Genomic DNA, 69,390 nt, shown 5'->3' with positions numbered 1-69,390 from the left:
GAAAAGAGATTTGAAAGGGTTTTGTGGCAGCAGAAGAAAACCCAGCTTGCACATGGCCTTTCCACATGGCTACAGACATGGGTATCTTCCACAGGGTTTCCTGTTTGGTAGAGCACCTGTGGCTCTGGCACAGAAAAATATCTGGAGGCAAACATTCTGCCTTCTGCAGCACTTTTTGGAGCTATGGGCTGCAGGTGGTTTGGCGGTGCTGTGGGTGAGGCCTGTATGCTTCTCAGTAGTTTCCTCTTGCTCTCAGCTGCTGAAGCATCTCCTGGGCTGGCAGCCCCGTGTCTGTGGGATGACTCAGTGCCTGGCAGAGGCAGGGAAGGCCAGCAGCCCCCAGCCCGTGCCCGAACAGACCTGGCTTTGTGCTGCCTGGCTTAAAGGAGCTTTATTGCTCTTCTAGGCCCTGCACAGGACCTGCTTTGTGGGGTGCTGCAGGGCAGGGCCGTGCTCACATGGCTCTACTGAGCTTGTGCTGTCCTGAAGGCTGTGTCACCAGCCCCAAGCCAGCATCGTGGGTCTCATAACTGACTATGGAGTGTTTAGTAACAATCTCCTTGCCAAGGGTCTCCTAATCATGTGTAAACATATGAAATCTCAGCTCTGTGAGGCTTTTTGTTCACACTTCTGCTGCTCAGTTTCATGTTGAAACCCCCTCTGCAGCTGCAGTCTCTCAGTTGCAGGGGCAACCATATGGTTTGACTCTAAGACCAAAGTAGTGATTTTTTTATATGCTAGGATGGAACAGGTGTTTGATAAATTACCACAAACCTGTCCCAATGTGGAAGGATCCTTTTAAAGCTCCTTCTTATATTCTCAATTGCGATTAAATCTTAAAATGTTGTATTGAAATGAAAGCCAAGGTGCCAGAACTTTTTTCAAGTGAAAAGCTTTGATATCAAAAGGTTTTTATTTATTTATTTATTTTGTCAGAATGGTTCATTGGTTGTGGCATGAGTCTGCAAACACTTCTCCTTCAGCTGGAGCTGCATGTTTTGGCAACAGGAATTAGTCACCTGAATAATTGCACCAGCTCTGTTTGCTGTTCTTGCCCAGTGTATCCCACCTGTTTGAGTGTTCCCAGCGCAGTTTCTGGGGATGCTTCTCCTTCTTTCACCCACTTACTGCAGGTAATGGGCAGGCAGTGAGGGTTCTCCCACCACCTCCTCCTGCCCACTGGCATTGTGTCATGTCCTCCATGAAACCAAGTCGCATTTCTTGTAAAATCTCTGTCACTGCATGGTGCTACAGAAGCTGTAAAGGCTGGGATTTGTGCTGCTGCTTGTGTTGCACAATGTTGGCTGGCTCCTCTCCTTCCCTAAGGGCTAGACCTTGCCTCTTGCTACTGGGGTTATTGCAGTGTTCTGCTGGAAACATCTCTTCTTGCAATGTGGCTGCAGTTTATGTCTAGTTTTGCCTGAATTCCATCAAGCCCTGCAAGAACTCACACTCAGGAATGTGAAAGGATTTTAAAGAACTGTTTTGCAAACAGCTTTTAGAATCATGAAATCATTTAGTTTGGAAAAGATCTGTAAGATCATCATGTCCAACTGTCAACCTGACTTACTAAATCCTGTCAATAAACCAGGTCCTCAGTGCTGTGTCCACCCATCTCTTAAATACCTCCAGGCCTGGGAACTGCACCACTGCCCTGGGCAGCCCATTTTGAGGTCTGACCCCTATCTCCAAAAGGAACTTCTTCCTGGTGTTCAATCTGAACCTCCCTTGGCAAACTTGAGGCCATTGTATTATTGAAGTTTTAGAACTCAATTACTTTTCCAGTGTTACCCATCAGCTGCTGGGCATTTGTGCAGCAGAAAGCCTGGAATAACACAAGGTGAACCTGGCCTTTAAGTATACATAGAAACAGGTTGTGCAGTTTTTCTTATAGGTAAGCTGCCAAGCCTGAAGAGGAAACTGTCAAATGCAATACAATACAATAATCCCAATGTTGCTAGCAGGAAATTCTTAAGACGACACGCTGAGTTTTGCTACCAAACTCTGGTGGTCCATAGGCTGCATCAGTCCTGCTCTAAAGTCCCAGTGCTGCAAGCAGATCTCTTGTCCTTACCATGCCTGGGGCTGGGCACAGTGGTCCTTGCAGCGCCTTCCTGAGCCTGTGCTTTCCCCCCAAAGGTTGGGTTACCAGCCCTTTTCCCTCCAAGCCCCTGTGGAGTTGTGGAACAATCTACATTGGAAAATACTTTCAAATAATGGTGTCCTACCATCTGCTAACCTACTCTACTTCACTAAGCCATGTCCTTCAGTGCTGTGTCCACGTGTTTTTTTTTCCCCTACTGGTGCAGACCTTGCCATCACTGGAACCCTAGGATGTTGAAGGAAGGGAAGGTAAATGGTCACAAACCAACAGTGTTCTCTTGAGTGTTGTGTGGTTTTTCTGGACATGTCTGTGTGCATGAGGAAGCCATCCCAAGGAAGCAATTCTGTATATTGTGCAGGTGCAAGCTGTTAGTGAGGTAATGGAGATTCCTCCATGGGGACCTTCAGAAGCCACCTGGACATGGGCCTGGGAACCCTCGTCTGGGTATTTCTGCTGGGCAGGGCCTGCAGCAGATGGACAAGTGTAGAGGTGCCTTCCCACCTCTGCCATCTTGCTATCTGTGACCACCCAGCACGTGGGCTGTAACCTTGAGGGGAACTCCCTGGGATGTGTCTCTGTCCAGAAACCTGCACAGCTGCAGAGCGAGGAGGAACCAGAGCACCTGAAACTGCTGCAGAAGGGCATGATGCTATTTTTTTAAGTGCAACCTTCACCGCACATCACAAGCTAAGATTTAAACTGAAAGAAAAAAGGTAATGCATCTCTTTAACGTGGAAAATAGCTTGCTAGCAAATAGGGACAGTGAAGTCAGGCTGACAGGTGAATTAACACTACTACTAAGCCTCTCTTTTAGTTCTTGAAAGTAGAAGAGCATATTTTTAGCAACAGGGTTTTAAGTGTTTTAGGCCTGAAACTGCCTTGGAGGCTGAAAGTCAAGCCTGCTCTGCCAACCTGCACAGCTGCTTGAAAAAGGAAAGGACGCGTAGGGGGAGAATTCAAACCAAATCTGCTGTGAGCCCTGGCTTTCTGGTACAGATGGGGAGGTGGACCCCAGCCGTGACCAGAGAGAAGACTGTTGCTGAGACATGTTGCTGCTCCTTCAACTCCCTGCTTGGGGCTTAGGGGGATTTAGTGACAGTAAACAACCAGTTCCTGTAGCAGCAGGGGTTGCAGCCCACCATGGTCAGTACCATCTTGTTGTACCGAAGAGCTCGGGGGTCAGACAGTGCGTGGTGTCTGGATGATGAAACCTGAGCCCTTGAGAAAGGAGGGGATGTTTTAATGAGATAGCATGGCTTGCCTTTGCTAAACCATTTGGGAGAAATAGCTGATTTTTGAGTAAGAGGGAGATTTGTAAAAAGATCTGCCCTGTAGATTTCTCTTTCTGGGGCTCTTGGCTTTCTGTGCTGCCTCTGTCTGTGGCACAGATTTCAGCTGAACTAATCCTGTAAAAATGCTGCAACATCCCCTTAATTCCCTCTAAACCAGGCTTTCCTCAGGATAGCCACAGCAGAGCCCTGAATCAATGCAGGCGGTGTTTAGGCCTGGAATCTCAGCTTGGATGAGCTGAGCTGAGATGCTGGGCAGGGAGCTGGGAGGGCTGGTGGAGCTCACGCTCTCCTGCCATACTTTGATGGGGCAGTACATCTGTCTAGAGGACCTGTGGGATGGCTGAGCTTATCTTTGTATATAAAAACATGGTGGGGAGGGGTGAGGAGAGGAAGCAATCCTAAAGCTTTTTTCACTGCTCATCTTTCTATAGAAATGATAAGTAACATAAGTCCTAGTAAAGCAGTCACTTGGAGCTTAGGAAGGTGGTCCATCTAGATTTGCTGAGTCTGGAGATGAGACACAGACTACGTCCCACCAAGTCTCAGATTTCATCTTTTTCATGTCATGAAAAGCATTTCCTTCAATGGGAAATCTATGTTGTGCAATTTGCAGACCTCTTGCAAAACAAAAAAAAAAAAAAAAGAAAAGGAAAAAAGTTTCTGGAATCATGATGGAATGAAAGGTCTAAACCCAAAGATCTATTCCTGTGATTGAAACGATCAATGTCAGTGTAACTGAAAGCTAGCAAGCATGTCAAAACCTTGTTCCTGACATCCTGTGAGCAGTCACATGCATCAGCAGAGCAGGGCTATTGCCTCATGAGCAAACTTCTGTCCCTCTCCCATGTGGACCAGAGCTTTCACCCAGAGCTAGGGCCTGATGCTCACAGCTGGTTACCCTGCTCTGCTGGGAGAACGTCAGAGGATGGCTCTCAATGTCCTTCAAATGTTTTAAGGAGTTGGGCTGAGCCTCATCAGGTGTGGAAGGAGAGTTAGGGGGAAGATGGGCAGTTATGTTTCTGGTAGCCATCTCCACGGTGGTAAATCTTACAGACTTGAGTGTTAAGACTTGAGCCCCCAGCAGAAGGTGGGCTGGGAAGGGAAGGCTGTGTAGAAGAGCCCAGGAGGAACCTGGGTCTTCTGCCTGCAGGAGAGAGAGATGATAGCAGCGTTGTAGATAAATTGCTTTGTCTCTAGCTAATTGATGGTGCTGATTCCTGCTTGCTGAGCCCAGATAGGCTTTTCAGGGAAAGTCTAAACATTAACAAAACAAGTGGTGTGCACACACTGGAGCAGCTCAAACACAGCGTGGGTGGTATGCTGGAGGGCATTCACACACAGGCACAAGGGAGGGGGTCCTCCTGATTCTGGAGCTGGAGTGTTCAAGGCTGCCTTCTATCGATTCGTCAAATATTTGCTTGCGTCTGCAACCTTCTGACATTCCCATAACAGGGGTAATTTCAGCTGCAGGTGCACTAGTGGTGACTTTGAGTGACAGAAGGGGCTTGGGAGCAGCACACTGGAGATCCCCACAGGTGAAGTTCCTCTGGAAGGAAAGAACAGCAGTTCTCAGTGCTGGGCCTTGCTGAAGTTCACTGGTGCCTTGGGGCAAGGCTCTCACAAACACTCTTTTCAGAAAGGTTCTTCTGAGCAGAGATGGTGCCATGATGTTCATATGTTCCAATCTTGGCCATCCACACAGTGCTGTCCAGCGGAAATCATTGTTCCTCCAGACATTGGTGGAGAGCACCTGCAGCAGGTGCAGATCTTGCTTTCTCCATGCAAGGAGAGGGCAAGCTTCCCAGTGTGGGAACAGCATTCCTGTGTTGCTGTATGGGCAGGTGAACACATCTCCTCCCTTTGGAGATTTTGCCCTGAGGGAGGATTTGGGCTAAGCAGCTGTTCAGCTGTTATGGTAAAGGTCCTCTCAGTCACACCTAGGAAAAAGGCATCCAAAAGGCTGTCTTCTCCTTGCTAAGTTGTTTGTACCTTTAGAAACCAAGCATCAGACTTTCACATTTTGGAGATATGTCCTCAGCAGGGAGGTACAGGACAGGCTTTTCTCGGCAGCGATTTCTCTTAGGAGTTGGTTGCTTTTAGTGTGAGTGTGCCCAGTTCATTTTGTGTTTACTGGATGTGATTTGTTGTATTTATTAACCTGCAATTATTATTAATTGTGCAATATTCCTTCCTGCTCATAGATATTTCCTGTGTATGGGCAGAACCATTTTTGCACTTTTTATTTGCTATGTTGCTAATTATGAACACTTTTTCCAGGTTTCTGAGGAAGCTTCCCCTCATCCTAGACCTTTCTTCATTCTTTCTCAGGACTTCCTTCTCCTTCCTGCCTTACTTTTGCTCTTGGAGGATATCTCAGCTCTTTTGTAGGGTGTTGATATGGTGACCTACTGGCTTGCCTGAGCTTAGCCACATCTGTCTTGGACTCTCTTGTGACACAGGAAAGGAAAAGGCTCTGTACCTGATGATGATTGCCCACAGAGCCTGTAGGTGCCCCATCTTTGGAGGTGCTCCAGGCAGTTGGATGGGGCTCTGGGCAGATTGAGCTGATGGGAGGCAGCCCTGCCCATGGCAGTGGGTTGGGGCTGTGTGGGCTTTAAGATCCCTCCCAACCCATGATATTCTATGATTCCATGGCTGCAGATAACATGAGTGATGTAGTTCTTGTTTTGGGTGCTGTTTCCTCTTTCCAGAAAGGCAAGTTGCTGTTGCTGGGCTGTCAGTGAGCATGGGCAGAGGCAAATAGTTGAAAGCAGGTCCCTGGATAGTGCAAGCATCTTACAAAAAATTTTATGAAAGCATTTTTGATTCAATTATATCACACCTTTCAGGAGTTGCACGGTGGGTGCCTTCTCCAGATGGCTGAATCCCTCTGGACAACATCTTCCATGCCGTACTTTGCTTTTGTCTCTAGAAAAGATGAAACATGACCATAAAGTCATTTGCAGGAGTTCAGTCAGGGAGGTGAAGTTTCTCTGTGAAGAACTGAGATATGCAAGCATCAAAACATGCATCCTGTAGGTCACTTTTGTGGTATGTTTTGAAACTATCTACTTTGGCGCTTCAGCTAAAGTGGATTTTGAGATTATTCTTTTCCCATTAAGAAACACCAAAAACACTGCAAAGTGACAGTTTTCATAAAAGCATATAAAAAGTGTAAATTTGGTATAAAATTCACTTTTTCTAGTCTTCATAGCAGATTTGAACAGTTCCAGTGGGTTACAGACTGTGCCCTGTTAGAAGTCACTCATGAGAGGCTTTACCTGATAAAAGGCAATGTGAACTTCACACTCTTCAGACCACACTGAGCTAAGGGACCAGCTGATCTCTAGCTGTACCTCCGTGTCCCCAGCATTTTACAGAAAAGTCTGTGGAAGAAATGAGCAGGAAGACTGGCAGAGAAACAGCTCCTTGCAGAGTGGCTCCAGGAATCTCTGGCTTTGCTCCTGGCCCCTCTGAAAGACCAGGCATTTGTTAGATCCCTGCCCATCCATCCAGTGTGTGGTTGTTGTGGGGAGGCCAGGTGGCATCAGCATCTGAAGACACAGCAAGCCCTTGCTTTCTGCTGGCAGTCACCAGAACATTTCTTGCACCTGGGCCTTGAGGAGCAGCAAGGCCATGTACCATCTTGTGATCTGCTGCCAGTACCTGTATCACTTTCCTGTTCTCCATCAAGTAGGTTGTAGCTTGCTATCTTGTGCCTCTCAAGCCATGAGGAAGTGCTGTTGGCACAATAGATTAGCAGTGAGATGGAATTAGACTCTCTCTACATCAAGTCCTGCCTGAAGTCTTGCACCATTATGTCTATGTTGCCCTTTCTGCAGACCTCCTGGCCAGTGTTTTGTGGACAGGAGCAAGGACCTGTTCTCCTGTGTGTTGGATCTGCTCTGAGCCTTGTGCAGCTGTGTCCTGCCACACCTGCAGGTCAGGGTGGTTCTCGCTCAGCTCTCTGGCTGTTCTCACCCAGAACATATTGTAGAGGGCTCCACTTTCAGGACTGATGCTGCAGTTTCAGTTTCAGTGTCGGCTTGTGAAGTGAAATCCAAGGTAAAAAAATGAACTTGGTAGTGTTCAGGGAGATACAAAAGAATGGAGTCTGGAAAAAGCCTGTGAGAAACAGGGTGTTGGTGCACCTGTCTTGCACACAACTCTGGCACTATGTTGTCTGGCAAACCCTCTCTGCTTTTTGTTTGCTTTCCAAATGCCTTCTATTACTATGCTTTTCTGGGGTTGAGGCTCTGCATGTTTCACCCTGAACACAGCATTGTTCTCCGCAGAGAGTCATCATCCAGAAGCAGGATGGAGATATCCGCTGCCTCATGGTGCTGGGTTCACTCTGAGTTTTCCCTCTGTCCTGTTGCTGAATTTTTGACACAACAGGGGAGGCGGATAGGCTCATGTCTGCTCCTATAACCTGTAGAGATAAAGGGCTGAGTTATTTTCAGTAGAATCTATTCTTGGGCTGAACGCCCATTACTTCTGTTTTTTGCTTCTGTGGCCCCTGACACCATGACATTGCTTCATATTTAGCTCTGTGTTACATGAATCAACTGCACAGAATAGAACAGAGATGGTACTAACTGGAAGTTGCTTGACTACTGGGTCCATCACCTGGAGGAATAGGAGGCTCAAAGGGTCCCTTGCTCTTCTCCTGGTTGAAATGTGTTGGAAAAACAAATAAAACACCATGGAGCAGGCAGAATCAGTGTTTTACTGCCAGCTCTTCTTGGCTAGTCGGGAGTTTCCCAAGACCTACTTTACACTGCTATCATTTTTTTTGTTCAGTGGGAAATTCATGAGGCAAGCGGAGACCTGTGGAATGGGAATCTCTGGAGTCATCCCATCCACTGTCCATCACAGCAGCAGGAGCTGATCTGAGCTGTTCATGCTGGAAGGAGGTGGTGTCTTTCTCAACTGGAATAAGTCCTAAAATATCTTGGGAAAATCTGAGTGCGACAGAGCACTCATGTTGCCTGATGCTCCTCAAGTGGCAGAAGTTCTTGGGGCTGGTCCATTTTCTGTCTTGTATCTAAAAGATAGGCACTTGCCAAATGTGGATTTGCCTGGCATCCCTCTGTCTTTGTTTTAAATTATACTGAGTGAGATTTGCTGAGTTTTGCCTTGCAAGAATAATTAGCCGTGTGATGTTAGGCTTGGTGTGTTTTCTTGGTTCCTGCCAAAGACCTGCAAAAACAGAGGCTCTTAATGCCTGGGCTCTTGGCAAAACCCCCAGGCAGTGGTGTGGGCAGGGAAGGTGACTTGTTGTTGCTGTTTTGAAGTCTGTCCTTCATGTCCTGTGTGTCTGACAGGGACGTAGTGAACCTTCCTCACCAGATGCCTTTTCCTATTATATAGATTTTCCTTCTGATCTTCCTCTCAGTGTAAATGGACGCTCCTAGGTTTTGAGCTGCCCAATAATGGGGAAAAAGTATTTGAATATAGGGAAAGCTACTTGATGCTTCCAAGTGCTATGTTGAAGAGTAAGAAAATAAGGGAACCAGGTCTTCCTCTGGTATGAGGTGACCTGGTTGACGAGCAGAAGCACATCAGCTTTCAGAGAGACAGAGGTATATCTGCAGGTGATCTGGTTTAAGAACTTCCAACAGCAGCTGGTGTGGTTTTCCAAAACAAAACAACTTTGTTTTTAAGCACAAATATGCTCAAAAAGCAAGCCTTAGAAAGTGGGCAGTGTCGTTCCTTACCTCTCCTGGTAGACCAGACATCCAGGAAGGATGGCAAAGGAGGCAAAGAAAATATCATGCTCACCTCTCATTCCAAGTAGTTGCAGTAACCTCCTTCAGGGGGAAAGGGATAGAGCCTCCGGCTTTTGATTTCCAGAGAAAGGAAGTTTTAGCAGGCACTTGATCTGAGACACTGTAGAGATGTGAGATTCAAAGAGCCTTGCACTTGCCCACCTGGATTGATACAGAGTTGTCTCTGGCTGGGTAATAGTGAGCTGAACTGAGTGTGGGAGACAGCTGGCCTGACAAAGTGATCATCTGTCTTCTAATTTCTGATGTCTGTTTCTTCTGGGCCATCCCCAGTGGTTGTGCCAGCCTCATGCCTGGTGCATGGATCTGTGCCTGGCAATGGCTTCTTTCATATCTGATGATGGCTGAGCTTATCTCCAGCCTTGTTTTGTGGGAGCTCTTCTCCGCCTCTCTCCTGTCCTCAGAAAACTTGTGGGCACTTGTTATTTTCAGGAGCTCGCACTCTCTGCAACACTTGTTAGAAGTGCCTCGGTGGAGGCGAGTGCTGAGCAGATGCAACTCTTGCTTAAATTTTGGGACCTTAGGAAACTATGCTTAAACCACATTAAAGAAACAGAGTTGTTTCCAGGAAAAGTTTTCCAAAGTCTCCATGCCAGCCGTGTCCTGGTACTGAGTGGTCCCACCTGGGAGCCAGCTCAGTGCAGCTGCTGGATTGAAGCACATTTCTTTCCTAGATGTCATTCTGGGCTTTGCCCCAACTCCTCTGGATTTCCAGGGTGCTTGGACTCATTGCTGACTGTGGTATTGCTGATGTGGATGGGCTGGGCTGCATATTTGGGATCTGATTCAAAGCCCACTGAAGGCACCAGCAATTTGCTGCTGATGTCAGTGGTCTCTCTGGAGCAGACACTGCGCCACTGGTATTTTTTATATAGACAATCACCTCTAAGGGAAGTGAAGGGAAAAAGCACACGTTTCATTTAGAAAGTGAATAAATGAGGTGTGATTCTTCTGAATTCTCCCTAGCACACGAGAATCTGGGATCCCTCCCAAACCACGCTCTTATTTCTGGGGCCTTTAGCAACTGGCTTGCAGCATGCAGATGTCCCCTTTCTTTAAGCCTTTTCTGCCTGCTGTCTGAAGGCGGTCAGCATAGGTCAGATCTGCAGAACTTTACAAAGGACATTTCTCCTGCCACACCCAAACTCTTGCTTTGCAACCCCGTGCTGAACCTCATGGCCATGTGGATGGGAAACTGGAGCAACCTGATCCTGGTGGGATGCGACCAGCCCAAGGCAGGGGTGTTGGATCATCATCTTTGAGGTCCTTTCCTACCCCAGCCATTCTGTGATCCTGTGATTCTGACCAGAGAAGCTGTGGATGTCCCGCCCTTGGAGGTGTTTGAGGCCAGCTTGGATGGGAAGCTGGACAACCTGATCTGGTGCCTGGTTTAGTTGTTGACAAACTTGTCTGCAGCAGAGGTTGAAAGTAAGTGATCTTTGAGGTCCCTTCCAACCTAAGCCATGATTCTATGATTCATTGCAAACCTGATGGCAAGGTTCCCCCCAGAATCTGCGCAGCCATTCCTTGGGGAAGCTGATGACTGCCTGTCTGGTTGTGTTTGGTACCTTTCAAAATCTTCAGCTGTCCCCAAGGACAAGTCAAGAAGGAATGCTAAAGTCAAGAAGGAATGCTAAAGAGCCTTGTGATAAAGGCACTGACACCAGAGAGCTGCCAGGAGAGCAAGACACAGGAGCAGTTTACAAAGGAAAAAATGGGTGCACGTGTAACCCTCAGTGCAAATGGCCAGTGTGGGGTGAAGTTATGGGTCAGGAGCTGCCAGGGAAGGTGTGGGGGATCTGGGTGGGTATTTAACTGGGCAGAGTTAGTGAGTCATCGAGACTGCATCGCTTATTTGACTTTCCTTGGGCTTTATCCAAAGCCTGCTAAAGCTAATGTGATTTTTTCCGCTGACTTCCATGGGCTTTGGAATGGGATCTTTGTGCCTACAGGGTTATCTCTGTTTTCTGGAACCCATTCACTGTTTGAATTTGCTAAGTATATTTACTGCCAGACTCCTTTTTTCTTTCACTCCTGATGTCGGATTGCAAAAAGTTCCCAGCAGTGGCCAGTTGTGGGGGCTGTGCTGCTGTCGTGCAATAGGCTGTGGGTGTCCTCTTCCCTGTCTAGCTTTGTGCACCTCTTACAAAGTCACACCTGTGATGAGTGTGCCACTTGCAGGGGTCCGAAGCATTTGGAGTAGCTAAACAGAACTCAAGAGTATTAGAAATAATTATTGTTGTTTTTCTTTTGACCCTCTTTCCCCATGATGAGGCTGTGCTTGTTCTGAGCTCATCCCCCGTGCCATCATTCATCCATCCAACCTTCGTCATACCATTGCCTGCCTGCTGTGCCCATGTGAGCCTGCACCCTCTTATGGGCCCTGCTGGAGACAGGTTCCTTACAGGCCCTCCTTGAGCTTGTGAAGGACTGTAGAAGGACAAACAAGGAGCCACGGGGTTGTGGAGCAGAGGCTGTGACTGAACCTCTCAGCTGGGAGATGCTGATGGTTGAGCACAGCTTTGAGAACCATACCTGAATCACTACCAACACACATTTAATCCAGGCAGTGTCCCAAAACCTTTGGTCTGTTCTTTGGAACAAAGCGCCCTCAGTAACAGCTATGGGCTCACAGACAGTGTGTAACTTGTTTTCCCACTTGGATTAGGGCAGGTCCGCAGATGTTTATTATCCATTTTTTAGGTGCTGATGAAAATCTGACTCTTTCAGGAAAATATGTTTGTTTTTCATCCATGGGTCAAGGTAGTCCTTCCATTTTGGAAACTGGAAGAAAAAAAAAAAGAGCTGCTTTTAAACCAGCCCTCCCACCCCATGCTCATGAGACATAAGCATCTATGAGCCCTCTGGGTAGACCTGGACTCCTAGGCAGTGACAGCTCTTGTGTGTATGACATCTATTTCTTGGAGAAGGCTTGAACGCCTGACTGTCTGGCCCTGGACTACCATTTTTGCTGGGCTTGGAGTCTAATTTGAGCTTCATTCATTTATTTTTAACTTGTGATTTGCATTTCAAAGGTTGATGAGTTAGTCTACAATAAGGAGCAGAGGTAGATTTGCAGACAACCTTTACATTGTCGCTCTTAAGGTAAATATTTCCCTTGAGCACACAGAGTCAAAGTACAGCTTGCACGTATATAAAACCAGGGACAAACTACAGTGCGTGTGCTCTGTTCTGGGTCAGTGCTACCCCGTCCTCTGCTGACAGGGTGTCGGGACCTCCCTTAGCCCTCTGCTCAAAGCTGCTCCCTCAGCATCATGTGGGTGTGAGACTGCAGCCACAATCAGAACCAGGAGTGTGCCTATCCCTCACCTGGGTGGCTGGGAAAAAGCCTGGGAACTGTGACCCCTTTCCCTGTGCTAAGATTTAAACCTGTAGTGCTGAGTCAATAGGATCCAAAATGTATTGTTTGAAGGGATTCAGCGTTGCCTTTTTTTTTTTTTTTTTTTGACTACGTTGGCATGTATGCTGCATTGTGATGCTTGAGATTTACAACACGTTCTTTACAAGCGACTTCCACAGCTCAATTATGTCGTGTGAAGAGATTAATTAACTTTACGAGAGTCACAGCCTCTGGCAGTGGAAACAGGAACCGCTTCTGCTGGCTGGGCTGGATCCACGCTGATCCTGCACAAAGCCTTTGGCCGAGCAAATCCCTCCTCCCTGGCAGCACACGAGCCTGGGGCGTGGGGCTGCAGCAGGCAGGCGCCCAGACTGTGCTGCTCAGTGTGCCCAGCTCCAGCGGGCAGGGCAGTGCTTTAGACAGGGGTTTTCCCACTGCTGAGCCCCCTGTGGTGCCTCAGGGTGCTGCTGCTGGGTGCTGGGGGGAGTGCAGGTGGATTGGTGCTGTGTCAGAGCTCTTCAAACTGACTAATGTCGTGATGACCTTACTCCCCGGCTTCCCCACGTCCAGCATTCGTGTGGCCTGCTTTTATTTCTAGGACTCTGGACAAAGACCGAACGCTGCTTCCCTTCGTCCAAGGCAATTGCTGGCCAAAAGCCCACAGTGTTGCCTCTCTACTCACTGCTCACCCGTAGCTGGCCCAAGCCCTGCAGTCTGGGTGCGTACTCAGAGAGCTCTGGTTTGTTTGCTGCTGTAAAGCCCCTGAGCACAAGGTGTTGTTTTAAGGCTGAATGGTGAGTACAGTGTGTTCTCGGACGGCAGCATGCAGGTACGCGCTGCTGCCCTAAGAGGAGCAATTCAGGGCTGGGATTTACCTTGGCATTACTCGGTGCCACCTCGCACACAGGTCTAACTTCTCCCAAGGCCTGAGGTTCCCTACTGTATATTTTGGAAGGAAAACTGCTTAACATTCATTTCTTTCTCTTTTTTTTTTTCCTTCTCTTTTCTCTCTCTTTTTCTTCTTCTACTTCTTTGTCTGGTACTTGGAACAGCCTGCCCAGGGAGGTGGTGGAGTCACCATCCTTAGAGGTGTTCAAGGAACGTGGAGATGTGTCACTGAGGGACATTGTTAGTGGGCATGATGGGGATGGGTTGATGGTTGGACATGGTGATCTTAGTGGTCTCTCCAACCTTAATGATTCTATGATACTGTGCAGGATTTGGTTCAGGGGTGTTGTTATGAAGGCAGCGTACTCAGAGCATTCCTCTGATGGCTGCTCTGCTTCTCTGGATAAAGAACTACTCTGAGGTGTGCCCATTTCAGGGAGGTTTGGATGCATTTCTGTGCTGATGTGGCAGATTCCAGGACCTCTCCAGAAAGTTTTTCCTGCACACATTGCAACTCTTATCTGCACACATCGCAATAGTGGGCATGTTATATGCCTTAACTGTCCAACGACTGTGTGTGTGGAGAGGAGAGCTCCATATTCAAAGCAGGAATTTTCCTTCTCCAGAAAAAATATGCCCCTTATGGGGTGTATTTGTTTTATATGAGTGACGAACGTGGTTTTCTAAAAGGAAGCATTCTGCATCAACAGCTACAAATGGAGGGATGACCTCGTGCTCAGAGGGGAGCCAGCACATTTTAGGACATGGGAGATGTTTCCACCATGCAGTAGAGACCCAGGAGAGGCTGTCCTCTTCCTGCCTGAACTTCCCTGAAAGGTGGGGTTGATGCTGCTGCCCTTCTCTCCCAAGTACTTTACAGTCACTTGGAGTGACATACTGGAAATAGTGCATACAGCATGCATGTGGATGTAGCATCGAGGGACGTGGTTTAGTGGGCACAGTGGTGATGGGCTGACAGTTGGACATGGTGATTCCAACTTTTTCCAACTTAAAGATCCTATGATTCTTTGATTCTATAATCACCTCTGCCGAGTGCCTATGCCCACAGTTTCTTGGTGTCACCACCCAGACAGCCGTTCTCTATATATTGGGCCATGCAATGGGAGTTCTCATAGCTGGGAGCTGTGTTGCGGGCTTGTTTAGATCCTTGCTGGGTTCTTTTCAGCTGGTTACAATTTCCAGATGTTGAGTCAATCAATTGACACAACTTCTTATAAGATGGGAAGTGAGGAAAAACTCTGGTTTCCCCATTACAACCTGGTGGCAGTGGAAGAAGAGAAGTTTGTGTGGCTCTGTACCATCTCACCAGATTTTGTATGTCCTGAAGCATTTGGTGCTTCTTATTAAGGACTGTCTCTTAAAGTCACATGGACTTCTGTCCAGACAGACTTTCAAGAGGGCCATACAGTTACCTGGACCAAAAGCAGTCTGAGGATAGGGAGAGGGAGCGCTCTCTCACACTGAATGTCCCATCCTGAGGATGCAGAGGGCACCTTTTCCTTGCCTGGATGTGAATGCCCTTCCTTCCAAGCTGTGCAAAGCCCTAACCATGCCGCCTGGTAAAGCATTAGGTAATTTCCTTCCCTCCTCCTCTGGAAGGTGTTTTGATTAGCGTAACCATTGTGTTCCCAAATTAGCTTGTGTTCCTGGCTTTGCCTTTTGGCTGGATTTTCCTGTCACAAGTGTACTCTGGCACAGTGACACAGCTTTCTACATGCCAGCGTGTTGCCTATGTCCCAGCCACCCAGGTGGCACCAGAGATGCACCAGGGCAAGGCAAGGTCCTAACCTTGATAAATCCGAGTGCTGAAGATGATTGACATGGAGATATGATCAGCTTGGTGCTTATCATAGGACCACAGGATGGCCAGAGTGGGAAGGAACCTCTGAGTTTGCCTGGTCCAGCCTCTGCTTAGGCAGGGCTTGTGCCTCTATTGCCTTGATTATTCACTGAGACCTCATGTGAGCCTGGTGGAAATGCGGCGAGTCAGCCCCACTGCATGGAAGTTGGACAAGATGACCTTTATACGTCCCTCCCAACTCAAATGATTCTATGATCTGCGGGACTATGTCTGCTCACGTGGCTGACATGCCACTGGTGCTGGAGGTGGGAGAACACTTGCTCACCATGGGATGTTGCAGTTGTACACCTTTCCCTCTGCTAAGCCTTCAAGTAAATTCTGTGTCAGAACAAGCTTAAGAATGATCTGCTTAAAACATCTCCAAAGAGGAAGGAGGAACTGATGAACCACACGGATATTTGACCTTGCTCCCTGCTAAAGCATGTGCTGTCATGCCTTTGGATGGCCTGAAGCAATCTGACGCCAGATTTCAGCTGGACTCAGCGGGAGCCCCAGTATGGCCATGGGGAGAAGAAAGGATGCCACAGGGATGTGATGTTTTTGATGAGGTCAGTGGGCAAAGTGAGAAGTAGCTGGGGAGGAAAGAAAGAGATTATCTTCTCAAAAACTTTGTCAGCTAATTTAACTCCCAGATCCTCATCAGCGCTATCTGCTTCTGTGTTAACTGTCACTCATTCCAAGCATAAAGTCACTGAGCTTTTGGCTTCTGGTTGCCATTTCTGCATGCTGGTGTGCTTGGAAAGGTGATGGAAAGAAAAGCTAAAGTACAGATGTGCTCCTTGTGATTGGGTGTAGGTGCCCATACAGATGTGCTACAGATGAGCAGGAGCTGGCCAAGAGCTGAGGAGTCACCTCAGCAGGGACAGCTGCACTGGGATATCCTTGTCATAAAGCCCCTTGCTCCATCAGAGCTGTGTTTTGGGACTGTGTGCTCGTGCTCCCTGTGAGCAAGCCCTGCCAGGAGCCTTTTCTTATAGGCTGAAAAGCTGTAGTGTGGTACATGCTTGTTTCTTTGCAAGCATGGCCTCTTAACTCCTGACTTAACACTTTGCTCTTCCTAGCATGTTTCCCATCCTGCTCCCTCTCAGCCTGCATTGCGCTTGTCTGAAGATCTCAGCTCTTGGTTCCTTCAGGACCTGGGGAGCCCCATGCAGAGTCCCCTCACCTGCCGTAGGGCTTGTTTGAGGAGCTAAATATATCCCAGCCACAGCTATGAATTTAGGATAACTAATACATCTAACGCAAAGATTTGGAGCTGTTCCAGGGCCAAACAACATTTTCTTCCCCAACAGCCAAAGACTTGTGGATGCTAAAATAACTAGGGACTAAAACTTGAGTTGGAGCAGGGGATTTTCAGACTGAACCCAAGAAAAACTTTCTAGCAGTGAGGATGACCGTGGATGATTGCCAGCATTTTGGTTGTTTTAACACCAGGGTACAGAGCGCTGTGGAGGGGTTGGGCTGGGGTTGGATGCTGCCTTGGGATGAGTTCAGCCCCCCAGCCCCATTCCTGGGCTGTGATGCCTTAAAAAGGGGAGGATAGACAAACCATAGGCACTGGGATGAGGTTTGAACCACCTAGGTGTTGGTGAGCAGAGGATGAGCGAGGGCTTCAGGCAGCTGAGGAATTAACACACGAGGAGCCTGAGGGCATGTCTGTGCCAGTGTGGTCTACATGCCTGATCTGTCTGTTTCAGGTCCCTGTGCAGAAGCCATGTTGTCATAATTAGCTGAAATGTTTCTTCGCTAGCATTTCTTTTCCCTCTCATTTCGTCACATTTGTCTGCATGAAACAGTCACTTATTGTCCTGCCACTGTGTTGAGATGTACCAGGCTGTGGACGGGACCTGCTGCTGATCTCAGTTGGCCTCAATAGCACAGCTTGTTCTGTGCTATTGATGGTGATGGTGCAGCAGCAACTGGTGTGAGTCCTAGTGACACGGCTAAGAGCAGCCCCCGTGGCCACTCCATGAGAGGCTCTGGCCACTGAAATGTGCTAATGTGTTTTTAACCCCTTTTCTCTTCAATCACATGAAGTATCATTCTGCTCAAATACTTGATGTTCCCTGGGACCCAGCTCTATGCCCCTATGAAAGGTCAGATTATCCCTCCTTCCCAGCTACTTCTGTAACAAACGCATTTCTATCTATGATCAATGCCTAATGAGCTCAGAAGCTACTGAGTGCTTCATAACAGAGCCAAAGTGGAGCAGAAAAGGGAGAGAGATGGCTTTGGGCTTGGCTGAAGGTGTGGAGACACAGGAGTTGTACCCACCAGAGCCCAGACTTTGGATGCAGCTTTGGATGAAAAGGATAGCTCATGCAATCTTGGGTTACACAGTAGGCAGCAAACCTCTATTCTTGCCCTTTTGCTGCTCTTTGGCTGATGGTTCCTGCTTGGTTGGTTGGATTGTTGGCTTTTTTTTTTTTTTAGGCAGCTGGTTGGGTTATTTGTTGGTTCATTTGTTGTTTGGGTTTTTTTGGATGGATGGTTGGTTGGGTGGTTTGCCGGGTGGTTGTTTGAGCAGGTGGTTGATTTGTTGGGTGATTTTGGAGATACAGCCTCATGGAGTTTGGCCTTTGGTCATGCTCAAGATGGGTCTCTTATGGTACAGATTGCCAGGTGACAGCATCTCCCAAAGGGCGTCCTGGCTCCTCTCCATCACTTCAGCCATGGTTGCTCCGTTCCATTGTGAATGGAGTCCCTTCAAGTCCTTTCTAAGATATTGAAGCATTTACTTAATTTCCAGCTAGCTAACCCTCTCTGGTGCAAATAGACACTTGAGTAGTACACCCCGTTTCCTTTTTGTCCCACACAGGACCTCAGTCAGGCCAGGAGGCATACATACCCCTGTGCCCACTACGCAGGGTGTCACTGCACGCCGAGATCGGCTCTGGGCAAGGTTCTGCCTCAGCTCCGGAACCCACGGCTTATCAGGCTCCGCTCTAATAGCACGGAGCGCATCGTGCTGATCCCAGCAGCTTCCCGGGCAATCAAACCCTCTTTCTTCCCCGCAAACAGCACTCGGCCAAAGGTCTGCAGAGCTGCACACCACGGGCCGACCTGCTCAGGACCGGCTCGCAAGCCTTTACGTCTGAGTCGGAGCCAGCCAGCCCCTCGGAAGCTCCTTTCCACCTCGCTAACACCGCCAGCTCCGAGCCCGGCTTTCCCCGGACCGGGGCCTACAGCCCCCAGGAGGCGGCGCGCCCGGCCCGCCCCCCGCTCTGAGTGGCCCCGCGGTGCGGAGCGGGGCGGGCCCGGCGCGCCCGGCGAGCGAGCGGCAGAAAGTGCCACGACTCCAGACGGGCGCGCGGCGAGCGGGGAGCGACCCGGACGGGTAGGCGGCGGCGGGGCCGGGTCGGGCGGGGGGCGCCGCTTCGCTCGGAGCCGCGGGGGCTCTGCCGGGGACCCCCTCACTGCACGCACCCCCGGCTGCCGGCGGGGTCCCCGGGGCGCGGCGAGAGGAATTCCCGCACTCCCCCGCGGCGCTGCCGGGGGACCCCGCTCCGGGCTCGGCAGCCCCCGGCCGGCTGTCAGCGCTCCGAGGGGCCCTCTCCACGCCTCCACGTGCTGGGGGGTCCCGCTGCGAGGGGTCCCGGTCCGTGCCTCTCCGTCCCCCCGGGGGGGTGTCCGGCCGGGATGAATGGCCCGCGGCGTGCAGGGCGGTGCGGAATGGCGACGTGTGCAGGCGGCCGGGGAGGGGCCCGCACCGCCGGATGATGGACGCGGCTACGCCGCCTCTTCCTCCCCCGACCGACCCCTCCTGCGCTCCCCGGACACCCCCGGGGCTCCCTGCCGCGGCCCCGGCTGTCCCGGCCGCATTCCTGTACCCGCAGCTCGATGGGATCCCGTAAGCTGATTACCCGCGGTTACGGAAGGTCACGGCTATGAGACGATCGTGCTTTTTCCGTTCATCGCGCTAGAAAAAAAGACCTCGGGATGTCCTCCTCCTGTTGCAGCGGGGTGCGGGGAGAAACTTCAGGAGCTGCTGGCGGTTTCGTGCTTGGGAAGAAGCTGAAATCTCAGCTCGGAGTCTCGTGTGCTGGGCCGGGCAGCTGCTGGGGGAAGGCAGAGGGAGAGGACCGCTCTGCGGGCTGCACGGAGCCCGGCTCGCTGCCCTGCGGCCCCACGCACCTCTGCACCTCCTGACTCCAGCGGGAGGTGCTGCTGCGGTGCTACAGCCAAGCACAGCCCTTGGGTGGCAGCGCGGGAGCTGCAGGGAGCATCTTTCCCTGTCTGCTGCGCTCTGCCAGGGCAGGGCAGCCAACGCGTTCTCCTTTGACTGCGTGGGGAAATGAGATCTCTGTGGCTCCTGTGTGACCTGCTGAGCTCCGTGTGTGTGATGATGGGGCTGTGCACTGCTCTGTGCTTACATCTAGCAGGGCCAAGTGTTCCCAGCTCTGCTTCCATGGACTAATGCTCGGGATAAACAGGAGTGGCTGTGTGAGGAGGGTTTCCTGGGCTGTTATCTGAGATTTGGGGAAGTTTGGTTAGCGAGCAAAAGGCACGCTGAAGAGTTAAAATGTGGATTCATGTGGGTTTTTGGAATGTGAGCTCTGTTTTTTGAATGTGGAAGGCTGGTCGTGTCTGTGCACCGCACTGTGGGCAGTGGGCTGTAAAAGGCCCTTGCAGGAGAAAACAGTGTGCCCCTCTCCTCTGCTCTGTGTGTAAGGACAGGTATAGGGGACTGCTGTGGGCACAGCCGGTGGGACGACCCAAGTGCAGACTGTGGCTGCCAGGACCTGCGTCATCTTGGGTGTGAGGTTTTGGCCAGGCTCTGGAAAGGTGTTCTGGTGCCAGACTGGGGTTTGCACTGTTTCTTCTTTTTCCCTCCTTGGCTCCACGCAGCTGCTTTTGGATGTGGTGACAGCAGCTGGTGGGGTTGGGTGGTGGTTGCCAGGAGTTGGCAGTAAGCCTTCCCTAAGCTGGAGCACCAAATTTGCTCTAAACGTGTATATGTGATAGTATGGGCTTGAGGAGGGTTTATTCTTACCAACATAGGTCACTTTGTTCCGTCTTCTGACAGCTGATGGATGCTTTGGTGTAACTCTAAAACCAGCATTAGATCATGGATATGTGTTCTTCAGCCTTACTTTCTATTTACTGTGGGGAAGTCCTCCCTTTTCCCCAGTGTATTGGAACACGTTGCCCAGAGAAGCTGTGGTATCCCGTCCCTGGTGACACTCAAAGCCAGGTTGGATGGGACCCTGGGCAACCTGAGCTGGTGGGAAACAGTCTTTCCTGTGGAACTGGATGATCTTCAAGGTCCCCTCCTACCTGTGCCATTCTATGAGGCTGCCCATCCTGGTGGAGAAGATCCCAAAGCACTCTCCCTGCAGCAAAGACACCTAGCACACTGGGGCAGGGTCTGTGTTATCCTCTGGGAGCTCGGGCAGTGCCTGTTCAGTGCAGGGTGGCTGGGTCCAGCTGGCACAGAGCCTCCTGTTCACTTCAGACAGGGCTGTGAGTTCCCTGCTCCAGCTGTTGGAAAGGAAGAGCCTCCCAGGTCTCTGCCTTCAGGCACTGAGGTTTTGCAAAGATGCTGATCTCCTTAGCTTTATTCTTCTTTTTGCCTCCTCCCCCCCCCCAGCACCTCCTTCCCTCCCTCCTCCTCAACCCACAACCCATTATACAGAGGAAATTTGATAATGTTTACAGTTAAGTGTGGGGTTGGGAACTCCTGATAACTGGGGGCGTTCTGCATTTTTCTGATTATACTTTGAGACAGGATGGTCAGAAACCACATTTTGGCATGTCCTGGAAAGCACTCCTTTGCAGATGAATGGCCCAATTCAGTATCCCATTCGGGGTTAATGAGCCAGCTTAGGGCCACGTGGAGGTTGTGCCCTGATAGGAAGAACCTGAATGGGACGGTGGGGAAATGATGGTCTTAGGAGTTTGGGACAAGGTTTGATTAGGAATTCAGCAGAGTGGAGATGGCAGCACCTTGCAGTAGCTGCTCTCTGCCTGTCCAGTCTCAGCATCCAATGCTGATCGTGGTGTTTGAGTGGACAAACTGAGCCCCTCTTGCCTGCCAGCTGATAGCAGAGGTGGAAGGAGAAGTGCCACATCCAGAGCTCCCTCCACTCACAAGTCTCACTCACTTCTTCCTGCTGGCGTCTGTTGGGGAGATGAGATAATTTATGACTGTGACTCTTTTTTTTTTTTTTTTAATTTTTTTTTTTTTTTTAGCATGAGCTTCTGACTTTTATTGCTATTTGCATTTCAAGGAAATGGTTGGAACTTGGTTCTCTACATGGCGTACGTGCGCACAGCCTCGGTGCTGGGTTTTCTCCCCAAGAGCAGCGATCTGGCAGAGTGTGATCACGGCACGTCCATGCTGCAGGAGCTGTTGCAGGATGGCTGTTTCTGCATTTGGAAGCAAATAAGGAAAGCTGCCCTGTACATGCTTTCATCCTGTTTGTTAGAAGTGCCACAGGTATCGCCCTACAGTCATGCTAAAGCCATCTCAGATGGCATGCAACAGGTGGTTGCTAGTGCCTGTGATTGCATCCCTCTTCTTCTCTTTCCAACTTTTTTGTTCTTCTGGAGATTGCTACCAGTGAAATTAGTTGCAGCAGTATAACTGGATCACTGTGAATAGACAACGTAGTGGAGGAGCACAAGCATAATGATCTGCAGCTTGGTAGCCCTCCCCAGATGTGTGTGAATCATGAGCATGATTCTTCATGAGTCTTCAGTGCACGGTGGTATTTGGAAACACAAATAATTCTTTTAATTCCCTTGCAGAAGTGATTGCGTTTTTTTGGTTTTCCCCTCACTGTTGCTCTGATGTCTTGCAGGCACAGAAGAATAAGGCAGGATGGATGTGTACGATCCTCAGACGTTGGGTGTTGTGGTCTTTGGAGGCTTTATGGTGATATCAGCCATTGGGATCTTCCTGGTGTCCACCTTCTCAATGAAGGAGACTTCTTATGAAGAAGCCTTGGCAAAGCAACGTAAGGAGCTTGAGAAGACCAACCAGCACAAAACAGAGAAAAAGAAGAAGGAAAAACCTGTTGAGAAAAAAGGAAAAGCAAAGAAAAAGGAAGAAAAACCTAATGGAAAGATACCGGAGCAGCAAGTTACTGAGGAAGTGACTGACTCTTCCAAGGATGTGGTTCTTCAGCCTGCTGTGGTGCCAAAGCCTGTAACAGTTGAATCTCCAATCCCAGCGGTGTCAGTGCCCCCCCAGGAAAAGGAGAAACCTGCTCCATCTCCTAAGGAAAAGAGGAAGAAAGAGAAGAAGGTGGCAAAGGTAGAACCTGCTCCTAGCCCAGCACTAGCGTCTCCTCCTGCCAGTGTTCCCAAAAGCTCTCCTGTCTTGGAGGTGACCCCTAAGGAGGTACCTGTTGTGGCTGTGCCACCAGTTGGCACGCAGCAAAGTGCTCCGGTTGTCAGCTCCATCCCCATCAAAAAACCTGAGGCTCTTCCAACCCATGAGGAGCAGAAGCATGATGGGCCAGTCAAGAAGAAGGCTGCATCCAAGAAGAAGGCTGAACCAGGTAGGGCCAAATTCCTCTGCATGTATTCCCACTGGGTAAGCAAACACAGCATCTTAGTACTGCTAAAACAGAGCTGTCCTGTTCTGAGACTTTTAATTTCTTTTTCTTCCCAGTTGGTAACAGGGTAACTGTAAAATGGCTGCATCTGGTGAGATGGATGGTGTGTGTTGAGGTTGGTTGGGAGGAACTTGTTCTGGACTGCCATTCTCTCTAGGAGAAGGAGAATTGAAGTTAACAACTTACTGATTTATTTTCAGTCTGTAATGTGTTGCCTCCTGCTTTTGGGTGTCCTGCGTGGTGCTTATCTCCTTAGCTCAGCACACAGGCATTAACAAGCTATAGGTTCCTCTAGGATTCATAGGATTCATTGTTGTATTGGGGATCTCTTAGCAGTTTTGTATACCAGGAATGAATGGGAGCTCCAGGTACTTCTGGGATAGGAGCGGCAGCCAGGGTGCTGGTCAGCAGGGTGGAAAACAAGGATAAGGAGCTCCCGTATTCACTGGGGTGTAAATAGGTGTAGGCACAGTTCTGTAGCTGGATTCCTGCTAATCTTTGCACCAATTTGAAAGGTTTGCTTTTTTTTTTTTTTTTTTTTTTTTTGATGTTGCTATTTGGGTAAATGATTCTTATAGGCTGAGGCAACGCTGATTGGAGATGAGCTCTTATCACTTATTCACTTAGATAGTTTTTGGGTTGCTCTGATCATCTGTGCCTTTGAGTGTGAAGTACAGATCCTGCATGTCTTAAAAGCCAGGACTGATGTCTTAGGTGCTTCCAAAGGAGAGCTTTTGTCAGTGTTTGTGCCACGACATTGTCTGTAGCTGGACCAAAGCATTATTGACAGCCTTTTGGTACCTGCTGTGGTCTCTCACTTTATTGGAGGCAGAAGTAATAAATTATCCTGTTGCAGATAAAAACTGAGATGTTCAAAGACATGTCCTTGGCACTGAAACAAATGCCAAACCTGACAGAAGGGGATTGAGGTATTTTTCTCTTGTGTGGCTTTTTTTTCAGCCTCCTGCATTGCAGGAAAGCTTGTTTACAAGTGGTTGATATGTACGTGGATCCCAGGTAATGAGCTTTGGTAGTAGGAGCTGCTCCCCTTGACACACGTGAGGGTACCTGATGTGGTAGTGCTGAGTGAGCTCTGTTCCTGGGGCTCCAGGCAAGGAATGATCTGTGTCTGCAGTGCCACATGTTTCCTTGGGTTTGAGAAGCGGCTCAAACCTCGCTGTGCTTCCCCTTAGCAGCTCTGCCAGGGCAATGCTGTGTGAGGGCGTGAGGCATGAGGTGGAGGCATTTCCACCTCAAAATCAATTGGTGAATCGTCTCGGCATGGTGTAGGCTTCCCTTTGCAGAGCAGAGCTGGGCTGAAGCAGGCTGCTGTGCTATGCTGTGGTTTGGCAGGTTGGCCCAGGCCCATTTGCCAGCTGTGAGGTGGTGTTTGTGTCATGCCCTCCTTGTGCAAAGATTGCTTGCGCAATGCTGGCCGGAGATGGGTGACATTTTGCTGATGCTCCACCCAACAGGACCAGGTTGAGGGAGATGATGTGCTGTCCTGCATCCGTATGAGTGAAATGTGAGCCTGGCTCCTGAGCAGTGCAGTGTTTTACCCCTTCTTAAATGTGTTTTCTATGAGGTGCTGCCACCATTGTGGCTGCTGGGCCCAGTTGGGCCCTGTAGTGGAACCGGCCCCGGACAGCCTGGCAGAGGCCCTTGTGTCCCCAGCAGGGGTTCTGCTGGAGTGGGTGACCTTGATGCCCACTCCTTGCCCAGCTCCAGGGACTCCAAGCCCTTCATGTTAGCAGAGCAGTAGGGAATCCTAGAATCTCAAAGTGGTTGAGGTCAGGAGATACTTCTGGACTGCACACATTGGGCTGGTTGCTAATTTTAAACATCAGTTTTGGGGTTGAAACTTGCTGACGGATTTGGATGCTCTGCCATCATCCTAAAGTGGACTCAGTTCCCCCTTTTTTCTCCCTAGCACCTGCTGACTCAGATGGGCCCCTCTACCTGCCCTACAAGACACTGGTGTCCACCATCAGCAGCATGGCATTCAGTGAGGGGGAGGCTCAGCAGCTCATTGAGATCCTGACAGAGAGAGCGGGCATCGTGCAGGACACCTGGCACACGGTAGGGCTGTGGGCACCCTCATGGCCACCCACTGCTGCTGCTTCTGCCTCTGTCAAGCCGCTGCAGGGAAAGCTCCAAGTCTTTGGGTGGGCTCGGGGTCCTATTGACCCCACGATTCAGTTCTGGAGGCTGAAGCTTCAATGGAAGTCCTGTCAAAGCACTTTGGATGGCTTCTGCCTGTGGAGCAAGAGAGTGGGTTTGGAGATGGTGGTCCCCACTCATGTGCCACCTCACTTTGCAGGCCACGCAGAAGGGTGACCCAGTCGCTGTCCTGAAGCGCCAGCTGGAAGAGAAGGAGAAGCAGCTCAGTGCTGAACAGGAGGATGCAGCTGCTGCCAGAAACAAGCTGCGGGAGTTGAACAAGGTCAGCACTGTGCAGCCTGCCCAGCATCACGACTTTGACAAAGCATCCAGGCTGTGAGCCTCTTAGTCCCCACATCTCATCCCTTTGAGATGGCCACAGTCTTTGTCCATTTGCCTCTGCCTTGCTACCGGCAGGACTATGCGGCAGGGAGAGGAAACGGCAAAGCCATCCAGCACAGTTGTGTCACTGTCCCACACAGCCCATACAACATAGCCCAGCCACCCAGCAGTAGTCATAGAATCACAGAATGGCTTGGGTTGGAGGGGACCTTAAAGATCGTCTAGTTGCACCCAGGGTCTCCAACTGCTGGATTGAGCACTAATTCTGCTTCTGCAAGGGGTGGTGGGTGCTCTTATTTTTTTTTTTTCCTGCTTTGTGCCCAAATTTTGTCTGACGAGCAGGAGAAAAAATCCATGGTTTTACTACTTTCTCACAGCTGGCCCACTGTGGAACAACAGTGGCATCCAGTGGCCACAGAGCCCAAAAGAAGATGCGGGTAGAAATGTAAGTGCTGAATGACTTAGCTGGGCTGTGCTGCCTTGGTGTAGGGGTGCCCGGGTAGCTGGTAGCCCTGAAATGGCTGAACTTCTGAATTAGGCAGCCAAGTGTTGTGCTCCCTTGTAAGGAGGAAACGGGAGCCTCAAGTACTAAGCAGGCGGCTTCTCTCCATGCAGGAACTGGCAGCTGAGAGGGCCAAGGCAGCAGCCAGTGAGAACAAGCTGAAGGAACAGCTGGTCACCCGCGAGCGGGAGATCACTGCTGTCCAGGCACGGATGCAGGCGAGCTACCAGGACCATGTTAATGAAACGCAGCAGCTCCAGGGAAAGGTAGGCTACTGGATGTCCTCTTCTTGCTGCCTAATGATTTTTCTGGGGTTCATGGAGATGCAGAGTGGTGCAAGGAGAGATCTGACGCTTGAGGAGGTGGGAGTGACTCTGATGTTCAGTTCTTCAATGTGGGCTTTAATGAACCGTGTTGCTCAAGGGGGAGTGAGTGTATGGGAGCATCTTAATGAGACCTCGTGTTCTGGGGGCTGTTGGTGTCTGTAGACTGATGAAGGGGCAAAGCTCTGTGGCACATCCTTCGTGTGTATGTCCCAGGCTGAACCGGGATATTGCATGCACTCCATAAAGCAGTATAACCTCTGTTGGGCTGCTCTAGATTCGGGCCCTGCAGGAACAGCTGGAGAATGGCCCCAACACACAGCTCGCTCGCCTGCAGCAGGAGAACTCCATCCTGAGGGATGCGCTCAACCAGGCCACCAGCCAGACGGAGAGCAAGTAAGCCTGTGGCTGGGGTGGGGGCAGAGGCTAAGACTGCCTTTGGGCAGCAGGGATTAGCTCTCCTTTGGGCTTGGCCTTTCTCACTTAGTGAAGGGACCTCTCCCTGCAAAGCCTATTGCTGGCTAGAGGTAGGAGTGGGAGTGAGGAAGTGTTTGCAAATGGCTTTTGGGGTCAGGCAGGAAATGAAGATGTCTTTCCCATGCTGTGGCTTGTGATACTGTGGGAGGACAGGGGAAACCCCCTCTGCTGTGAGCCCAGGGCTACCTGTGCTGCTGCTTCAGCCAGCAGGCAGCAGGAGGGAGGAGGGAGCAGGAGGCGCTGGAGCCCTTCCCTGCTTAGGTGAGCTCATACATCCTGACCCAAGAAGAAATTCAGCTGGCTCTTTGAAACGGGTGACGGTTTTAGGGAGCTGAGACGTGCCTGATGCCTGTAGAACAAATATGAGCTAGATAGAAGAATTTCACACTCCTTTTTATAGAAAATGTGAAATAGCTGGTGATTAACAGCAGTAAAATAATTACAGACTCGACTCCAGATGCTTAGAGAACTTCCTCTTGTGTCTGGGAATACAGATCCTCATGTCTTCTACTTCATAAGAAAGGAATGTCTCCTGTGATTGAAATACGGCTTTTAAAAAGTGATTTGTCAACTTTCCACCCCCTCCCTGAAGAACCAGGCGGGCCCTAGAAATAGGAAAATGCAACCACTAAAATGCTTCGAGTCCTATATCAGGCCCACAAGCGGTTGTATTCCTCTGTAAGTAACACCAAGGATACTTGACTGTCCTGCAGGCTAAGAGAACCCTGCTTTTTCCAGGCAAAATGCTGAGCTGGCCAAGTTACGGCAAGAATGCAACAAGCTGATGAAAGAGCTGTCTGAAAAATCAGAGGTGCTACAGCAAGAGGAGCAGCAGAAAAAGAGCTGGGAGATCAAAGCAGCAGCGTCAGAGAAGCAGATCGAGCAGCTACAGGTCAGGCAGGCGCTGCCAGCCTGCTCCACCAGCTTGGGCTTGGTGCCCTGCAGGAGGGTCTGTGCTAGCTGCAGCTCCAGCCTGGGCTGGGGGACAGCTGGCTTGGGCTAACCAGGAGTGTGGGGCTTTGCCAAATGTTTTCCCTCTGATCTTGTCTGAGTTGCTTAATCTCCATGTGTTTCTGGTCATTCTCTCTGCAAACTGTAGAGGGTTGGACAGAGAGAGAGGATTTGCTGCGAGAGCCAAGTCCTGCAGTGTTCTGGGTTTGTGACCTTAGGTCTTTTTTCTTTTTTTTTTTTTTCCAGTGGAAATGGGCAGCTGCTTAGAGCAAAGTGTCATATACATACAGACAGCTCTTTCCCTGTGCCAGCCTTCAAAAGGGAAAGTGCTCATGTCAGACATTGACTTCTCACCCCCCTTTCTGCAGGGAGGGTGATTGTGAGGGACACTGGCTATAAGAAACTGAAGTTAGCTGTTGGGAGACAAGGCTATGTGCATGCTGCTGGGGGTGTGCAGACATGCTCTTCGCCCACATGCATGCACATACCTTACCCTACTCAGTAACATTGTCTCTCTCCGGGTTGGTTAGGGGCTAAGTGGCTCAGATATCATTAAGAGTAACTGAATTTCATGGGATGTGGGGACATCAAAGGAGCTTGTGGAGAGATGACTATCCACAGCTGGAAAGCAAACTGCTTTGCAGATCTCTTCATAGTCTCCCCTGTGTTAGTTTGTCACATGCATTGTGGCTTTCTTGTAGCATCACCAGCAAAGCCCAGGCAGCATGAGACTTAGTTAAAACCATTCTTGTCACACATCTGTGGGGCTGGTGTGAAGGTGTTGGGGAAACCCAGACTATATGTGCTGCTGGGTGTACTTGGTGCTGAATGGGCAGGGAGCATCTGGCCTTGCCTCCTGGTCCTGCGGAACCAGACATGGGCAGGCACCACCTCCTGGTGGTGGTTCGAGCTCTGGTGGCAGGAGGGAGAGGAGCACCTGGGAGAAGGAGGGCTTTTTCTGCAGCAGTGTTCCTTTCTGTTCTGTAGAAACCCCCCGAGATGTGATGGGAAACCCGCTGGCCTGCCCCAGCTTGTGTCTGTGCTTGTGCAGATGAGAGAGCGAGAGAGTGAACCCGCAGCTCTGTTTTCAGGCCTGTTAATGCTAGCACAGGAGATAGAACTGTGGCTTTTTTGTTGTCACCAGGGTGTGGCTGGGTTGTTTGTTTCTTTGGGTGCTCAAAGGCCACCTCCCAAGTACAGACTCGGGGCAGGCTGTGGTAGCAGTGTGTTGCCAGCGAGCAGGGGGAAGCATCTTCTGGTAGGACAGTGCTTGTGCTGGGGCTTGGCTAAGCCAGGATCTGGGAGCAGTGTAGGCACTCAGTGTTCTACCTCTTCATTTTCTGCATGCCTGAGGGTGCAGTCCTCCTTTCAATGGACCATTTTTGAGCCCCTATTGCTTTTGCAGTCAAGCAACAGAGACAGCAGGGAGCCTGGTTGGTGATGAAAGCACAGTACTAGTGTGAGGGCAGAAGCTGCCTTAAAGCACCAACTTCTAGGCACACTTTTAGGAGAACTTCTCAAAGGCTGTCAGCTTGTTGCATGCCTTTATACTGGTCGCATAAGCCATCATACTAACTGCAGGGCCTCAAAGCTCAGAGCAGTTCTGGAAGCATCATGCACACAAGCTCTGGGCTGCTGGTTGCCTTTTCCTGTCCTTTCCACACAAAGCATTGCAGTGGTGTGATGTGTGGAGCTGCTGATTTTTAGCACGTGCCTCATACTCCTTGCTCCTCTTTCTGCCTTCCCCCTCTAAGCACACATCTTGGCCTCTCCTCTGCTGCTTTCTAAGATGGAAAAAAAAGTCTTCTCTGGCCCAAACCACATGAAAAATTCCACTGCTTGTGGAAACACGTGGCTGGGCGTCTGAGTCTCTCTGATGGCAGTGTCAGACCTCTACATGCTGGGCTGAGGCATCAGCTGCCTGCATGGCATCTGCTTTCTGGGAGCTAAAAATGTTGAGGATGACCTCCTTGGTGTAAGGAGCTCCTGTGATATCCTGTGTGCTGTTGGCAGGGCATTCTCCTCATCTCCCCCCCCACCGCACGGCGGCAGCTGTGAGTGTGGTCAGTAAATAGAGCTGTGCAGTGCCTGCCAGAGTAAACCTGCAGCAGAGAAGTTCAGAGACATCAGTGTGTGCTGCTGAGCGTGGGGTGTTTGGGCTCTGAGCATCGACTGGGGCTGTGCAAAGGGGAGGCTTCCTGCAGTGCACTGTGTAACAATGCTTTTGGGTTAGGTATTAGGAAACATTGCTTCTCAGAAGAGTGGCGAGGCAGTGGCACAGGCTGCCCAGGGAGGTGGTGGAGTCAGTGTCCCCGAGGGGGGCTCAAGAACCATGGAGATGTGGCACTGAGTGATGTGGATAGTGGTGGGGATGGGTTGATGGTTGGACATGATGATCTTATCTTAGTGGTCTTTTTCAATCTTAATGACTCTATGCTTCTATGACAGAATGGCCAGGATTGGAAGAGACCTCGAGGATCATGAATCTCCAACCCCCCTGCCACATGCAGGGCCATGACTGGGGCTTTCAGAGGGTTTTCAGCACTTAGCTCCCTTGCAGACTGGGGGGGATGTTAGCATGATGGCCAAGGTGCCTGGTATGCTCTTTAAAGCCTTCTTTTTCTGCCACGCAGGCTACACACAGAGAAGTGGAGGTGACACTCCAGAAGAGATTGGATGAAGTAAGCGACGAGCTTCGCAAAACCCAGAGCAGCTACAGGAGCCTGGTAGCAGATGCAGAAAAGGCCAAAGGGCAGCAGCAAAGCATTGCTGGTGAGGATGATGAAGCACAGGGATAGCTGTGGGGCAGCTGGAAAGCAGCAGATTTTGAGCTTTTGAGGCTGAGTGTTGGATGGGGCTGTTGAGGGCAGGATGGGTAGACCTGGGGATGAGTTTGGCTTTCTAGCATCAATACAAGCAAGACAAGGGGCTGGTACATGGCTGGTGCTGCAGGAAGAGGCTGTGATCCTCTCCTGGGTTGCCACTGCAGTGCCTCTGTCCTGTGTCAGCTTGTGCTGTCTCACATCCCTTCCTGCCTATTCTGTGCCCTTGGAAGGCATCCATGGCCAAGACTTCTTTGGCCAAGGGTTGTGCTAGGGCAGGGCAGGATGGGGAGTCTCTAAGTCTGTTGCACTACCTTAGTGTATTTCTCTCCCCTTCCTCTGGCAGAACTGCAGACCAAGCTGCTGAGCTCTGAAACAGAGGTCAAAAGCAAATTGCTGGAGCTGGACAGCTTGAAGGGGAAACTGCAGGATGCCAGCTCAGAGAACACGAGGCTTCTGGAGAGAATCAAATCCATCGAAGCTCTGCTGGAAGCAGGCCAGATGAGGGAGGCAGAAAAAGACAGAGACCTGCAGGTCCTGTGCATTTTTAATTTGGGTGAGAGGAGGAAAGGGGGTTGCATTGCTTTGTGACAGATGTGGAAGGGATCTGACTGTGCCCAGCTGGAAGTGGGTGGTTCAGCTCTTAGCACCAGGCCCAACCAGGTGTTTTTGCACTGTGATATTAGTATCTGTGTTATCTGCTAGCAGATCTTCCCTGGGGTACCACTGAAATGGCTGATCTGCATCACTTGTGTAGGAAGATAATGAAAGTGATTTCTCTGTTTCTAGGCAGCCAATGAAGCAGAAATGAAGCAGCTGCAGCTAAGGTATGTCTGGGTGCTTTCTAGCATATACAAACTGCTGCTTCTTCCAACTTGCTGTCAGTGCATCCCAGACTTTGCCCAGTGCTGAGCTGTGTGGATCAGTACTTCCTGCTCTCCCTGTTAGACAGCCTAGGGGGACTGTGAAGCCAGGAAGATGAGGTGAATCCTGGTCAGTGCAGCTGTTTAAGGTATTAATTGGTTCCAGTGCTGGCCTGCTGGCCCCAAATAACAGCCAATCCATTCTGAAGTGACAGTTTAATTGCTGCCTGGCACGTGAAGGCTAACTGTTCATGTACAACTGGCTGGGGAAGTTGTTGGGGCTGAAAGTGGATGAGGACCTGCAATGTTTCTAATTAAAGCCTGTGCTCAAAGCTGGGTTATCCAGATCAAGGATTTGGGGACTATTTCAGGTGAGTTTGGGGTGTCTTGAGGGATGGAGATTCACCACCTCTCTGGGTCCCTGTTCTTCTGTTTGACATCTACTTGCATCAGAGAAAAAAGATTTCATGGCATCTGATTGGAGTTTCCCACACCACAAGTTGTGGCTGCTGTCTCTCACCCATGTGCTGGGCACCTCCGAGAAGGGTCAGGCTCTGTGGCAGAAGGAATTCTGAGGTGCCCTTGCTGAGAGCAAGCACCCAGAGTTCCCCTAAAGGAGGGCACCTGATCAATCTGAGGTCCTGGGACCCCAAGATATTTGAGTGATTTGTGTCAGGGACTTAAATCTCCCTTGTTCTGCTCAAGATGAGAATTCTTTTGGGGCAGATGATGGGCCTGAGGCTGTGGAGGGAAGCTACGGGCTGTGAGATGTTTAGTTGGTGGTGCTGATGTGTGGTTACTGGAGATAGTAGGATGATGCCTTCAAAATGTGGAGCTGTGGGCTGTCTCAGCCTAATGAGCCCTGAATGAAAGCGTGCTGGGTGTGGTTCCAGTTGTATGATCCAGAGCTTGTGGCCTTTGGCTCAAGTTGTTGACTTGTTCTAGATGTGCAGCCAGACAACTACTTGCTTATTATTGCTGTTAAGAAAACTGGATCCCACTCCAGCATTGCCATGGTCTTTCATTTCCTGGTTTTAATCCCAGCGAGTGCAGTCTGCTCCCTTTATCTCTCCATCCAAGTTCAGCTTCCCACTGCTTGTGAATCCAAGAGCAGATCCCAAATAGGGCTGTGGTCCCATACTCAGAGCTCACTGCCTGGGATGGAAGGTGGAGATGGAATTTCACTCCTGCATCATGCAATTCATCGTACCATTCCAGGCTCCAGGAGAAAACAGACCAGCTCTCGTCCTTGGAAAGGGAAGCAGCAGAGCTGCGAGAGGCGATGGAGCAACAGAAGATAAAAAACAACGTATGTGGAATGAACTGGGCTCAACTATTGCTGCTCAGATTCTTTTTCCTCTAAAACCCAAATCTTTGGGGTCAGAATGTTAACAGTTGCTCTCTGGGCACCATGGGCTCTTTCAGCCCCATGGAGCAGTGGGGTATCACTTTGTCTGCCAGAGATTGGGAGAGCCCTGGCAGGGTGCATGACTTGAGTGCTTCAGCTGATGGGCTCCATGGTTGGAGGTGTCCCTCCTCTGTCCTCCTGGGCTCAGAACCTATAAAGCAGAGAAATGCTGTCCAGCAGGGTCAGGGCAGTTCCTCATTGCCTACCTGCTCCTTTTCCCTCTACTGCAAGGCTGCATGAGTTATTTGGAGGCAACACTGCAGCCTTCCGCTAGGCTTGTGTCCTCTTCAGGCAGCTCCGACGGCTGCTTTTGGAGTTGGTCTCCATCCTGCTCTGTTTTGTTCCTGCAGGAGGATTTGAGCCTGGTGCTTTGGGCAGCTGCAGGGACGGAGGAGAAGGGAGTGCATGTGGGTGGTGGGATGGGGGATCCTCGGCAAAAGTGGCGGGCTGCCCGTTTTCCTGAACGGAGGCTTTGAAATCCTCCGCAGTGCCAACAAGCAGCTTGGCGGCCTTCAGCGTGGTGTGTGGCAATAAGCCTTGTGTGTGTGGTCTCGGCAGGACCTTCGTGAGAAGAACTGGAAAGCAGTGGAAGCATTGACCGCGCTGGAGAAGGCATGCGAGGAAAAGCTACTTGCTGCTACAAAAGCAAAGGTGAGCCCGGTATTTCTCTTCAGTAATGGTGCCAGTGTTGTAGGGGAAGCGTTCAGCCTCCCCAGAGCCACCAGTTGTTTGCTCTGGGCTGCCTGCCTTGTCTTAGGAGCAGTGCTGGTTTAACTTTCTCGCCAGCTTCCTCAGGTCTTGTCCTGAGGCCTGTGCATCCACTACAGATTGCCACTGGGTAACCAGGACTGTGGATGGAGGGGGAGGGATGTATTAGTGATTCTCTGAGGCCGTGTTCTCTGCTTGCTGGTTTTCCCATGCCAGCTTACCTGTGTAGGCACAGAAAAGCAAGGCTGGTGCTGCCAGCCTGGCCCACAAGCACCCGAGTCCTCCACCCCATGCCTCTGTGTTCCTCCTGCAGGAGGAGTTGGCCCACCAGCTTGATGTGCTCCAGACACGAACCAAAGAGACTCTGCTCTCTGCGCTCCCAGAAGTCACTGTGTCACAACAGGTGGGTTCCTATCATTCCAGCCCCCTTACAGAGTCTCTGCCATGTAGGAATGACAGGCATCTAAACGTTTTTTTTTCTTTTCCCCTCCTCGTCCTGTTTTTCAAACTCAGGATTATGAGGCATGGCTACAAGAGTTTAAGGAGAAGGCTGTGGACGTGCTAAAGCAACACACAATTACAACAGAGCCTGTGGTAAGTGAGGGGGCTGGGAAGTAGAGGGGCAAGTGAGTGCTTAAGTCGCTTTTTTCTTTTTCTCATTTCTCTTTCTCCACCTCCCTTTTCAGGATTCAGCACTTAAACTGAAAGAGGCAGAGGAAGCGCAGAGCACTTTACAAGCAGAATGTGAGCAGTACAGAGCTATCCTTGCAGAGACAGTAAGTTACAGCTCCTTGTAATATGTTGGTCTTCTGCTAGAAATACAGCTCAGTTTCCCAGCAGATCATGGGCTGCTGGTGGGCTTTGCACAGTATGCTGGCGCTGCCATGGAGATGATTATTCCCCAGTGAGACAGGGGAAGTGGACAGGCCTGAATTGTATCCATTCTAATCAAGTTGGAAGCCTTTCTGGATGTTGCTTGAGACACAGTGGCACGTGCAAGGGCGCTGTTAAGCAAAGGGGTTAAGGCAGCTTGGGAATTGGGTGTCCCCAGCCCCACCTGGGGCACCTGGTTTTGTTGCCGATGCATTGCCCCAAATTGCAGCGGCTCAAATCTTTTGAGAAGAGATGGATGTTCCATGGCACCCAGCCCTGGTGGCTGCCATGGTGCTCCATTTGGGAGGGCTGCAGGAGGCTTGGGCTCAGCTGTGGCTTTTCCAATAGGAAGGAATGCTGCGAAACCTGCAGAAGAGTGTGGAGGAGGAAGAGCAGGTGTGGAAAGCAAAGCTCACTGTCTCTGGAGAGGAACTCCAAAAGGTGCGTGCTTTGGGACATCCGAGTGTGTTGCTTGTGGAGCAGAGAGGCTGTTAGCTGCAGACTGGATGGTGACCCTATCTGTTCCTGCCAGCTTTGGTCTCTGAGGCATGAGACCTTTCTCTTCTACCTCTTGTCACAAAATTAACAGACACGAAGCTCACTTAAACCCTTCTTACTCCCGCCTTCCTGCCCACTGTATACTGGAGGAATGGGTTGCAGCTCTCTGGTACAGGCATGATCATTGGGAAACTACGTTACTGCTTCAGTAATTTCAGCTCTGGAGCTTGGAAGTCAGACTCAGCCCTCCTGGTGGGTGCTGGCTTGGCTGAGTCAGGGCACGTGCCGTGCTCTTGGACTCCTATTTTCAGGGACTTGGCTTGCTCTTGGTATCTAGGTTGAGTTTGGCTTTGGTTGAAGTTTCAGAAAGGAGCTGAGGTCCAAGCCACGTACTGTGAATAGTTTCTGGTCCAGCTGTCTGTCTAGCTTTGGGTACCTCTCTCACTGGCTACAAAGCCAGCTGGCTGCTGCTGAAGAGCCAGTGCTCTCCAACTGTCTGGGGGAAAGCATGTGTCCTGAACTCCTGTGACTTAGCTGGGGTCTGGGAGGGCTTAGCTGGTCACACCTCTTCTGACTTCAGTTATCTCTGACTTCACTATCCTCTTGAATGCAGAACTGAAATAAAGCTATTTCCCATGGTCTGGTTGCTCCCCATCCTGTAGGTTCTTAAGGGGCTGCAGAGAGGTGGGAGAGCTCTTGTACAGGAGATCTCTAATTCCACTGCTGGATGTCTGGCACTGAGGGCGGCAGCTGTGCTGCATGGGGATGACGTGGCTGCTGGTGTGTGTGTGTTGGGATGGACGTGGCAGCTGGGGCAGGCTCTGAGCAGCTCTGCCTCTCTGTGGAGAACAGGGGAATTCTTCTGTTCAAATAATTCAGCAACCGTGATGTCCTTCTCTCAAAAATAAATCTGGGAATGCCTTCTACTGATGATTTTTTCTTTCTCTTGGCTTAGTCACAACTCCAGTTGAAATCCCTTGAAGACATGATAGAGAAGTTGAAAACAGAGCTGCAGAGCACTGACCAGGTAAGGTTTTTGGCTTTCTGTGTTCCTGGCACAGGCACTGGGCAGACGGCTGCTGTGCTTGCGCTGAATGGGAGCCCATCTCCTGATCTACCCTGGGGAAGGTGGGCTGCAGCATGGGATGGGTCCAGGGTGTTTGGCACCTCAACCCCCTCTGCATTCTTCCCTTTTAATCCAGCTAAAGGAATACATCTCTCTCCTGGAAGCGCAACTGGAAAATCACTTGCAGACAGCCAGCTCTGAACGCCAAAACTACACAAAAGAAGTTGAAGGCGTAAGTGTGGCAGATGTTACTTTAAATATTGCTTCTTCTAAGTTGGACTCACCACCCTTCCACTTTTTTGGGGGGGATTTGAGGAGTGCCCCGGGGAATTTGCAGGTTTGCAAATGAGGAGAACGTAGCTGGAGATGTTTGCTCCAGTCTGGGTTGTGGGCATCTGGTGTTGGGATAAGTTGGCAGGCGGATGGAGATCTATATGGAGATGCCCACTGCATCTCAGTACCCCATGGGATTTCTGTGGCTCAGGTCAGGTGGAGCTGTCCCACAGTTGCCTCTTTGAGCAGCCATTAGCAAGTGATGCTATCACTGCTTCTCTGAGATGGTGTTGAATTGTAACAATGCCTCCCTGGGCTGCAGAGCTCCAACATGAAGTACATATGCATGTTTGCCTTTTTACCTCTCTGAGGGCACCAGTAGAAGGGCTGACAATGGGGCTGGGAGATCAGAGGGCAGCAAAACGGGATGGGGAGTGGCCAGAACAGGACTTCTGTATTGTGAGGTAGGCCACAGCCTCTCAGAGATGTGGCTGGAGATAAAAGCCCAAACTCTAATGCTCTTCCTCACCTCTGCTTCCTGTTTCTTTTCACCAGCTGAGACAGCTCTTATCAGAGTCCCAAGAGCAGCTGGAGGCAGCAAAGACAGAAACGCAGAAGCAGAGCAAGGAGCTGGCCCTGGTAAGGGGGTGATGCACCGCTGGGACTCATCTGCCTGCATGCAGGACTGCTGCCTGGCCTCAGGGCAGCTCACAAACCACAACCCAGGGTTCATCTGCTTGCTGGTGCCCTGTTCCTCTCTGCAGGTTTAGAGGCAGGAGGAAGGCACAGTCATCACATGGGCACACATAGTGCTCCCAGCCTTCCCCACACTGGAGACTGATTACTCCTCACAGACACTTGGAGTAGGGTTTTAGGTGCTGCCCTGGGACCCTAGATGGGATGAATTAGCTTGTGTATGCCATGTGCATAGAGGTTGCTTAGAGGACTAAAAGATGGGGCTGAGTTTCTGCAGGTAAGTGGGAGAGAGGCTTGGGATAAAGGGCCAGGAGAGCCAGCAGACCTGCCAAAACCATGAGGGCTTTTGTTTTTTAAATCATTACTATGGTTGTGAGACAGCACTTGTTGCCTTGCATTTTAATATTGGAAGTGCTTCATTGTTTGGAGCTCACCATCATCTGACTCACTGAACAAACTGGTGCAGCCTTTGCTTTTTGGGGAGCTTGGTGCTGGATGGTCACTGGCTTTAATCTCATTAGCTGGGCAGGCGGCTGTAAGCACTGAACTTGCTTGTGTTCATTCAGAAGCCTTTCCTTTCTTCTGGACAGGGTTTGTTTGTTAATCCAAACATTCATCTTTCAAACTGCCCGTGTTAGATGCAGAACCTGAGATGGTTTTCCCAACATTTCAGCTTGTGTGCAAGTAGAAGGGCTGACAAAACTGGTCTGCAGGTCCATATGGATCTTGTCACAGGACAGTGCAACTGAGGCAAGCTTGCTGGTCCTTCCTCCAGGTCAGGCAGCAGCTGAGTGAGATGAAGAGCCACGTGCAGGATGGAGAAGTAGCGGGGTCACAAGCTGACCTGGGTGATCCCACACCCTTTGAGGTTAGGGTGGTGAGACTGCTGCCTGCAGGGTCACTGACCCTTAACTGTGTCCCTTGTCCTGTCCCCCTGTCTCTAACTGCATGGAAAACTGCACGTGGCTTTGCTGTTGTCTCCTGTCCTGTGTGTATGGGGTCTGACAATGGAGGCTGTGGGAAGCTGGGCCTCGCTCCCTTCAGCCACATGTTGAAGGTCTTCTCTGAAGCAGGACAGGCTGCAGAAGAGGACATCCTGACACGGCTGCATGGGAACCCTTTCCAGCAGGAGGCTGAGGAGTAGGATTATAGACCCTATGTAGGAACAGAGGCTCTGCAAATCTTGCTGGAGCCGGGCTGAAGGCATTATCCACAGCTGTTCCTTTGCAGGCTAACACCTCTTGCTGGCAGCGACGCTGAGCTCTGTCTCTCTCCTTTAATCCTGTTAACTGTGGAACCTTCTCTCGGGCACTGCTTTGGCACACATGAGGATCTGCCACATACGTCATCCCTTGTTGTGCTGCTCAAGAAGCAAGCAAACTTTGGCAGTGCCCAGGCTCCCCATGGCCATCCTCCCAGCTTCTTCACCCATTGCCCTTTTGTGCCCTGGGGAAAGCTCTGGGCTTTATTTCTTTGGTACGGCCCAGCTCCCCACCGGCTCGTCATCCTCATGAGCTCTCCCTTTGTTTGTTTTCTGCGCGTTTCTCCCCTCTCCTATGCAGTTGAAAATGCAGCTGGAACAGAATGAGGCACTGATGGAGAAGGAACAAGAGCTGAGGCAAAAGCTGGTGCGGGAGCTGGAGGAGGTGGGTGCTGGGCCAGGAGTGCTGATGGCCGGGCTCTTCGTGCTCCTGGCCAAGAAGCGCTGCCCTCCCGGTGGATGCAGTGCACCCAGCCGTCTGCTGGCGGCTCCATAGCCCAACTCTACAGCAGGGCCAGGACGTGCTGGCTGCCAGGGCAGGAGGTGCCCGCGGCTGTGCGCTGGTGTTTAATGAGTGTGTCCCCCTTCCAGGCACAAAGCTCAGCGTGCAGCTTGCAAGCAGAGCTGGAGAAGTTGAGACTGGCTGAAAACGCAGCAACTTCAGACACGGAGGAGGCCCAGCATCTCAAGGTGATGCAGCTGACCTGGTCCCTTGCTTGGTGCTGAGCCAGGACGGCCAAAGCTATATCCAGGCAGTACTTGGGGCGTGATTCATCCCCAATGGGGGTGGTGGAGCAAGGTAGATAGTTCCCAAAGGAAGATTCTCCTTGCCCCTGTGCAATCAGAAAGCTTTGATAGGGCTGAAGAACAGCAGGCTATGAGTCACAGCCCCTCACTGACCAAGGTAGGGTGATGCTCTGAGCTGACTGCCTGAGCTCGTATACAGGCTGGGATTCCCGTAGAGTGGGAGGTCACAGAACCATAGGATATCCCGAGTTGGAAGGGACCTGTAAGGATCACTGAGTGCAACTCCTGGCTCTGTACAGCACTACCCAAATTTCAGACCCTGTATCTGAAAGCAGTGTCCATGTGCTCCTTGAACTCTGGCGAGCATGTTACCACAACCAGTTTTGTGGTCACTGTGCTCTGTTGAAGTTTGCAGCCCATGCTGTCCCCTGGGGTTGCTGGGTCCCCTGCGAGCAGGGAGGCTGAGGCATATGGGTTCTTTTCACTCCCATCTAGGAAAGACTTGAAAAAGAAAAAAAGCTAACAAGGGACTTGGGCCAGGCGGCAACCAAACTACAGGAGCTACTGAAGGTTACCCAGGACCAACTGGCCAAAGAGAGAGAAACGGTGAAGAAGTTGAAAGAACAACTTCATGAAAAGGTACTTGTTCCCAGGACTGGGACAGACACCCCAGCTGTGGCAGTTGGCCATCCCCTCTGCCACTGGTGGAGGTTGCAGGAGTGTGTCCTGTGGTGGTTTAAAATGGGATGCAGTGGGGATCCTACTGCCAGAAACCATCTGGCCTGGCCGGCTTTGGGCAATGCCTGAGGCTGTGGTGGGTGGTGGTCAACGTTCTCCCTGCCCACAAGGGGAGATCTGGCCCATCTGGGAAATGCTTTGCTGCTTATCCTACAGTGAGAATAAAGTTGGGACCCGGTTGAGTAACTCACCTCTGTTCTCCTTCTCCAGGGGGAAGAGGACAGTTCGAAGGAAGGGACTTCAGTTTGATGAGTCTGTGACCTAGAACGTACCGTTCGACTTACCAAATGCCTTACACATTCCTAAAACAAAAATATATGCTGAATTTATTGTAGATAAGATACAATACAAGCCATTAGTGACCCACAACCTAGTTTTGAAACTTAAGAAAAAAAAAAAAAAAAACAGAAAAAAAAGCAACAGTGCAGGCGTACATTTGTAAGAAAATCTTCATACTGTTTTGTACAACCATTCATTCCCCTGGGTGCTGCTCTGGCCGGGCTGGGGCCAGGACATGACCCTCCTCGAACCCACGAATGTGTGAAAAGGGAAGGCTGTGTTTGTACATCAACTGGTGCAATTATTATTATATATATAAATATATATATATATATTATTTTTTTTTTGAGTGAAAGAAGTGTGAAAGTAAGACCCATGATGGAAGGAAGCCACTTGTTGATGGGTGGCTCAGGGCACGTATCCTTCTGTGTATTTTCTGGGTGTCGATGCAATTAAAATGACGTAGTGGGGAGAGCTGCTTCCTGCTTTATTTCTCTGGTTATTTTTCATGTTGGCAGGCTGCTGGGCCTTGGGCGTGACTGAAGGATGACCCTGCTGTGGCCAGAAGTGGATCCTCTGCTCCTTGCTGTGCTGTAGCAGCTCTCCCCACTGTATTTTCTCCAGTATGTGTGAAGGAGGTGCAGAGGCTGAGGCCACAGGGGGATGCAATGGGATGGCTGCTCCTAGGGACAGGTATGGAGGCTCTCCCTGCTGCTGGTGGGAGCAACAGAGACTTCACACAGCTGAGGCTGGTGGGCATCCCCAGCACAGCCTCGTGATCGACACCTCAAGGCTGCAGTCAGTGGCTCATCAGTGGAGGCTGATGGTGTCTCCTGCCCTTTGTAACCCACCAGAACAGCAACCAGAGTGGGGCTGAGTGCCTCCCACCCCAGTGCCACAGGGTTTTTGAGGTGGAGACTGTGGACTTTTGATGTGGGATGGAGCTTATGCTCCTGGCTGGAGAGGAGCTGGTGGCTGCAGGCTGGTGGCCTTGGGCCCTGTGCCCTCTGCTTCCCTTGCTTCCAGCCCTCTGAGCACAGGAGGCTGAGTGCCTGGCTTCTGCCTGGCTATACTAGGCTGCTGGAAGGATGTGCTCATTGACCCAACCCTCACCCTGCAGCCATCATTAGCCATCAGCTTCCTCTTCTGGCTTTGGGAGGCTCTACTGACCCAGGCAGTAACAAAAAAGCAAAACCAGGAGAAACCAACCATAGGTTGGAATGAGCTGTTGAGTGTAAGGGGGTGGGCATCATCCAAACAGCAATCGGTGGTGAGGGCCCCAAAACAGCCAGCACAGCAAAGTGATGAAACTCTTTGGTTTTTGGGTTTTGCTTTCGCAACAACCCGTTCCTTCACTCTGCTTGCTTGTGCAAAGCAGCACACGCTTAATGAGTGTGCACACAGGAGCAGTGAGGAAGCTCTTCAAGTACACAGCCAAAGCAAGGAGTGTGGACAACAGCATGCATGCTCAATGGGCTCCAGAAGCCAGAGGAGTGCAGATTTGGTGTCCTTGGCATGAGGGATGTACGTGTACTTTGGGACATCACCCAGCTTCTGTGTATGGAAGGGAGAGAGGAGCTGGAGTTGTTAAGTAAGGCTGATGATGGAAACAGGTTGCTGGGGTCTGGTGGTTAAGCTTGAATTCAGGTGCCTGGTGTGGTGCTGCTGGGATTTATGCTGTTCCATGGAGCCATGAGAAGGGGAAAGCCAACAACCTCCTGAGAGGCCAGGGTCGCCTCTCAAGAGGGCCAAGCCCTCACCTCAGAGCAGTGGGATTTCACACTGCACCCACCCCTGGAGCAGCATTGCTCTTTCAGGCAAGCTGTAGTGCTGGCTCATTACCCGGTCAGCAGGTTGTGATGCAGGGCAGGTGTGAACAGCAGCCTGGGTGCTGCAGCCAGGTGGGTCCTCAGTCAAAGCTCAATGGCTCTGCTTGTGTTGTCTTTTCAAGAAGGTCTGGGTGATTTGGGAAAAGCCACGAATGAAAGGATTGGAAAATCGTAAAAGGAAACATCTTTGCAAGTTTTACAATAGCTACAATTGTAGAAGGGCAAGATGAAGTTTGGCTTGCTAAGTAACTCCATGCTGTGATCAACAAAGCTGAAGGCAAAGTAACAGCCAGCACAAGAGCACAGTAGCAGAGATCAGGCTTGTGCCTCAGGGTTTGCACCAAGGGCCCTAAAAACTGACCAAGTGAAGCTGGGACCCACCCAACCACAACCAAAAACACCTCTTGCCTCAGTCCCCGACTGAAGCACTCTGCACCCAAGTTCCTGGCTTGAATGCTTTCACGTGGTGAGAAGCACCCTCCTGCCTCTGCATCTGACTTCCTTCCCCCTTTGTTGAGGCTCTTCTCTAACCAAAAAAGGAAATCCCAGGGAGAAGTCCACCAGCTTCACCAGGCCTGAATTGCTCTTCGATGTTAGCTGCAGTCTGGAGGTGTTAGTTATCAGTTGACTCCTGAATGGGAGTTCCCCTTATTTGTCAGGCAGCACCACTCCCACTGTGTCACTGGTTTTCTTATCTCAGCCTGAACTTTGGACAGACACCAAGGTACAGAAGAGCTGTTTTTATGGAGATGGTTACTCCCTTGTGCCAGGTTGAAAGTTGAGGAGGGAACAGGCCGGGAGCACCCACTGATGCCAGTTTAGTTTCCTCTTCTGATAGGATCTCGCTGTAGTGGATCATATCAGAAACCCTTTGCTCCACACGGGTACCACATTAGAGCACGTGGTCAATGCTTGCCTTTGATTAAATCTTCAAATACACAGCACAGCCAAAAAGCACAGACACTGCATTAAGCCAGGGAGCAGCACTTCCCTGGTAGCGCTCTGCTGAAAAGCAGCAGACCAAGCAGCTGTCCCTACGTACCTGGCAGAAGGGGCAGCCTTTAACTTCCTGGGACAGGCCAGAGGAAGCTCTCCGTTCTGACAGGAGAAGCAGCACCAAGTAACTGACACAGGCCTCCACGGTGAGATGCTTCCCATGAAGCTCCCCCCCTGTGGCCATCTGGGACCGGAGCCCAGAAGGAAGGGAGCAGACACCATGGTGGATCCTGTGACTGCCACAGGCTGCTATGCACTCAGCTGCTGAGGTGTGCGAGGCCAAGGAAGACATCAACAGGCTGCAGAGACATGGACATGCTTTCTCCCCCACTTCTCCTTCCAGCCTCTTTTCCCCCGCTGCAAACTGGAGAGGAATCAGTCACTGACCGAGGGGAAAGAAACCCCATTTATTTAAGCTATTCAAGTTTGGCACACACAGAACATACCACAGTAACGCACTGGAGGCTAAGGGTTTTTTTTTCTTTTTTTTTTTTTTCTCTACAGACATACAGGAAAACTCTATGCAACTTCCATGTACACATTACACAAAGGAAACAGCTTTAATTAACCACTGGTGAAACATGGAAGCTTTTAAGATCTCTGTAGCTGGCACAGGAATGTTCTCTACCCCCCCATACAAAAGGCATTTCAGGTCAGACTTTCTAGTAGGTGATATTTCCATGCATTTCTACAGAATTAAAGAAGCTAACAGACAAAAAGCCCAGATCAAGCCGTATTAGTCAGGCTGATTGGTTCTACCAAGTTAAATCAATAATAATTATGGACAAATGGACCAAGTGACCAAGACTAGGGCTGAGAACACCACTTGTAATCTTTTGCTGTTTTCCAAGTGGTTCTTTCTCATTGTACTGCCCGTAACTGGAGAGCTCCAATGGAAGAATCTGCACTTGTCAAAGCCTCAGAAGCATCTGATCCGCTAGGAAGCGTTAATGGAAAAAAGGTAGTTCTAAATTAACCTATGCCAAAGGAAAAGCAATTTTAATAGGATCATTCAGTTCAGCCTTGGAGGAGATCTCAAGACACTTCATAACCAATGTTAACCTGTAGGAACAAGCAAACCTTCAAAGATTACTGCACTGCGAGTTTACAAGAACGATTAGGACTTTCTCCAGGAAAGCGTGCCTACTTCAATCTCTATTTTATCCTCCTAATTAACCTTTATTAGTAATGCTGTGCAACTGCAAGCACTAAGAATTTAGCTCTGTTTAGGTGCCTAGCTTTAACTACAGGTTTGAAGTCTTGCATTAAATGATTCAAGGGGAAAGTTTTTGGTTTGGCAGTTTGGCCAGTAGCCTCAGAAAGACTGATGATTTTGCTCATTTTAATTTAGAAAAGAACAGGAACCAGATTGTTCTCATCATCCTCCCCCCTTCATCCCATGATACACTGCTGAATCAGAATTTTTGGAGACCTTTAGTGTTAATTCACTGGGGATAAGTATTGGGATAGACAACCAATGCAAATATTAATACACCAAGATAAATCCTTAATTTGATTTATTTAAGGTCATTTGTACATACGAGCTACATCTCCAAAATCTACTTTATTCTACAAGACAGCTTCCCTACAGTTAGTGAAACCCTTGCCTAGAATGGTTGCTTTACATAACTGATATATTAAAACATGGAATGCTTGTAGAGTTGTGGCACTGTATGACATCTACACGGGACTTCCTTCAAAAGCTACGACTAGGGAGCCTCCTAGCTTCTCAGCAATACAAGCTCGATTGAGGTCCTCTGGCCCATTTGCTTGGCATTCATGCTTTATGCCTAAAAAAAAGATGCAGAACACTCAATAATGCAGTATTTCAATATGCTAGTAATCAACCAGAGAAGCACAGTTAGTAGTAATATTAGAAGAGGCAGTCTGGTCACTCAAGCTGCAAAGTCCCACCTTCACTAAGGAAAACTAAGGAATTTGGGTTTATTCCCCCTTGATATATCACAGGAGACATCTGGCTACACATCACAAATCAATACATGTATCAGGGAGAAGCTTTTCACTACTATCAGTGCTTAGACTGTCAGCTGCCCATGGCAAATCAGCCTGTGAGTGAAACAGTCTCATTTCTACTGTTACCCTGAATATGTCAACTGAGGGAGCTGCTGCAACGCAAGCACTGAACAGCTGACAATCAAAGCGGGATGCGCTGTGCAGACTTGCTGGTACATGGAATTAAGAGTGGTTTCTGTTCCAGAGATAAGGGAGCCAGACCCAACTCTGCCTTATGTTGAGAAAAGTAGAGAAATCAGTGTTTCTTTTTCAGCCCTCACCAGCTTCAATTCATTGGTGAGCTGTACTGTGAAGAACAGCACTGCTGTGCACCGCTCAGTACTACACAGTGCAGCACTCTGACCAGCACGGCGCTAAGAGCTGAAGGGGGCACTGCTACCGGGCTGGGAGGCATCACAGTCATTTATTCAGAATGAGATTTCAGAATGCTGCAGCAAGGGTTACTCTTTGGTCATTGGTGCCTGACAGGATGAACATCACTTTGTTTCTCCTCTCAGAGACGCAATGCCTTTGAAATGAGTAATCACAACTGCATCTCTAAATCAAGCCAATCATTGCTTCCTAGTACAGCACAGTTACAGTTACTTGATTCTGCAGTTCAATAGATACAGGGCTGAAAGTCCTCTGCCACAGAGACAGCGTGACACAAAATACAGGTCACTGTTAACAAGAATGTGATGTTTATAGGCTGCATGGCGTAAACACATTACTCTGTATGGCAGTTACTCTTGTACGCTGCCAAGCCTGCTCCAGTTCTGAGCACAGTTCTAGTGCCTCTAAGGCTTAGAGTCAGACATTTTAAGTTTGGCTTCAGCCAGAGCTTCTTTTAGCTCTGTCACAAGGCACTTCACCTGGTGAAATTCTCATCTCACTAGCATCTCAAAAGAAAAAAAAAAAGCCAATTAGCGAATGGTTAAGCCTTGCTGTGTAAGTGTTTCAGATGGCACCTAGGAGCGTTAGCTGCACTACATACCTTGGAACTTCTTTTTGATTGCATCCTTGGAGCTTGCATAGATCATCTTACTTTTGAGAGGTGCTTGTTCTGGTGCCCTAGTGGAATACAAGAAGATAGTGCAATTAGCAGCATTTATTATCCAGCAATAAGACAAACACCATCCCACTGATTATAAACAAAGGAAACTCTAATGGCTCATAATACAAGTACCGTGCTGTCCAGCACATTTTAATCCTTCCATAGACAAAACAAATGCTCGTAGACCTCAGCACAGCTCGGGCCTCATGCTAGGAACAGGCGAGTTGTGAAGAGTGCTTACCACAAGAAGAACATCAGCTCTTCTTTTTTGGATTCCTTGGTCTCGAAACTTGCATCATACAAGGCGTAACGGCAATCCTTCTCGGGAAGCATCTGCACAAAGTGCTTGAAAGGGTCAGTAACCGTCACACCAACATCTCCCACTAGAATCTCTTTGCCTTCTTCCACAATAATGCACTTTTTGTCTGGACTGAGGCAGAAGATGACAGCCTTCTTCCTCTTCTTCACTTCCTCAGGCGTAGAGCATTTCCGCACTTTCATGTCATAGAAGATACGGCAAACCTCATCGGCAACTTGCACTCCAGATGCCTGCAAAGATGAGAACAAAGGCCTTTAGGGTTACCACTGAGTATTTGCACAACTACATTCTGTGCTGCCTCCAAACTGAGGCTAGAAGACGAGCGATACTCGCAACACTCACTGACAGCCCCAGAGTCTAGACAGGAGAGCTGCAGGCCCTTCTCAAATAAAGAATCTGGAGCCTCAATGCCGCCTACAGTAAGTTGCCAAACCAAAAGTACTCTGAACAAGGCACAATCCTTCTTAGATTAGAACAGTGTTGGTAGGGTAGTTTCACATTTATGTCCACCGCTTGTCCTCTGAGATTTCAGCTGTGGCAAATCCTTTGACGTTGCAGCAGCTTGGCTTCATTGGCCATCTCGGGACAGGCAGACAACTAAATTAACAAGGGTCACTTCTACTCAGTCTCCTGGCCATTTCCAGCCTGCCTGCCATCAGCTTTAGGAATAGAGGTACAACAGTGTCAAACTCACACTTATCAACTGGGTTTGGCTTAGAAGTCAGGAGAGATACAGTGGGGCACTGGAACACAATTCTCAGCCACGAACAAACCAACCTTCTGAAGGTGTTCTCAATTCAGTGTTTTAAAGGCAGAGCTTGCAAGTCCAACTGTAAAAATTCTCAGCTTCCCAGCAGTTCCTCTTCCAGTTTTTAAAACAAGCTGCCTTTAAAAGGATTTCTTCACCCCTATCCCATCTTTTTTTTTTTTTTTTCCCCACTCCTGGAAGCTTGGTGAGAAATTGTGGTTACTCAGTGGTAACTGACAGTATTCATATCTGAGTTTTACACTCAGAACAAAATGAAGTTTGAGAGGTTAAAGACAGCCCTAGAATAGAGAACGCTGCAAATCCAGGGAGTCACACTGCTGGAAAAACATCACGGTCAGAGCAGTAAACTGTAAATCAAAGCCTGTCCAACACTCATTGTGCTCAAACCGCAACGTGCCATGTAAACACTGAGATTCCTTCCTAATATTGCCTCTCCCCCTGCTGCTTTTGGGGCTTCCAAAAGTGACCTTATCCTCAGATACAGTAAGTCACACACTGGAAGGAAAGTCACCCTCCTCCGTGTAACTGCCACATGTCATCATCTTCAGCACGGTCAGCACTACTATGCAGGCAGGTACAGCATCACGTGAGAGGTACCACCTGAAAAACACTGAAGGTTGTTCCTTGTTTTGGTTTCTCTTCAGCTCAGCCCACAAAAGTGTGCCCAATGGAATCATTTTGGGGGGGGGGGGGAGGGGGGGGGGAAGGGGGAGGAGGACACCAAATCACAGCACTCTCTCAAGGTATAAGCAAGCAGCAGAGTTCAGCTGGAATGCCAGGGAAATCAGTGAAGGTCAACTGCACAGTGCTAACTTTCCTGTCCTTAAGAGTCATTATGGATTGGACAGCTACTACTTCTAACATACATATATATTCTTTTCAAAGCCCTGACCACTGCATGTCTTTTTTCCTCTTCTGGATGCCAATGCTATACAGCCATCAATCTGACATGGAAGCTTTCCTCCATGAAACAGAGCTCTTTAGGAGCTTACTCAAACACAAAGGGACCCTCAGAATTTACAATGCACGGATTGTCTGTTTGGGGTAATCTACCTCAAATCCCTTACATTTGCTCTGGGAGAGGAGCAGGCCCACAGAACAGGAGGAAGTTGCTGTGCCTCAGCTGCCTGGCAGGCAGCCACCCTTTTGCATGTCTCCAGCAGCATAAGGAAAGCAAGCAGAGAAAGCTTATTCCAGGATAACTACAAGCAGAAGTGCAAACATCAATGCAAAGTGACGCATTCCTACATCACCTCCTTCATACTATGGACTGCACCTCTGTGAGAGCGTGGCTGGGAACTAACGAGAAATGAATGTATTTCTTCCTGCCTCTGCATCACTGTGCATGGTGTGGGCAAGAGCTCTCTGGGAGGACTGGAAATAAGGCAGGGTTGCCCTAATAATGCAAACAGCACAGCAACTGGAACTACCACATCATTCACTACGGCTAATGCACTGCCAACTCCAGACAGACATTTTTTCCCCTCCTTTCTATGAGATTTGTCTTCCAGGCTAATGGTACCTCAGCAGCTGACAGGAGATTTAAGTCTCAGCTTTTAAACCTGCAAAAAGCTTAGGAGTTTACACAGAAGATGCACAAAGTCTGACCCAGCACAGCCTAGTAATGCCATAAAAGGAACTGGTGTCAACCATCTCCACCTTTATCAACTGTTGATCTTTGCTCCAAGATCACTAGTCCCTCCTTATCGACTCCTGTTACCAAGAAGTTAACTCTGAAAGAAGGCATTACTACTCAGCAGAGAGCCCCAAGAAAGCATGAGCAATGGAGCTGCAAGTAGATGCAAACCGTGCAGCCAGGAGCAGATGCACAGCCAAAAACATTTCTCCAAGCTGGGAGACAAGTTATTTCCTTATAAAGGAATTGAACACGGCTGGCAAGTTGCTTCAGATTCCAAAAATGTTGAGAGTACTCCTTCTGGAAAGTCAAATTCACTCTTACTCTGCAGCTGACCACTGGGACTGACCAGAGGCTGAAGGGGTAACAGTAAGAACTGGATTTTTTCTTAACTTTCCAAAGTAAAGTGTTATTAGCTGGTGCAACTCTTCATAACTATTATACAACCTCTGAATCCATTCAGGTGTTGATACCAGCAGATGTTGATCTGCTAGGGACAGCATAGATTCCTTCATCCTGAGAAAACACTACAGCTGTGTCACAGCGTGGGGTTGAAATGAACCCATAAAATCCCAGCACAAGTGCTTCCAAGAAGGCAGCATACTCCTGCACCAAAAGGACTCCCTCTCCAGCTCCAGGCTTGTACCAGTTATGATTCTCTAAACATACCTAAAAAGGAAAAACCTCAACATTAGGTAGCTTTTGCTGTAACTTGGCCACGGCCATTCAGGGTAGGGCAGTAACAGGATGACTGTGAAAGCCACTGGAACACAGAGAAATGCCACATGCCTAAGTACATGTTCTCAAGTGGTAATTTAACCATGTCTCTGCTGACTTGTCCTGAAAAACAGCTGCTGAGGAGCCTCCACCTGCCAGTAATGACAGGATAAGCATTTATTTGTTTGTCTGGATTCTCTCTGGCCCAGTATTACACTGCTCAGAGGATTCAATACAGCACACTCATTATTTTTTCAGGCATGGTGGCCAGAATGCTGCATAGCTGAGGACAGATAGCTTGCTTCTGTTCCTTTTTCAATAGGGAAGCAATTATCCAACTCAGGACAGCACACATGGGTGGCTGAGCAGTGTGCATGGCAGGTACTGGTGGGACACAAGGCCATCAGCTGGCTGCATTTTGTAGCATTGGACAGAGCAACCCCTGAATATATGCAACAATAATTAAAACCATTCTCAGGACACAAGAGGCAGGCAAATAGCCAGGCTGTTCCCATGGGTGTCAGGGCCAGCTAACCTCATCAAGGCAGCAACAAGGAGGCAAGCTGCCTTGTTATCAGGTGGAAAAAATGATGACAGGGCTGCATATTCTTGCCTGCACGTCTCCCTAACTGTGCAAATTTCCCCCCACAGGGATTTAGCACAAAATGAGTTCTCCCCCCGTACTTCCACGCAACTATGGCCAAAGCAGCATGCCTTGTGGGCTGCACCTCCGCCTACGTTATTCCACAGCCCTCACACCAGTACCCCATTGTATTTTCATATAGATTGCTGTAGGCACATGAGGTAATGGTTGCATTAAATGCCTTGTCAGCATGCACTGCAGTAACACAGCAGCTCTTATTCCCTTCACAAAGCCACCGTTCCTGCCTCAAGTGCAAAGCACTGCAGAAGCCCTGTGAGAGCAGAATGCTGTCCCCAAATAGCACGGCTGAAGAGAGAGCCTTCTGTCTCACAGGCCTCGGACTGCAAGGCCTGGCTCCAGCTGGCTCTGCTAACAGCTTCCAACACTTTGCCTTCATCACAAAGTACTCTGCAGCTGGAATTTCATCTGAATAGGGTGATAAAATGGAGGGGTAAGGCTGAAGAATAACCCGAAATTTTCCTCCAAGAAATCCCTGTGTACAGAAAGAGATTTCAAATAAGGAACTTATCAGATCCTCAATAGATTGATTTGCAGCAAGCCTGCATAGAAATAGATCTCCAATGCAATTTGCATTGGATTTTATTAGGGATCGTTGTGAACACCAGCATCTTTTCTGAATATTTAAAATACTTCACTTAGAAGGTTTTGCTCCTACATCAGCAGTAAGACAGACAGCTTTAATGACTTAGTTTGTCTCACAAGGAGCTTGACAGATTAAACCCGTTTTTAAGTGCAGGCCAATTTTATGCTGCAGACTTCCTTTGTAATGTTTCTGTAGATAACAGCTCAGGCATTTCAAGAACCAGTTCTTGCCTCGTTTTGTTTGGGAACCACGTGCACACACATTGTATGCATCAGCACGGACAATCCGCAGCTACTCAAGTGGAAAGTTCTCCCTCTTGGAAAAGCACCATCAATTTTTCCAGAATTGACACCAAGAACATACTGAAGCACGCCTGGTTTAATTGCAAAGGCAGAGATCTGAGAGCACTATACGTCCATGTTTACCAGTCACACCACTGCCACATATTTGGTTCTGGGTTTCTTGAGCAAGCATCTTGTTTCCCCCAGCCCTGGCATACCATCCCTCTCAGCCACCTTCCAAATCCCCTTCCACTGCCAGAACTGTTTGTGTGACTGTGTGGCACTTTCCTCTGACTCACCAATGTGTCACAGCACAAGTTTTCAGTTAGAACCATTATCACCTGACTGTTCCAGGACAGGAGACTGTAAAGCCGTTCCTTACACTGCCACGCAGCACCCTGAGATGTTGCCAGGGCTGAGACCTGAAGGGACAACTAAGCTCAGCTAGCACTGGGCACCCAGCAGGCAGAGAGGCCTGCTGGAAGAACGTCAATTCCACAGCAGGCTTGAAAAGGTGTCAGCTAAAGCTGCCAGCTGCGGTCAGCAAGATGCCTGAAAACTTGGGTGTTACAGACGTATGGGTCTCAAATGCTGCCTTGCTTCTCATCTATTAGCAGAACACTCAAGAAAGCCCATTCGATACTAGCACTTCTGCTTTCCAGAGCAAGGAAGGAGGCAACATGCGGAGCAGCTGCTGCGACTTCACCCTGCAGACCAGGCCAGCACAACCATAGCAGTGCCCTCCTAAGTCCAAAGTTGGCCCACTTCCCCCACTAGCAGCAGCCAGACAGACACCCACACCTACACAAGGCAGTCTACACATCTGAAAAAGTCCAAAGCTTTGGTTCAGATCTGAAGCGTGATAGGAAACATAACTGCCTTTTTTATTTTTACTGCTGTTGTGTAAGAGGCCATTATTTACACACCATAAACCAGCAAGAAGAACAGTGCTATTTGCATGCCACTTGTAGGCAGATCTTGCCAGGCTGATTTAAGCTTTTTATTTTATTTTGCATTACGTGATGTATCTTTTGAGGGGAGGGAAGGGAAACAAAATTCTGTTCAGCTTTTTTCCTGACAGTAAGAAAAATTCCAACTAGACAAGGAAAGAAGAAGAGAGCTGTCACAGAAAGACAAGAAAAAGCATCTTCTGCATTCCTTGAGGTTATTTCCTCACCTTTCAGCCAGAAGAAATCATCACCTGCTCCCAGCCACCATGAAATTTGCCCGTGGTAATTACCCAGGCAGGCAGAACAGGCAATCCCTACTGAGAAAAGCAACCCCAGCCATGCTATTGAAAGAACAGGAAGCGTGGCAGCCACTAGGGGGGCAGAAATTTTGAGAAGTGCCCATTCCTGTGTTGAAACACATGTTTCTAAGGTAATGCGGGTCTAAGCTGGAAGGCAACAAGACTCCTGCAGGAAAGCAAAGCTTCTTAAGAACACATTCAGCACAAAAAAATCAGATCTTACGAGCCATATGTCTGCAGGAATGTTCGTGCAGCCCTCCACAACCCCATGGCTACGTAACATTCATCCTTAAAAACAGCTTTTGAAGGCCTTCCCTGGGCAACTCAGACATTTGCTAACAAGTTACCTGTCCTGGAGATGGCTGTGTTGTGCAAGCATGAAACCCCCAAGCACCTCTCAATAAAGACTCTGCCTGCCCATAGCTCTCCTGTATGAGATACCTGGGTCAGCCCTTGTTCCCTCCAGGGACCAGTAATACCCCAGCAGCATGAGTAGAAACATGCCAGGCATGCACCCAACCAAGCGTAGGGAGGCTGTCTTCTTGTCCACGAGGCACACAGACCTCTTAGTTACACAGATTTGGGAATACTATTGACTAACAAGCAAGGAAAATAATTTGCATGGTCCTCCGAGGACTGTGGAACCATTTAATCCAGTACCAAAGAAATTAAGCCTTACAGCAAGGCTTGTAAAAGCGGGAATTCCAATGCTCTTTTGATACCAAGTGATGCCCTCCTGCTGGCTTCGCTGTACTCTGTCAAAAGGACTACGCTGCCTAAAAGCAAGTTCATTAGCTGCAACAAGCAAGCATCTAAAAGCAAATAAAAGGAACAAAAAACCTAAAGCTTTTTCCAAAAAGGAGATAGCTATGAGAAATACGTGTCTCGGCCAACTTGGGAACTGCCTACTTCAGAAGCAAGAGGAAGCCTGGCACACGGAGCAAGTCATTTTAAACAAGGTTTGTGTACTGCAGAAGTAGCAGCTGGCTTGTTGAGACAAGCCTACTTTAAAACAGGAGCTGCAGGTCTCGTCAGACCTTCGGCAGCTCCCTCCGCACTTCCCCTGGCTGTGCCTCCTGCCGAGGGTTGGCCGCAGCGCTCCAGCTGCTTCATGGGAAGAGAGATGAGCAGCACCTCCCGCGTGCAAGGCCTGTGCTGAACGGGAGCTCATTTACTGGACATTCCCTGCGTTCAAGAAGGCAACGATAAGCATCGGGCGAGCTGCCGTCAGGCAAAGCGCACGAAATGAGGTGCGTAGAAACACTTGTTTGTTGACAGAGAAGCGTTTGTGCGCGACGTAAGCAAAACCAGGACGAAAGTGCGATGATTCAAGGGAATTTGTCAGCCGGTGCTGCAGAACGCGGCCCGCCCCGCGCAGCGCAGAGCCGGCGCGAGGCGCCCGTTCCGCCCCGCGCCGCCGGCCGAAAGAGCCCTCGGGCACCGCGCTCCCGCACGCGTCTCCTCGGCTCGGGCGATGGAACCGCCCCCACCTCTCCTCCTTTTGTTCCCCGCCGGGCCCGTGCTGAACGGAGCCACCGCCCTCCCTCCCGCCGCCGCTCTCTAGGCCAGGCCCGATCCCCCGCGCCACGGAAAGATGGCTCCCACCCCGCGGCCGGATGCGGCCCCGCGCTTCCTGCCGCCCGCCCGCCCGCCCCGCCGAGGCCGTGAGGGGGCGCCGCCTCCCCTCCCCCCTCGCAGCCCCTCCCCCACATGGCCGCGCCCTGCGGCACGGGGAAGGAGCGCGCATCGCTCCCCCCCCCCCCCCCCCCGCCCCCCCGCGCCCCCCTCCCCATGCCCCCCCTCCCCCCATCCCCCCAATGGCCGTGCTGCCCCTCGCGCCCGCGTGCGGCGCGGAGCGCGCCACCGCTCTGCGGGGGGAGCTGGCGGGGCGCGCGAGGAGGAGAGGGCGGGCCCATCTCCTCAAAAAGAGGGGGGGCCGCGCCCCACCGCCTCGCGGCGGGGTGGGGGGGAAAGGAAAGGGACGAAACGCAGCGCGGCCGCCTTGAGCCCAGAGGCCCGCCGGCCGCGGGAAGGGCTGCGCGACGGCATCGCGGCGGCGCTGGATGCCAAGGCTCCATCTGCCCCTGGCCGCCGAGCCCCCCCCCCCCCCACGGCTCCCCCCGCGGATGAGGGCGGTGGGGGAGCAGCGTCCCCGCTTGTAGCGCCCGGCTCCCTACCATGGTGTCGGCGGAGCGGCGGTTGCTTCCCTCGGGTGTTGGGCGCGGCGCGGGCTCCGGCAGCAGGAAGGGAAGCGGCGAGGGCGCGAGCCGAGCGGAAACGCTGCCGACGTCACGGCCGCCGTGCCCGGCGGAGGAAGCGGTTGTTATGGTAGGACCCTGCGTGGCAACGCCCCGGCCCGCTCCCCTATCCAGCCTCGCGCATGCGTGCGGCCGCAAACACCACCCACACACCGCCCGGACCGGGGGGAGCGCTCCCTTCGCTCGCCTGCCCGAGGGGGGGGGCTGGGCTGTCCAATCGGAAGGCGAACCGCAGAGTGATTGATGGTCGCCGCGTGCCGGCCGGCCAATGGCGGCGGGCGGTGTGTGAGGGGGGCGGGATTACCTGCCCCAAGGTGTGTGCGGGGGGGGCTGAGGGGAGCTGTAACAGGGGGCGGCGGGGATAAAAGTGCTGGGGGTGGTCGTGAGGGAAGTGGTGGTAGAAAGCCCAGGCAGAACGGATGGGGAAGCTCTGCGGGGAAGGCGGCGTGAACGAGGCCGAGGGGAGGGGACAGGCAGCGCAGCCCAGGAGGAGGAAGTATGGTGTTTTTTTTTTTTTTTTTTGAGCGTTTTTTAATACCTACTTTGGTGCGATCTCAGTCGGCCACTGGTGATTGGCTGCCGTTGTCGTTCTCGCGGAGGGCTGGGGAAATCCCGCGAGAGGAGCGGCGCGCCGGGTCGGGGGTGCGGGCGCTGTGTGTCCGTCTCGCAGACAAAGCGGCGCTGCAGACGTGGGGCCGCGCTGTGCTCTAGGGCTGCTAGGCGATACGCTGCGGAGATGCCATTTCTGTCATGATTCTGGGCAGTCGGGGTTCTTGTGATCAGGCTGAGCTGCTTACAGGAGCGCCTTCTATGTTAGAAAATAGTGGAGACGAGCGTGTTTCGTTGCAGGATGCTGACTGCAGTGCTCCCAGCTAGTATGGCTGTGCGCTGATAGGCAGAGCCCAGTACCACGCCGATCTGTTGTGTTTCCGTGCCAGCAGAAAACAAAGCGAGGCTTGATGGTGTGTTTTCAGGGCTGAGTGACAAGGCAGCACGATTTTTCAAGGTTACAGCTATTTTTCTGATGTTACAGCTAGCATAAAGCACCAGTAATAAAGATAGACGGTATCCCTTGCTGCTTTCGTCCATATTGCTGTTCTACTATAGTGTGACATCCTGTTTTTTCTCCCTTACCAGCTTCCCTTTTTAGATGCTGTCAGACCTGTTCACATGGGTGGTCGCATACTGAAGATGGGTGTGTTGAAAAAGCAGTCCTGTTCCAGTGGGCTCTGCCAGGGGTGCCTTTGGCCCACAACATTTGCACCTGATGGGCTGAAATGAAGCGGCACTGGTGAACAGTTTGCTAGGAGTGGGTGGGTTGTTCCTCTTGGTGCTTTTTTTTTTTTTTTAATGTGTTTCATCAAAGAATGGGAGGGAAAATGATAGAATTACAGAATCACTACAGTTGGAAAAGATCTTCTATATCACCAAGTCCAACCATCAAACCATCACCACTGTGCCTACTAACTCATCTCCCTATGTGCCACATCTACACCTTTCTTGAAGACCTCTATGCTGCTGGAGCCTCTGCATGGGACTGTAACACATAACCTGGGCAGCTGTGCTTTTAGCTTTTAATTGCTGTGGGTAATTTGTCTGTCATTGTTCTGAGCTTGTTCTTAATGACTTGGTTTCACTAGAAGAGAGAAGGGTGCAGAAATAAGGCATCCGGGGGAGAAGGGGAGGGGATGATGTAAGACCATGAGAACAGGGCTGAGGCTGTTTCACCTTGTATACTTACAAGGGAAAATGAATTGAAATTGAGCTGTTGGCTCAGCCTGTTTCAATAGGACTCATGTTTCTGGGCACGTTGCTATGAGTCAAGAAGGTATCTTAACAAGTGAGAAGAAGCTCAACAAGGAGGAGTTTGAGCAAGGACTTTCACTTGTTTCAGTCTAATGTGAAAGATGTGCTTGCTCTGGGAAGGACACATTACTGAGAACCCTGATGGCTTTCTGAAAGACTTTACCAAAGACTCTTTACCAAGAGACAGGCCAGCACAGCCTGGTGAGGCACAGCACCTGTGGCTGAAGAAGCCAAGGGGCACTGGCAGCTGCCTGGCTTGTGGTGGATCCTGAGCACTGTGGGCTCTATGTGCGGTGCCAACACAGGCACAGAGAGTTCTGGCTCTGCACTGGGAGCTGTGTGCCATTGGCTGTTGATGAGTAGCAATACTGTTTGAGTTTGTTATGGTTTGGGAACCCCTGCTCCATGGAAATCCTGTGCTGCTTTTCCTGTAGGTGACAGGGAGTCTGTTTTTCCAGTCCTGAGCAGCCTGTTCCTCACAGGCTTTGAACTAAAGCTGTCTTCTGGCTGCCTGAGCCAAGGAGGAGCTCCCTGTTTTGGAGTGGGTGACAGGGAATTTTGGTGCTTCTTTTTTTACTTCCTCTTATCATCAGTCCTGCCTTCTGATGGAACAGGACCTGGGACAACGATGAGGAAGTTGTGCCCTGTGGTGGCTTATTGCCACACCAACACCAACCCCTGTGGCTTGCTGCTCTGCTAATGCCTCTTACAGCCAGCTGCTGTGATGGCATACGAGTGAGCAGAGCTTCTGTTTTCTGAGACTTTCTCCTTTGGCCCCAGGATGTAAGTGCAATGTGAAGTTATTAAGAAGAAAGAAATGAACACTGCTGACTGCTACGACTGTACTGTGGAAATGTAGGTTTTCATAAAAAAAAAATAATTCGTCTTTCAGGTACTTAATAAGCTTTGTCCTTTTCTTTCCCTGGTGTTAGTGCTATGAATAAGCCAGGCTGAAAGCTGAAGCGGGATATTCAGATAAACCACCTCAAAAGGTGAATACCCTCTGAATTCCCCTCTTTCTCTTATGGCAAACTGCGTTTGCAGTTTACCTGAAACCTCCTTCCAAAAAATCCATCCCTCTCCCCATGAGCAAGTCTGAGAAGTTTCAGCAATGCTATTGCTGCTGGTGACTGCCTTCTTTGGCTCCCATCTAAAATACCTGCATGAGCTGCAGCCATCCACTTTCTGTTCAGTGAAGGACTGCTTCCAACCCTGCCATGATCAATGTAAATGGTCACCAGTGCACCTACAGGAGTCTAACGTGATCAATACTATCTCCACCTCACTGTCTTGCTAGCATCTGAGATGGTGACTACTTGCTTACTTTGTGTGCCTCAGCTATGTGTACTCCCCCTCCTGTCTCCAAGCTACTGACTCATTTCCTCCTCTGAAACCTTCCTTTTTTAGCCTTTCACTCTCAAGTATTTGGTGGCTGTTTCGAGCTGCCTGTTCCATGCCTTACTTAGGCAAACCTCTACATGGCAGCCCTGCAAGCCTTTCTTTTTGTAACGCAGAAATCAGTTTTTTTTTTCCCACAATACTCTCAGTTCAGTGAGGCAGTTTGAGCTACTCTTAGCCAGTTTGCTCCTTTGCTGTTGGAAATCAGGGAGGCAAAGCATCAATTGGCAAAGCAGCTGGTGAGCTGAGGCTGCTGCTGCTTATGCTAATTACTATTGTCTCGTTCTTAGCCCCCTGCTTCCCCATCTGTCTGTCCCCACCTGCTGCCTTTTCATACCTTTTGGCCCTGCTCCCCCAGTTCACCACTCTTCCAGTGGCTATCGTGGAGACTCCTCTTGGTTTGGACAGCCCTCCTGGTGGCCAGGGTCAGGCCCTGCCTTTATGTGCTCTCAGGAAGCAAAGAAACAGGGTGGTCTTGTTTGAGGTGGGGGCTGTGAGTTCTGCTCATGCCTGATGGATGCTGCTGTAACCAAATTCTCTCTGTCTGTCTGAAATTCGGTAGTCCATTTTTTTCATAGGGTTTATGGAATATTGGCTCTGTGCTCTTTTGGCGTCTCAAGGCTCAGCAAAGATAATTTTAGACAGGAACAGAAAGTCTCTGTAAACCTTACAGTCATAGCTTTTCGCTGGCAGAAACAAAGCAGGGAGAAACCCACTGCAGTGCATTGCTGAAACACTGAGCTTAGTAGATGCACTGGAATCAAAATGTATGGGGAAATTTCAGGGGAGGAGGTGCTCCTAAAGGTGTTTCCCAAAAGTGCTGCTATGCTGTGGTCCCTTTCTGAGGAGGTGATGATGTACAGCCAGCAGTATGCAGGAGCTTGGAGTCCAGCCCAAGCCCCTGCCCTGGCCTCTGGGGTGAGGCTAGCAAGCTGTCTTACCTCTTAGTTTCCCATCTATGAAGTGCTGGTGTTCCTCTAAGTTGATGTGAGATACAGTGGAAATCAGAGCTGCATGTTGATTATTTTTACAGTAATTAAAAGGCTGTCACGAGTTACTACAGATAAATGCCAGAACTTGTATTAATTTTTAATTTGCTCTCAAGTTCTGCAATTGCTGCAGGTTGCAGTCCTTTTAATTTCCATAGAGTACAAAATGCAGGCTATGAACGATTGGAGCAGAATCTGACCCTGCTTACTGCTGTGAATCCTGGCCAGTTTTATCAACCTCAGCAGAACCACTCTGGATCGAGTGTGATGGGGAAGGTGTTCAGCTCCTTCATTACCACTCTGTGGCATTCTCACCACCAGAAGGACAAAGGAGGGAATAAAATGAGAAGGCAGCTTGGGAATAGAACAGCCCTGTGTTAATTTAAAAATGCAAGAATGTCACCAAGCTACTCTCCCACCTGATTTATTTCTTTTTTTCTGTTGCTGCCTACAGAGTACCTGTGTATGATGAGAATGAAACAAATCCTGCCCCCAAATCACTTTAAAGACTAACTGCTGCTCCAGTCTCATTTAAATAATCAAAATGGGCAACAAGCAAAACTTAAAACGATGCATTGGCTTCCTGCACAGGCATGAACTGCATGTTAAATTCCCCTCTGTCTGAGACGTGGAGTGCATGTTAAGTACACCGAGGCCTTGAGCTGTTCTTAGCCAGTGGGTAAAGGTCTAAGCAAAATCTCTGGCTGTACTATCTGAATGATTTGCTGTGCTGAGTGTGGTTATGCTCCTGAGCTTCTGCTGTGACACAGGGCTGTGTTTGTCACCGATTTTATAGAGGGGCAGGGCTCCCAGCCTCAGGCAGGAAATCCGTGGTGAGGCTGATGCAGCCTTCGTTGCCATTTATGGGGTAACACCCTAACCTTTAGGCCATTTCTTCTCTGAACATGTAAGGTGGTAATATTGTAGAAAGCATCATGGCTGCAAGAGTTTCTTAGAGAATAAGCACTTGTGGCTTATGTGGGCTTTGTTCCAGCGTGGAGGTGGTTGCCGCTGACATCTTTCAGCAGTGTCATTAATACATATATTTTTTTCGTGACTTAATTAACTCCCACTACTCTCACACTGCAACCCAGGAAGGAAGTTGTTGCAGTAGGTTGTCTTTGATAGCTTCGCAATTGGCTGCATCAGAATAATGACAAAACCTCTTGGCAGTGTGTTTCTTCTGCAGAACAGCTGTTTCTTCTGACTGGGAACTTCATCTTGTTAGTGTTCCTTGGAGCTGAGGCTGCTTGTTGAACCTGTCTGGGAATGGGGAGAGCTTGGGGGTGGTTAAAAATCATGAGTTCATTATCAGAAGGGTTTCTGAGCCTAAGATGAGGTGGCATGAGAATTAGCCCTACCACACGTATTGCCAGTTGTGTGAAGTGCTGCACAGTCAACGACTGGCAAATCCCTGCCCTAATCTGCTTATTGTCTAACCATGAGATAAGAAGAGCATGGGGTAATGAAAAAGGAAGCAATGAGACCGTATTAGTCAGCATGAGGGGTATTCATCAACAGCAGCCTGAGAGCTGGGAAGGTCTTGGGGGAGGTTTATTAGGGGTTAATGAAGCCACTTTCAAAGATAATGTGATAACACCATGTGATTTTTGAGAAGGTGTTGTGCGAGGAGGCTGCTCTGGGAATGCAGGATGGTTACTGGAGTAGAGTGCATCTAGTAACCAGTGTGCCTCTGCCACACAGAGGCAGTAACTCATTTCCAAAGCCCAGCCCTGACTGCAGGCTGTGCAGCACTGCCAGTGCCTGTGGAGCACAGCGGGATGGACAGCAGGACACATCTGCCCACGAGTTGTGCTCACTTATTCCTTTCCGCTTCTGATACACTGGGTAGTGTGAAAAAGGCTGTTACCTTTCTGATGAACCAACCTTGGGTGCGTACAGACAACGCTCCTATGGCTCCTGCCATGTGGAATGAGGGAGGCAAGGTGGTGCTCATCAGAGGAGTGGGGGGACATTGTATGCACGGGCTCTGGGAAAAAGGAGGATCCAGCTGTGCTTCCTTGTGGAACAGCAGTCCTAGGGTAGGGAGCTCTGTCTGTCCCTGAGCTCTCTCTTTTTCTGTGTTGTGGGTATGGTTGGCCTGAAGGATGTGGTCTCTGTGTAGGTCAGGAACGGGGTCACGAGTGGCTTGGTAGCTGTTCTGCCAGCCAGCTGGGCTGCTGGTTGGACTGTGGTAAGCTGTGTCATCCTGCTGTGGCTGGCCTTGTCCAAGGAAGTGGCTATGAGATGACCTCCATTGGCAGACAGGGTCTGTGAGTGGAACAAGCCTTTCTCACCCCACTCTTAGGTCTGTGCTTGGCATGCTGGCTGGAGGAAGGCCTCTGGTCTGCTGATGTGTCCAGCTGAGTGATGCCACGTTTACAGCCTTCATCAGCCAGCCGTGAGCATTGCCAGAGAGACAGCTCGGAGCTCAGGCAGGTGGTCATGGCTGCCATATGTGGGTGCTGGCAGGAGCGTGGCTGCAGCTGCACTGCCAGAGGAGGCCAGGAAATGCTGGCAGCCCATTGGTGCTGTGTGGACTCTATGGCCTGCTGGAGCAGCTTCTCCCTCAGGCAGGCTCCCATGCCATCTACCCCCAGGATTCGTAAGGATTGAATGTAACCCAGTCCTTAGACCGTACTCCCCCCGTCTCCAAAGCCTTTCTTCTTTCACGGCGCTCAGAAAGGTGCTTCAGAGCTTATCTGTGCCTCTGGCCGGGTTGTCCAGCCTCTCGTCCCCACATCCAAATCCAGCTCAGTCTGTTCGGTGTGTGGAGGGTCCCAGACCACTCTCAGACCGCCTGCTGGGCAGGCAAAGAGGGGCTGGGGTTCTTCTGCCACTGCAGTTTGCAGGACAGTGCACACCAACACAGGTGGAACAGAGCAGAACATGCAGGCCAGCTGTGAAGGCAGGGCACCATCTTGTGGCATGAATGTATTTCCTCTGCACATCTGTAGGAGAGCAGTGCTGACTTTCTTAGTCAGACACAACATGGGAGTTGCCAGCTCTCCTTTTTTTTTTTTTTTTTTTTTTTTTTTTTCTTGTTTTTTTTTTTTCTTGTTTTTTTTTAATGCAGCTGGGCTTCTTTTCTGTGGCCCTGATTCCCCCTGTGGCTTTTCCTGCCTGCACAATGTGCTTGTTTCTCCAGCTGCTGGGACCACCTCTTCCAGAGAAGCTTAAGCTAGCAGACTTGGCAAGCTCTAGGTTGGTCCTGACACAGTTTCTCAGAGGGGGAAGAAGCAGAGGAGCTGCAGAGAGAATGTCCTGACATGTCTGTATTGTGGATCTGCTCATCCCAACCAAGGAGCAGTGGTACACAGTTGTGAACTGGGTGTCAATGTGGGCTGCCAGCAGTGAGCTTTGTGTGTGAGCCATCTGTACAAGATGAGGTAGTTTGCCTCTTCCAGATCTCCTGAGGCCCCAGCAGTCTGGGGGCTTCTGGACACTTGAGCTTGACTGTTCCTTAAGAAAGCAGTGCCAAAAGTCAGGTGGAGAAAAGTGGAGGCCTGTTGTTTTGCAGAAGTAATGGCAGTTCAAGCTGCTTTTCGTACAGATTGTCTTGTTCGTTGTCTGGGTCTTGTGGGTCCTGTAAAACCTGGATGGAGATGATGAGTATTTTTGCCCTCAACTGACAGGTTATAGAGCAGACTGATTTCATCCCCTTCCTTTTCACTTTGCCCTTGCCTTCTCATGAGACATTCACCAGCCTTTCCTACTCTCTCGTCAGCAGCTCAGATTCCTGAGCAGCATTGTCCCCCATTTTCCTTAGTCTTGAGCTGCTACAGCCCCTGGAAACACTGGTCTGACCTGTGTATGGTTGTTTTGTTAGGTAATCAAATGCCAGCAGGTACCTGCATGGTGTTTCCTGGCTTGTGAGCATGTGTCCTAGCATAGCTCATGTGCCTGGAGGAGAAAGGGCTACAGCATCATGAGGAGTGGGCTATGAGCTGTGAGTGTCAGGTACTGAAATAGGCAGCCCTGCAGATAAAAGCATCTTGTCCTGTGTTTGGTGAAGCTACTCTTTGCGGAGACATGCTTTGGTTGGAGTTCCTTGGGGAGAGGGCAGCACAGGACTGTTTCTCCACTATTCTCACATGGGCAAGGAAAAGCAGAGGGGTCACAGGAAATCCATCTTTGCAAATTCACATGTTGCCACCAGAGAGCTCCCATCCTTCACAGCAGTCCAAGGGTGAGCAAATGCTGACCAACATGGGAATGTAGTCTCTACCACAAACCTGCACTCGTAGAAAGGGCTGAACACTTTGTGTTTGCTCTGCTCCATTATTATTATTGTTGTTCATATTAGTATAAGACTGTAGTGCTTGGATGAGTCTTCCTCTTTCAATACAGGCTTCTTATGAAGAGGGAAATATTAAATTGGGAATGTTGAGACTGGCTAATCAGAGATAACAAAGTGAGCTGGTGGAAAAGTGGTGGCAGCAGAGAGTTTTTCTCTCTGTTGTTTTTCACAGCCTTGCTGATGGGATAGCAGGACATGAAAGGATTTGCCTGAAGCACACCGTCACTGTAAGCCATCCTACAGAAGAACGTGGCACTTGCATTTATGGCTTCTGCTTCTAAAAACAGTGTTATCAATTGAAATAGGTTTTGATTGATACTAATTTGACTTTGTAATCACATGTGATAACAATTCCTGTTTGATTACTAGGTTAACTCATCAGGGCAATCTATTTTTTCCCTTTATTACCTGTTCTCCTCCCTGCCAGAACTTGGTCCCTACTTCTGTCTGGGTCTTTCACATTCACATCACCCCCTCACACCTGGAGGAAAAAGTGGGTAATTGGTTTATTTCAGTGAATGGCTTATATGTGAAACTGATAACTGAAAGCTGTACCTGGCTGAGCAATCTGAATGCTACAGTGTAAACAGTGTAAATGACTGTAAACACTGGGAAATGGCTGGGTTCCCTTCCCTGAGGGGTGATGTGATGTCTTGCCTTCCTTCTGCACCTCTTTTGCTTTTTCTATACTGAGAGCATGAGGAAGCCCTGGCTCCCTTGTAGCTGAGACATCAGCTTAAGGGCAGATCTGCCCTACATGAACACTCTGGCATCTTGGGGTAAATGAAACTGGAAACTAGCAGTCTCAGCTACCTCTTCCTGATTGAAGAGGCCATCGTTGCAGCTCCTCTCAATTTGCTCAATGAACTCCATCTTTCCTTAGGCACCTCTTTTCTGTGACATAGTATACCTGACAGAAATCCCAAAGGAACTTTGGAACTTGGGGAATCTAAGTCAATAGAGGTCAAATCTTATCAGAACTAGACTCTTGTCGTCTACTTTGGAACTATCTGCCAGCAGTTCCTAGAGTCCATGCATCAAAAGAAGCAGCATCTACCTAATGTTTAGAAAAAGCCCTTACCTCTAAAGCCTCAGACCACTGGGTGTTAACTGTGCAACTGCAGCCCAAAGACTGACCACTTCCCAATTTGCCTGGTTGGCTGCAGATGAAGAAGGCCACATTTGGTTGTAGCTGTGGCCAAGATGGAATTCTGTTTAATATCACTGCTCTTTCCTGGAGAAGATAGTGTGGAACCATCAAGCTCCCTGCTTCCTCGAGCAGTCCATTGTGCTACAGCTCAATCTTGTGGGAGTTTTTATAGCTATTGATTAGGCTCTCTAAACATTCTGGTGGAGACTTAGGGTTGTTTTTTACTGCTCATCGTGCTTCTTGCTCAGAGTCCCACATCTGGTCTTGTGAAGTGGGCTGCCTGCGTCTTCCATGGAGCAATGGCCTGCAGCCACATGGTGGGGGAAATGGGGACAGCAGTTAAAGATAAAGGCTAGTGTTAATCTAAAAAGCATAATCTTCAAGGGAATATGCAGGGAGCTGGAAGGTTGCTTAGCTGAGGAAGGGGGGACTCAAGAGTTTACAGCAATCTCAAAACATATGTGTGGTCAGCTGAGAAAAAGTAGTGTGTTCTTGTGTTCATGCTAGCTGAAGGCAAGATGTATACAAAAAGGGACATGTGGGATTAGAAAGAAGTTTCCAAGGGTGATAACAGAAAACAAGTGAACTAGATTATTTGAGAATTGAATGTTCTTTCTTGGAGGTTCTCAAGAGACAACATCCATCAAGAATGGCGTAACTTCTGTGTTCTCAGCTGATCTCTCAGGGCAGAGGATGTCTGCAGCAAAAGCTTCTGTGGCCCAGGAAGAGGGTGGAGGAGGGAAAACACCCCCAGTGACCTGCCTGGCAAGTCCCCCCCTTCTTGGGCTCATGATTAACCTGCAATGGTTGTGCACAGTGTCTGCTGGAAGTGGTAACATAGTGCCAGGGAAGTAGAGATGGAGGTCCCTAGGAAGCCAAGGACAAAGCTTTGGCACCAATGTGAGCTCCTTGTGACTGTAGTTGGAGTTAACAGTCCAGAAACATTATCCCAACCTGGGGAGACAGGCCTGTTTGGCAACATTTTCACTTCTCTGGTCAGTTCCAGCTGCTCTGGGGAGGAGCACTACATAAACCTGATGACCCTAAGCTATCCCAGTAGCAGTCCTAAGTACTGCTTGGTCATGTACATCTGTTTGCAACAAGAGATGACAGCAGCTCCAGCAGTTTATGGGAGACCCTGGGACGGGTATGTTCTTGGGAATGCAGGGCTGGGCAGGCTTGCTAGGGGAAAGTGCTCTTTGTTCCACTGACCTCCTTGCTCTGGGTGCAGCACCTGATTCTCACCAGTGTGCTGGGATTTTACGTGAGGTGTGAATTATGCTGGTGCCTCATGAAGGGTCCCGAGCAGCGTAAAAGATCATTCGCATAGATGAGAATTGTTTCTAATGCTGCAGCAGTTGTGAGCTAACTGAGTTCCATATTAAGCTGAAGTAGGTTTCATTTTTGTGAAACATTGTTATTCAGATTTTCACTAGGAACTTATCCCAAAAGAATGTATACCTTCAGAGATCACCAGAACAGGGAAGAACAGCTTGGAAGAATCCTACTGTTGCAACAAAGCTGCAACGTAACTGCATGAGAGCACCAAAGCCCTGGTGAGATGGACAGCCTGGAAGGAGTTCTGCCCCAAAAGGTAATTCCAAAGAGTACAACACCTGCAGTTGTAAACTTGGTGAGGGTCTGGGGAAATGTTTCAGAGGTTAGAGTGCATTTGGGGTCATACCTATCACAAGATCAGCATGTACCACCATGCAATCAGGTGTGAATATTCACATGCAAAAAATAAAAAGAGCCAGGGCTCTTCTGGAGGGGGAGAACTTGCTTCGTCATTTATTTACAAGCTCCGACACTGCTGCATTTTCCCAAGGCCTAGATATTTCATGTACTTGCCAGAACAAATACAGCCCAGGACTCTTCTAAGCAATTGATGAAATCATTAAGGGACTCTGTGTCTACTTGTGATTTTCCACTTGCTTGAGCTGACTTTGAGATGTGAACATAAAATCTGGCACTTGCAGGCATCTTGTGGATTTGTGACGGTCTTGGGAGCACTGCTTCTCCATGAAACAATGTCTTGATCTTATCCAAGCACAGATGTTGTTTGTTTGTCTGTGACAGGTGTAGTATCACTGATATTTCCTTGTTGAGCCATCCAGGTCATGCTTTGATGGAAATTCTTTAAAGAAGTTACAAATAGTTCATTTTAATACACTGGTTCAGTAAACACTGCAGTAAACTCTTTGGCAGAGAGAATGAATTATAAAAACGAGAGTTATGTGTGGAGGGGAAATGGACAGCATTTTTTTATTGTGTATTGTTACTAAGCATTATGGTTGTGTCAGCAGTCTTGAGATGTTTTATGTATCTTTTCTTGAATTCCCAGCTGCTGGAAGGAAGGTATTACGTAAGAATCTCCATTTTTCTCATTTTAAAAAAGTAAATTTCTAACCCTCCTGGTTGCTTAGAAAAACATGAAAACATGAGCTGAATGTTCCAGATAGAATGTTGAAATCAAACCCAAATACAATGGAAAACTTGGTTCACAGCTTTAAAATCTAGACAGCAAATAAACAGCCCTAGACTGATTTAGACCGTCATTTGGAAATGCATCAATATCTCACTTTTTGGTTCTCACTGCTGAAATGAGGACGCATGATTTTGGAATCAGTTTAGCTTCTCTTTGGTCAGGCAATACTGATTTTTATCAGAAGGCATCATTTTCATTATATATGTATATATGTTTAGTTAGAATACCTCTTTTTCAACAGTTTATTTTAGCATTGCTTCCATCTCATTTTGCCTCTTGTTTTGCTGCACATCACCTTTTCTTCTGAGTTAAGAATTTCATTCTGAATCTCTTTCGTTCATGCTTCTTTCTCCTTTGGCTTTAATGTTTCTGCCTGAACACTTCAGTTTGGTTAGGTTTTGACGTAGTCCTTGGCTTTGGTGTTTTCTTCCTTTCCTCATTTTAGCTTCTTCATCTGATCTGTTGCTTCCCAGCTTTGCTTTCAGCTGGTGCTGGAAAATTCCACTTTGGGTAGGCAGTGGTGCACCTGGAGATTTGCCTTGCATCAGATGAGCGCACAGAGTTTCCGAGTGGCTCAGCCCAGTTACCCAAAATCACATTAGAGTTCATCATCTCGTGACTGGGGAAGTTGTTGTCTCATTCTGTTTTTCCAGAGGAAAATCACTGAATTTTTGGTGAAAGACATGCATAATGCAGGAATTCAGAGAGATGGAATTTGTGTTCTCCAAGCGGACCTGAGGGCCTGTAGGGGGCTGTACTGCCAATGAAACTGTTGGATGGTGTGAAAAAGTTGGAGGATGAAAAGCAAGGAGGACCTTCTCTCTTCTATCCCCTACTTGTATGACATGGGAATGAAAATTGTATGTTGTTACCTGTGTTGCAGTCTGTAGTCTGTTCTTTTTTTTTTTTTTTTTGCACACTGTTCCTGGAGCTAAAAGGCCAATTCAAGTTGAGGTGCCAGCTTAACCCAAATGGTGGTGCTTTCTGAAATGCGGAAGATGAAGGTCTGAACACATTTGTTGCAGACTTATGATGTTGTGCCTGGGAGCTGACTGTATAGGGCACAGCCCCATCTACAGAACCTAATCTGAGTGTAGTCCTTCCACCATGGATGTTTCGAGCCCCAGCCACCCTAGCTGCTAATGGTGAGAACAGAAGCCCTGTTGTGTCCCAGGGCTTTGCCCTGTCTGGCGTCTTGGAGAAGAGGTCAAGACCATCCTCACTGACTCTTGAATTCACATGGTGAACTGTGTATCCCCCATTTGCAGAATGAAAATAAAGGGTCTGCAGAGCTTGTAGGAGTCCTAAGAAACAACAGTGGAGTGAGTATGACATACTCAGGAAACCTGTGGTGGGAGCATGAACTGGGGAGGTCCTGGCTCCAGAAAGTTGTGGAACCAGAGTGTAGTGCTGTCCAAGGCCAACAGCCCATCTAAAGAAAAATCTGGGGTACACATGACTGCTATGAGTGCAGGAACAAAAGAAAGGGAAGATGATGTGAAGTTCATATATCTCCACATAGTCCAGCTGCATATGAAATTGTTTCTTTGAAGTCAATGCAGCTACTGGCTCTTGTCCAGAGACTGCTGTCTTGCTCTAAGAATGTCTCTTTTGGAATGAATATGGTTTTTCTCTCAGGACCAGGAGTGGTAGGTAGTGCTTCCAGCCAGTATTGAACTCTACAACAACCTTTGCTGATCACTTCTGCAGGCAGCCATGGTTCAGGATCCTGGGAGGATGTGGTGTCACCAGGCTTTCTGCCACTTCTACCAGTACCTTCCAGCAACTCTCAGTTGACACTGCCTGGCTCAGACAAACACAGCATAAGGTAGAGGTCAGCACGGCCAACTGCTGGGCTGCTGCGCTTGAGAGAAAAAGCAAGCTGCTTCTACTTGCAGTTAGAAATGGGCCAGAAATGATTCTTCTCAGCTTTTCCAAAACTAAGCTCTCAGACTTTTCCGTGTCATGATGAATAACCTACTTGGGTTCCTGTTCAGCATTTATAAAAATCTTGTTTGCGTTTATTTGCATCTATCTATATGGAAACACTGCTGTCTGGCCATCTGAAAGATGGTGCTGATGTTGCATGTCATTAAGTTAAGTGCATACACAAAACATGCATGGGGAAAATGATGATTTTAGACCTAGACCTTAAACTTTTTAAGATGAGACAAATATGCTACTTTTGGTGTGGTTTTCCTTTTCCGGATGTCTTTTATTGTTTTGATATGGTTGGATATCCACAGTTTAAGATTTGGAGCTCCAAACATCATACATGAGATAGAAATAAATGTCTTCAGCAGCAAGCAAGCAAGCTTGCTAGAGGTGATTTGTCAGAGTCCTTGTCTTCAGAACTCCAGAGTTGTAGACCTGTGGCTGTCCAGGACCTTGAGGCCATATAGATGGTTAGTAGTCAGTCTTTTCTGTTTAGGCCTTTCCCGGTTTATTAACCTCAAAAGGCCCTGTATGCACTATGCACTGGGTAGTATAAATACATGAGTCAAGGGCCAACCCATGCACTAAGCAATGTGTAGGACAGACTGTTGGCAGATCGGGGCAGGGGTAGCTTTACTCCCAGTTTAAGCCAACAGAGAGAATTGCCTCCGAGGTTTAGCTGCCATTGAACAGGACCCTGAGGAACCTGATTGGACTGGATCTTCTTTCGGCAAGGAGCTGGACTTGATGACCTCCAGAAATCTCTTTGAATACCTGTATTATCCTCTGATAAATTCAATAGAATTATGTTGTCAGGCACTTGCTAGAGGTGGAAGCAGACACTACATCCTGCTAGCAAGTGAGGCCATGGAAGTTCCTAAGGTAGGCTGAGCTATCCCAGCCCTGCCAGCATCTGCCTCACAAACAAGTAAAAGTAAGACTGGAACGGCTGTGGGGAAAGGAGTGGAGAGAGGCATTCCTTTGATCCACACCTCAAGTCATGCCTCATAGCATGGACTCACTTATCTGTGTTTGCCAGCCCTTAGTGCTGTGCATGCACATTATAGAGGTAACTGCTGGGTGGCAAATAG

At 49.5% G+C, this 69,390-nt stretch overlaps 2 protein-coding genes across 5 annotated transcripts; one reads left to right on the top strand and one right to left on the bottom strand.

Annotated features, from left to right (window-relative positions):
- Positions 1-18,571: 18,571 nt before the first annotated feature.
- On the top strand, positions 18,572-40,337 carry RRBP1 (ribosome binding protein 1). Of its 4 annotated transcripts, none has more exons than XM_042879623.1 (24): positions 18,572-18,653; positions 22,120-22,821; positions 24,809-24,957; positions 25,199-25,321; positions 25,996-26,148; positions 26,483-26,601; positions 27,421-27,574; positions 30,267-30,405; positions 30,802-30,989; positions 31,245-31,282; positions 32,537-32,627; positions 33,285-33,377; positions 33,748-33,837; positions 33,948-34,028; positions 34,121-34,210; positions 34,656-34,748; positions 35,761-35,832; positions 36,008-36,103; positions 36,700-36,783; positions 37,616-37,708; positions 38,403-38,486; positions 38,693-38,791; positions 39,344-39,487; positions 39,797-40,337. In XM_042879623.1, the coding sequence occupies exons 2-24, from the start codon at positions 22,140-22,142 to the stop codon at positions 39,833-39,835; spliced, it is 2,994 nt and encodes a 997-aa protein (XP_042735557.1). In that variant the 5' UTR covers positions 18,572-18,653; positions 22,120-22,139; the 3' UTR covers positions 39,836-40,337. The 4 variants fall into 4 exon arrangements, with proteins under 4 accessions (XP_042735557.1, XP_042735574.1, XP_042735582.1 ...); XM_042879631.1 differs by lacking the exon at positions 18,572-18,653 and adding an exon at positions 19,079-19,166; XM_042879640.1 differs by lacking the exon at positions 37,616-37,708.
- Positions 40,338-44,190: 3,853 nt separating this feature from the next.
- On the bottom strand, positions 44,191-54,259 carry DSTN (destrin, actin depolymerizing factor). The gene is made up of 4 exons (XM_042879660.1): positions 54,153-54,259; positions 45,999-46,306; positions 45,698-45,774; positions 44,191-44,480 (listed from the first exon to the last, which is right to left on the bottom strand). The coding sequence occupies exons 1-4, from the start codon at positions 54,153-54,155 to the stop codon at positions 44,371-44,373; spliced, it is 498 nt and encodes a 165-aa protein (XP_042735594.1). The 5' UTR covers positions 54,156-54,259; the 3' UTR covers positions 44,191-44,370.
- Between the last annotated feature and the right edge of the window lie 15,131 nt (positions 54,260-69,390).

The sequence above is a fragment of the Lagopus leucura genome, unplaced genomic scaffold, assembly GCF_019238085.1.
Source record: "Lagopus leucura isolate 7727_CA_CO unplaced genomic scaffold, USGS_WTPT01 Super-Scaffold_73, whole genome shotgun sequence".
In the NCBI taxonomy this organism is placed as follows: domain Eukaryota; kingdom Metazoa; phylum Chordata; class Aves; order Galliformes; family Phasianidae; genus Lagopus; species Lagopus leucura.
This window is presented reverse-complemented; position numbering and strand designations above follow the sequence as displayed.

Excerpts from the sequence above, each read along its gene's own strand:
- RRBP1 (XM_042879623.1), top strand. The coding sequence starts at position 22,140 with ATGGATGTGTACGATCCTCAGACGTTGGGTGTTGTGGTCTTTGGAGGC. Across the intron at positions 37,709-38,402 it reads GTGATCCCACACCCTTTGAG|TTGAAAATGCAGCTGGAACA; the intron begins GTTAGGGTGGTG and ends TCTCCTATGCAG. Across the intron at positions 38,487-38,692 it reads TGGTGCGGGAGCTGGAGGAG|GCACAAAGCTCAGCGTGCAG; the intron begins GTGGGTGCTGGG and ends TCCCCCTTCCAG.
- DSTN (XM_042879660.1), bottom strand. Across the intron at positions 45,775-45,998 it reads GAGCTGATGTTCTTCTTGTG|GGCACCAGAACAAGCACCTC; the intron begins GTAAGCACTCTT and ends GTATTCCACTAG. Across the intron at positions 44,481-45,697 it reads AATCAAAAAGAAGTTCCAAG|GCATAAAGCATGAATGCCAA; the intron begins GTATGTAGTGCA and ends TCTTTTTTTTAG.